This window comes from Aquarana catesbeiana, linkage group LG01, assembly GCF_042186555.1.
Source record: "Aquarana catesbeiana isolate 2022-GZ linkage group LG01, ASM4218655v1, whole genome shotgun sequence".
In the NCBI taxonomy this organism is placed as follows: domain Eukaryota; kingdom Metazoa; phylum Chordata; class Amphibia; order Anura; family Ranidae; genus Aquarana; species Aquarana catesbeiana.
Genome location: NC_133324.1, coordinates 243925189 through 243997277, shown reverse-complemented (window position 1 = coordinate 243997277; position 72089 = coordinate 243925189). Strand labels below are relative to the sequence as shown.

The 72089-nt window shown below is 43.6% G+C and overlaps 1 protein-coding gene across 1 annotated transcript; it reads right to left on the bottom strand.

Moving 5' to 3' along the window:
* Nucleotides 1-46397: 46397 nt before the first annotated feature.
* On the bottom strand, nt 46398-66127 carry TMED2 (transmembrane p24 trafficking protein 2). Its single transcript, XM_073627097.1, has 4 exons — nt 65800-66127; nt 57474-57666; nt 50836-50943; nt 46398-48745 (listed from the first exon to the last, which is right to left on the bottom strand). The coding sequence occupies exons 1-4, from the start codon at nt 65977-65979 to the stop codon at nt 48621-48623; spliced, it is 606 nt and encodes a 201-aa protein (XP_073483198.1). The 5' UTR covers nt 65980-66127; the 3' UTR covers nt 46398-48620.
* Between the last annotated feature and the right edge of the window lie 5962 nt (nt 66128-72089).

Below are 72089 nucleotides of genomic sequence, written 5' to 3'. Positions count from 1 at the left end.
CGCAAAAAATAACCGCAGAGGTGATCAAATACCACCAAAAAGGAAGCTCCATTTGTGGGAAAAAAAGGACGTCAATTTTGTTTGGGTGCAACGTCGCACGGCCACGCAATTGTCAGTTAAAGCGACGTAGTGCCGAATCGCAAAAAGTGCTCTGGTCAGGAAGGGGGTAAAATTTTCCGGGGCTGATGCGGTTAAATAAAAGATATTGGACGGTGCATTCCAATGAGAAATAAGTTTAACCACTTCAGCTCCAGAAGGTTTAGCCCCCTTCATGACCAGAGCACTTTTTGGTCGTGCAACGCTCTACCCAAATAAAATGTATATCCTTTTTTCCCCACAAATAGAGCTTTCTTTTGGTGGTATTTGATCACCTCTGCAATTTTTATTTGTTGCGCTATAAACAAAAAAAAAAGACCAGCAGTTTTGAAAAAAAAAAAACTTATATTTTTTACTTTCTGCTGTTAAACATAAAAATGTGTGTGAAAATCTCGCACTAATTATAATTGTAGACTGCTGCACTTTTTATCACTCCTTGAATACAAGGACATAATGGAAACAAATTTGAAAATTTAAAAGATTGCGCTGTCTCATAAACAAAGAAAAAACTCTTATCAAAAAATATAGCAAACACAGTGTGTCAACTAGTTATAAATAAAGAGTTCAATAAACAAGTGTCCATGTGTATCAAAAATGATTCCATTAGTATTCCCAGTGATAATAAAGTATAACAATAAAAATGCAAATTAAATTGGCCCCTTACCAACTTCCGATGATCTCTAAATTATAAGAGATCATCTTACGCATGAGGTAAGAAAATGCCCGATGCCTGGCCACATCCTCTGTGTGTCTCCCGACCCCCAAGATGGATCAATCCGACAGCTTCAGGCTCAGCTTCCCAACACCTCTCACTCCGGATTCTGGCTCCACACTGAAAGTATATTCCACAGCGTCCCAGCACAACTTGCCTCACTCAGGATGATCACTGTGCTTCACTCAGGTGTGTGTGCAGGATAAGGAAACACAGAAAGAGAGCTCATTGCATAGTATGTAAAAACAGGGGGCTTATTTAAGCTAAAATATGCACTTACAACAGAGATAATAATATTAGGCAGTAGAGAGAGGATGATCCAGCATGGAGATCGCCAACAAATCTGGATGCTCATCATGTCACAGCTCCCGTCTCCTTCTAACATGTTTCCCCTTAACAGGCTACGTCTGGGAATGGAGGATGTTAAACATACTAAAAAAAAAAAAAATCAAAGATCAAATGTCTTCATCAATTTAGGCCAATATGAATTCTGATAAATATTTTTGGTAAAAAAAAAAAAAAATCCCAATAAGCATATATTGATTGGTTTGCGCAAAAGTTATAGCGTCTACAAACTATGGCAAATATTTGTAGAATTTGTATTTATTTATATTAATAATGGTGGTGATCAGTGACTTATAGCAGGACTGCAATATTGTGGCAAACAAATCGGACACCTGACATTTTTTGGGCACCAGTGACGTTAATACAGTGATCAGTGCAAAAAAATATACACTGTCACTGTACTAATGACACTGGCAGAGAAGGGGTTAACTGTAGGGGTGATCAAAGGGTTGAATGTGTTCCTAGGGAGTGCTTGCTCACTGTGGGGGGGTTGCTTGTACTGTGGGAAGGCAGAGATCCGGAGCGGCCGCCCTGCCGCAGTAAATGTACATAGGGCGGTCGGCATCTGGTTAAAGAAGCTAACATGAATCTGGGTGGCTAAACTCTAATGTAAAAATGCATATAAAAAAGAAATGACCTTCAAAACAATTTATGGCTGGGGGGGGGGGTCATTGTCAGCATTCCAAAAATACAAGGAATGCAATAGTATATGTAAGAGCACAATCAGGTTATCTAAAATAGATCACGAAAGGCACAAAGGGTGGAGGAGAGTAAAAAAAATACATTTTTTAATTATATTAACAGTTAGGCCCCTTTCACACGGGGCGGATCCATTCAGCGGACTCCGGCAGCTCAGCGGGAGATCGCTCTGTTGATCCCCGCTGAGCCAGTGGATGACAGATGCGTCTCTGCTCATTGTGCAGGGATGGACCTGTCAGAGCCCCGCTCTCCTCTATGGGAGATTGGACGAAAACAGATCCGCCTGTCTGTTTTTATCCAATCCCATTTGATCCGCTGGACGGTTTTGAGCAGATCTCATCAGATCTGATGGCGGGCGGGTGTCAGCGGACACATCACCGCTGATATCCGCCTGCCCATAGAAGTCAATGGGTGGCCCGCTCGGATCCGCCTAGGGACCTAGGAAAGTAAGGCCAGAACATATTGGCCCCATAAAGGATGATGAAGGGAATTTGGTTACAAAAGACAAGGAGAAGGCAAAAGGTTTTAGATGCATTCTTCTCCTCAAGAAGGAAAAGGTGGATATAGTAACCAAGATTTTGCAAAGGCATTTAATACAGTTCCCCAGAAACGTTTACTGTACAAACTGAGGTCTGTCGGCATGGACCAAAGGGTGAGTACCTGGATTGAAAACTGGCTACAGGGGCAGGTCCAAAGGGTGGTGATAAATAGCAAGTAATCGGAATGGTCTGGTGTGGTAAGTAGGGTCCTTCAAGGATCTGTCCTGGGACCAATTCTGTTTAATTTATTCATGAACGATATAGAGGTTGGGATAAATAGCTCAATCTCATAATAAAAAGAAATTTACAAAAAAAAGTGGATTCTTGGTCCTAAATACAAACCTGTCCAGCTTAGCATTGAATCTGGACGCCATGAGATCCACATCTGGGGTCCCCCAGTGCTGGCAGATTTGAAGAAAAACTTTGGGATGAAGGGACCACTCCCCGGCAATAATTGCTGGTGACTTAGGAAGTCTGCCTGCCAATTGTCCACACCCATAATGTATAAACACTGCCAAAAGAAACGGCACATGCCTCTCTTCCCAAGTTAATATATGATTCACTTCCTTTTGAGCCGCCTGGCTCCTGGTGCCTCCTTGATGGTTTATATATGCCACCGCCATGGACTTGTCGGACTGGACTCGGACAGGAAGACCCCGCAATCTGGATGTCCAGAATGGGAGAGCCAAGTGGGCTGCTCGAATCTCCAACAGATTGATGGGTAAGGTCCTTTCCGCTTGGGACCATATTCCCTGGACGGATGCCTCTTTCAGGACCGCTCCCCACCCAAGATGACTGGCGTCTGTAGTTACCACCCTCCAGGTTACAGGCGGAAAGGATTTTCCGCTCTTCAAGTTGCTGGTTTTCAACCACCAAGAGAGGTCTCGTACCCATGGGGGTAGAGACATGGGACGATCCAAGGCTTGGACCATCTTGTCCCAGTCTTCCAGGATACTGTTCTGGAACAACCTGGAGTGAAACTGCACATAAGGAATTGCCTTGAAGGATTACACCATCTTGCCCAGTAATCTCATGCACAGCCGAATTGAAGGTCTCTCTTCTCTTTTTACTTAACAGACAAGCTCCACTATGGAGTTGACCTTTAAGGGAGGTAAAAACACCTTCTCTTGAGTGGTGTCCAAGATAAGGCCCAGATATAACAAGACCTGAGCCGGACGGAGGGCAGATTTGTCCACATTCAGAATCCAGCCTAGGAACCGCAGAAAACGAACCGTTGTTGAAACGTTTTTGACTAGGATGGAACAAGATCTGTCCTTTAACAGAAGATCGTCCAGATATCCTATTACAGAGATTCTTTGGGACCTTAGGAATGCCAACACCGGGGCCAGAATCTTTGTGAAAACCTGAGGGGCCGTGGCTAGACCGAACAGCAATGCCAGAAATTGGAAATAATGCCCCTCTACTGCGAAACACAGAAATCTCTGATGTGAACCGAAGATCGGTACATGTAGGTACGCATCCTTGATGTCTATGGACGCTAAGAAATCCCCTTTTCTCAGGGATGCTATTACTGAACGGCCCGACACCATACGGAAGGACCGGACGTTTAGAAAGCAATTTAGGGACTTGAGGTTCAGAATGGGCCTTAACCCCCCCCCACCCCTTTCGGCTTCGGCACTGTGAAAAGGTTTGAGTAAAACCCCTTGAATCTTTCTCCTTGCGGAACCTTGACAATTACCCCCTGCTTCTCCAGATGCTCCAAAGGCCAGGAACAGACATTTCTTTTTCTCTGGATCTGACGGCATTCTGGACCCCAAAAACCAAGTTGGGGGAAATTCCCGGAACTCTATTTTGTAACCTTGTGTTACAGTAGAAATTACCCACCTGTCCTGAACCAGTTTCTCCCAAGCAGCTGAAAACAGCCAAAGTCTGCCCCCCACCCGTAAGAGCGGGGCGCCCCTTCATAAGGTAGACTTGGAATTGGACTTGGCTGTTTTTTGGGTCCAAGGTTTTTTTTGAAGCTGGGGTTTTTTAAAACCAGGCGGCTGAGGCCGCCGATACCGCTTGGGAGAAGAAGCACTCGGCCCTGGAGCGTTGGGAATCTTAAAGGAAGGCTGCTTGTTCCTCCTTTTAACAGGAAGTAAGGAGCTCTTTCCTCCTGAGATCTTTTGGATATACTTATCCAGATCCTCCCCAAATAGGCGTTCTTCATAAAAAGGAAAAGCCGCGAGCAGCCTTTTGCATGGCGTTTCGGCAGACCAGTTCTTTAACCACAAGACTCTGCGCATATGTATTGACAGTAGCGCGAAACGAGACATCTGCTGGATCGAGTCCTTCAATGCGTCTACTGCAAAACACAAAGCGCGAGGAAGCTCCGACAATTCCTCGGTAGATTCCTCCTGAAAGGATAGGCAAACTCAGCCTCTCCTTCCTCCTTATCCTTTACGGCCACTTCCTCTAAATCCTCTGCCCACCCTGGTTCCAAATCACCTGGTGCTCGAGTGACTCCCCACTGGGTCCAGGCTCAGGAGAGGGAGATCTATTACGCTTCTTCTCTCCCTGTGTTACTGTGGCAATCAGACCCGCTATTTTGCCCTCAAGGCCAGCTAGGGCTGATGCTAAGTCATCCTCAGTAACATAAGCCAAAGCAGGGATACTGGTAGTGGCCACTACGCCTGACAAATGCAATGGCTCAGCTAGGCCAGATGCCGCAGGTCTTTCAGGGGAGACTGAGGCTGCAGCAACATGAGGTTGGTCTCCTGTTATTAAAGGAGGTACTTTTACACCTGGACTAGCCTTGCTCCCTGTACCTCGTTTTCTGGAAGACATTGCTTACAAGAGATGAGGAAAAAAAGTACTCCCTCTGAGCTATAAGCTGTAATCCAGCGTATAGCAGCTATCACAGCTTTACACAAAAGACCCCTACCAAACTTCTTGCAACTGTCCATCAAAACCTCCAGACTCACGTGCCCCAGAACCTCTGTGTCCCAACGGCGCGCACTGGGAGCCCTGGCTTCTTATTAAGCCTGTTAACTGGTACTGATAACCGGCGCCGCCGTGCACGGGCGCCTCCACGTGACCTGCTCTACGCATGCAGACATGAACACCCACTACGCACGCCTGTGACGCATGTGCACGCTCGCTGCACCCGTGGCACACGCGCGGCACACATACCGCATATGTGCACACCTCCATTTGCCAACTGAAACTTCAGTCACAGTGGGGCACAAGGTACACGCAGACTAGAAGCCTATACACAGTACCATGATACAGAGGGAAAAAAACAGATTTCGGTATCCCAGAGGGAGTACTCACCGGTCCACGCTGCAGGGCTTGAAACAGGCTCAATCTTCCCCCATCACGGCGGGTAGCGCCACTGAGGACCTTCAAGGACTTGGTCCCCCCTTTATTTGGGGTCCACACCCTTGGACCTGTAAGGCACCCTTCTGGTTACCTTGGGCAAGTAATAGACCAGGAATACCATCAACAAGGGTCCAGCGCCATATAGAACACATTACAGGCAAAACCTCGTTCTTGAACCGAGGCTCGGGTACCATTCACTTTAGCTTTCTTTTGCCATCCGAATGGATCCGATTATAACATCCTCACTGGGACATCATTGAAGAATTTTGAAGAACTTCAACAGCCATGACCATCACCTTCAAGACACTGGCGAAAAACTAAGGTACTTCCCGTGTGGAAGTTATATGGGAGGAACCTTCTTACTATTGGTTGCCAGTGTCCAATCACCTGAAGGTAGCGTATAAATCCAGATAGTCATTATTATGGTGCTCTGTGTCCCGTGATGTACAATAAAGAAATACGAATGCAAGTTACTCGCTAGGAGGAGAACCTCTGGGGAAAATCTAGGATGGAAAAAGAACTGGGGGTCCTAGTAGATGATAGGCTCAGCAATGGCATGCAATGCCATGCTGCTGCAAGCAAAGCCAACAGAATATTGGCATGCATTAAAAAGGGGATTCACTCCAGAGATAAACTGATAATTCTCCCACTCTACCAGTGGCGGCTGGTGCTCAAAATTTTTGGGGGGGCGCAAACTGAACCCCCCCCCCCATCAATTGCAGCCTCACTGTGCCCATCAATTGCAGCCTCACTGTTCCCATCAAATGCAGCCACTGTGCCAATCAAATGCAGCCACTGTGCCCATCATATGCAGCCACTTGTGCCCATCATATGCAGCCATTTTGCCCATCATATGCAGCCATTTTGCCCATCATATGCAACCACTTGTGCCCATCATATGCAGCCATTGTGCCAGTCAAATGCAACCACTTGTGCCTGTCAAATGCAGCCACTTATGCCCATCATATTCGGACATTGTGCCCATCAAACGCGGCCATTGTGCCCATCATATGCAGCCATGTGTGTCCATCATATGCAGCCATTGTGCCCATCATATGCAGCCACTTTTGCCCATCAATTGCTCCCACTGTGCCATATCAAATGCTGCCAATATGCCCCCCGTCTGCACTTACCTGTCTCGGTGGGACAGCTCCTCTATGCTCCTTGATGTCTTCTCCCATCCTCTGCTATGATTGGACGCCTGGCGTCCAATCACAGCGCCTGTTGTTTCAGCCAATCAGGTGGTAACAGATCCGAGCACCTGATTGGCGGAGAGGCAAAGCAAATACTTAAAAAAAAAAAAAGGGGTCCAGGCGCCTGAATAGGAGGTGGCAGCAGCGGCCATAGATAGATTCATGCAATGCATGAAATTATCTATTGGTGATAGAGGGGGTGGCGGGAGAGAGGGGGCAGTGCCCGTGCACCCTTATGGACGCACCGCCACTGCACTCTACAAAACTCTGGCCCGGCCGCATCTTGAGTATGCTGTCCAGTTCTGGGAACCAGTCCTCAAGAAGGATGTGCTGGAACTGGAGAAAGTCCAGAGAAGGGCAACAAAGCTAATAAAGGGACTAGAGGATCTCAGCTTTGGGGAAAGACTACAAGCATAGAACTTATTCTCTCTGAAGAAGAGATGCTTGACAGGGGATATGATAGCGATGTACAAATACCGTACTGGTGACCCTAGCATAGGGGAATAACTTTTTAGTGAAATGAAGTTTAAAAAGACACGCGGCCATTCACTGAAATTGGAAGAGAAGCGGTTTAACCTTAAACTGTGTACAGTAGAGGGTTCTTTACGGTCAGAGCTGTAAGGATGTGGAATTCTATTCCACAAGCAGTAGTATCACCAGGGAGCATCGATAAGTTTAAAGAAAATATTAGATGGGCATCTTTACGATCACAATAAACAGGAGTATACAATGCACTATTGACATAAAAACAAGCACAGACACACCACAGGTTAAACTGGATAAACTGGTGTCTTTTTTTCAACCTTACCAACTATGTAACATGTTTCAGCTCCTGTCTTCTCTCTCCTTCTCCTCGTCCACTGTGACAACAGGCAGGGGAACTTCTCCCTGCACCGATGTCAGAACTTAAAAATAATGTGGCTGTGTGGGGCTTCGCCACATTATTCATTCACAGAATTCTATTGCCACAGCCTTGTAGTTCTCAATGAACTGGTGCTGGTGAACACTCTCATGTTCCATTGACTCTTTCTGCCATTCAGTAACTGTCTGCCTATATTGGAGGTACGAGCAGACAGTGTATTGAGGGTTTGCAGGATCCAGGCATTGCACTCATGATTGTTTTTTTTATCTGTGCATTTTTTTTTTTATTTTTATTTTATAAAAGGTGGACTACAGGAAGTCCAGAATATCAGCTATAGCTGGAGACAGGAGAAACCGAAATCCCTTATTCTGCAAAGACAAAGAATCTTCACCAGATGCAATGATACGTCAACATCGTTGAGACCTTTTTGACTCCCAGTAGTGTGTCCATAACCAGAGATGTCAGACCCGAAGCTAGTAGCCTATTCCTTTCTACCTTCCTAGAAGTGGGCTTACAAACCCCTGGTCTCTGGACATTAACAGCCATGCTAAAATCAACAATTGAGAAGTAGGCTGGAAGACTGGACTTGGTCAAAAGTTGTGATAGATCTGGTAACCGCCAGGGTGTGGCTGCAAGCATTTGAAGACCAGCTCCTTCCGGAAAATCTATTCCAAATCATCGAATCCCTTTCAGTTCGATCCTAAGCAGTCCAGGCAAAATATTCATGGGTGGATAGGTATGAATTAGCTTGTACCAGTTCCAAAGAGCTACCAACGCATGGGTGCTTCCACCAGGGAATCTTAGAATTCTGGCAATAAACCAGTACAGCTTTGCAGTGCAGGGACCTTTTGCCTGGGTTGATATTTGATGACTGAGACGCCAATTGTCTAGACCCAGGTTGTACACCTTGGAAAGGACCTCTTCCCCTCACAACAGAATGTACTCTACTTCTCATGCCACCAAAAGACTACTTGATCTTTCTTGAAGGTTAATGTACGCTATTAGCCATGAAGTAATTGGGTGGCCTCTTTACTTGGTAATCCTAAAGATATGTTTTATCATGTTTGCTTTTCGGGTATGTAATTCTTTTATACTTTGTTTTATTGTTAACCATTATTTTGATAAATTTATCTTGACAGCAACAGTGTTTGCTCTCACGATATGTAAATCAGCGACTCCATCACTGTCGGAGGGGATTTCACCACCACAGTTATAAAAAAAAAGAGCATATATGCCGAAGCATTGGGGCATGTGTGGAGGGGCGATTTGCCCCTAATATTAGGGGCGGATTGCCCCCATCCTTCAGCATATATTTTTTTACTCTTTTTTTGGGCACAGATTGTTGTTTTGTTGAGTTAATGTTTTATTGTTACCTTTGTTTGTACACCATTCAGCTGCAGCATGGATTTATTTATTTTGACAGCAACAGGATTTGCATTCACGATACGTAAATCAGCGACTCCAGCGCTGTAGAAGGTGATTTCACCACAACAGTTTAAAAAACAAAAAAAACGGTGCATGTATGCCCATCATTAGAAGTGGGTGGATGCAGGGCAGTATTCTAATGGTGGGCATACTAACCAATCAATCTCTTTTTTTTGTTCAGCCCACAGAGTGCATGAAAAAAAAAAAAGAACATTACAATATATGCCCAACAAGGACCAGCGGAATGATGCCTGCGGGTATCATCTTGGTATCATTCTTTTCAGGTGGCGGTTGGCTTTCATGTAAAAGCAATCCTGGTGAGTAATTAGCAGCTAGGCTGCTTTTATGAGCAGTGGGGGGGGGACGTTCCCCCCCGCGCCATCTTTCATGGTTTTCTCAGGCTCTCCTGTCCCTCCGGGGGAACCCGAGAATGCAGCCGGTGGTTCCGCCAGTTGACCATAGAGCTAATCAGAGTCCAAAATGGCTGCAATCGTCTCTATGGCCTAAGAAACCAGAAGCTACAAGCATTTCATGACTTAGTTTTCGCCGGATATAAACAGCGCCATTGGAAAAGCATCTAATCACACCGATCTTGGTGTGGTCAGATGCTTTAAGGGATGAGGAGAGATCTAGAGTCTAATAGATTCCAAAAAAAAAAAAAGTACCTGTCACTACATATTGCTATCATATGGGATATTTAAATTCCCTGTGATAACAATAAAAATGATAAAAATAAATGAATGAAAATAAAATAAATAAAATAAGTAAAATAAAATAAAAAGCAAAATGAATAATAAAAAAAAAATATATAAAAAATAAAGCACCCCTATCCCCCTGAGCACGCGTGCAATGGTGAACGCAAACGTAGGTATTGTGTCGTATATTAACAGCAATTGCACCATGCATGTGAGGTATCACCGCGAGCAATTCTAGCAGTAGACCGCCTCTGTAAATCTAAGTGGTAACCTGTAAAGGCTTTTAAAAATGTATATAGTTTGTCGCCGCTGCGTGGGTGTGCATAATTTTAAAGCATGTCGTGTTTGGTATCCATGTACTCTGGATAAGATCATCTTTTTATTTCTCCAAACATTTGGGCAATATAGTGTGTTTTTGTGCATTAAAATTTAAAAAAGTGATTTTTTCCCCAAAAAAATTGCATTTGAAAAATCGCTGCACAAATACTTTGTGAAAAAAAAATTTGCATCACAAACCATTTTAATCTGTACGGCCTCTGCTTTAAAAATATATATAATATTTGGGGGTTCAAAGTCATTTCCTAGCAAAAAAAAAAAAATTTTTCATGTTAACAAAGTGTCAGAAAGGACCTGGTAGAGAAGAGTGGGTGATGTTGGGCATAAAATGCCAGGTCAGTTCAAAACCCCCCCAAATGACCCCTTTTTGGAAAGACACCCCAAGCTATTTGCTGAGAGGCATGTTGAGTCCATTTAATATTTTGCCACAAGTTTCGGAAAAAAGGCATACATTTTTTTTTGCACAAAGTTGTCACTAAATGATATATTGCTCAAACATGCCATGGGTATTTGTAAAATACATTCTGCTGCTTCTCCTGAGCACGGGGATACCACATGTGAGACTTTTTGGCAGTCTAGCCGTGTACAGGACCCTGAAAACTAATCCTTCAGGATTTCTAAGGGCGTAAAATGGTGATTTCACTTCCTCACTACCTATCACAGTTTCGGAGGCCCTAAAATGTCAAAATAGCACTAGCCCCCCGACCCCCCCCCCCAAATGACCCCATTTTTCTTTCAATATTTTTTTTTTATTCAAATTTTCAAATAGACATACAAAAAAATGCAATTGCCGTTGCAGGTAAGAAAAATAATTGTACCTAAATAAGGCTATGAAGGTCAGTTATAGGACTGTTATATCTTTTTGTACACTGCAGCTTATATATTGCATCATGTAACTATTAGGGTCAAAACTGAACCAGACTTGCAACCCACTAACTGGGCTTTCGTGCGGACACCAAAACCGTATGTGGCGCTAGAGTCCCTGCGATGCCAGGCACACCTAGATAAAGAAAAAGAAAAAGGAGAAGCAGGGATAGTGAAATAACTGAAAAAAGGAGGAAGAGAAGCAAAGAAGGGGGGTAAGAGGTAGGGAAATGGATGCACTCCCGTCTCGGAGGAAGTTCCTCTATTGCCAGGTCAACTTATGTAGTTGTAAGATACCTGATCCAGGGGTCCCATATTTTGTTGAACCCAGTGACGTTATCCTTTAGAATTGCCGAAAGGCGTTCATTAACCATTATCCATGAGAGTTTAGCTTTCAGTAAGTAAAATGGGATCGAGGTGGACCTCCAAGATTTGGCTATAGAAATTCTAGCCACTACAAATATAAATGTGATAAGTCTTCACACTGGTTTTGATGCCCTCTCCGCTGGGCGTCCCAGCAATGCGTGCAGAGGCGACTTAAGGAGATTCACTTGAGTTAAGGAATAAATGAGATTGTACGTATCCAGAACCGCTTCGCTTTCGGACATGTCCACCAAGTATGGTACATGGTGCCATCCGTATTACATCCTCTAAAACACCGCGAGGACGCCCCTGGGACAAAGGCTGCTACCCTCTCTGGGACCATGTACCATCTCATCAGGACTTTATAGTTTGCCTCTATCAGAGAGGTATTAATAAGCGATTTAGATGCGTTCTATATTATTTTGCTCCATTCCTCTATTGCTAATTCAGTGTCAGGGCCATGTTTAAGGCAGGGCTAAAGGGGCAGCTGCCCTGGGCCCTGTCATTGTTGTGGGGCCCAAAGCAGCTGCCTCATACTTGCCAACTATCCCAGTTTAAATTCCCTTGTCCCTTGAAGTTTTAGTCCTGTGCTGTGTCCCGATATCTTAGTGTGAAGTGCTGCTACTAATGCTGCCCAGTTCTGTCCTATTGTTGTGTACAGATGACTCACCTGCAGACCCTGTGTTTACACGTAAATAACCGCCATTCGTATGTAAATGATGGCAGCATTCATATGTAAATAGCTGAGTCCGACGACATTGATATGTAAATAAAGGCGGCATTCATATGTATATCATGCTCCCCTGCAGTGATGAGAAGATATGCTGTAACCTACAGCAACCAATCAGTGAGCAGTATTACTGTACAGTAATCTCTAGCAACCAATCAATAAGCAGAAATCATGTGCTATAACCTCTAGCAACTAATCACTGAGCCTTAATGTGTGCTGTAACCTCTAGCAACCAGTCAGTAAGTGCTAATGATATGCTGTAACCTCTGGCAACCAATCGCAATCTCTGCCTGATCTGATACAGTAAACTGATTTTAAGTCTAGCTGCTATTTATTGTATGTCTCAGAGCAATTGGAGAGCGAAATTGCATGTGGGGGGGGGGCAAGAAAACTTTTGCCCAGGGTCCAATCAGTATTAAAGATGGCCCTGTTCACTGTTCATATCTTGCTCCCATTTGTGCATATAAAGTAATTTTTGGGGAGTCGAGGACAAAATACCGTATATCTGTGATATATGGCCAGTGTGCTTGTAGAAAGTCCTACAGAGGTTTTCCATTGAGGTGAATGTGGTAAGATCAGAGGTGCGATTTAGTGTCGCCAAGAAGTGTGCTATCTGAGTGTAGCGGAAAAGTTCCAAATTTGGAATGCTATATTTTTCCTGTAGGGCTGATTTCGACAAGGCACCTCTGTAATCACAGAAATCCGCTATTCGTAGCAAACATTTGTTAGTCCACCATGAGAAATTTTGCGGATGGAGACCCGGGGTAAACAAAGGATTATTAAACAGTGGGGCTAAGGGGGTGTGCTGGGACTTGAACTTGTGGGTGATTACCAGCCGATCCCATAAATTTAGGGAGAACGACAAGCTCGGGCACAGTATAGTCGGCCTGTCTTTCCCTTTCATCCACATTAAGTGGCTAATCTCCCTATCAGGGTATAGGGAGGACTCAAACGACATCCAGAGCGGTCTGGGCTGTCGCGTGTGGAATCGAATTCGTTGGGACAATTGTGCTGCTTGAAAATTTTTAAGTAAATCGGGCGTTCCAAGGCCTCCTCTCAATTTCGATGTATATAGTGTTCGTCTGTTCACCCTAGGTCTCTTGTGTCCCCATACATAGTCTAGTAGCTTTGTCTAGAATTTCTGTAAATCTTTTCCTACTATCGCTATCGGAAGCGTCCTGAACAGATACAGCACTTTCGGCAAAACGGTCATTTTAACTGAGCACAGCCTACCGAACCATGACGGGGGGTTACCTGACCATCTTTTGAGGTCCTCTAATATTTTCCTAAATAGTGGGAGATAGTTATGTTTATATAGCATTGTAAGGGTGTGTTTTGCTTGTGTCTATCTAGCAAGGTTATTCTGTGGTATAAGTAAGGAAGCTGAGATTTCTGCAGCTGTGTAAATGTGCTTTACTATACAAAGATGCTGTACATACAAAAACTATTAGGAATACAATACAAGACTGACAGATATCTATAACAAGCAAAATGCCTATCAAACTGAACAGCCTATGGTCTATAATAGTACAAATACACTTAAAGGTTACTTATCTTCTGTTACTGTATGTTCGTGATCTCCATTGGCAACGATTCTCCTGGAGCATCAGGCAAGTTTCTTCTAACATGAGTGGCGTGAGATGTTACAGCATGATGGTGTGTGTGTGTGTGTGTCTCTACTCACCCCTTTTATGTGTCAGGCTGTTTACATAGTTACCAAACAACAGAAAACATACCTGTTTACTGTAGCTGTAGAAACAATGAACTGTTGAAAAATGTCAATTGAATACAAAAATGGTATCAACGTACCATTGTCTACTGAAACCAAAACAGTAATTTAACAGTCATTCTTTCAGTTTGAAAGCTGAAAGAATCTCAAACAAGTAATGTCTTACTTGTTTACTGTAGCTATAGAGACAATAGCCTGTTAATTGAACTGTCAATTGAATACAACAATGATATCTACCCCCATTGTATAAAACAGCATTTGTTGGAGAAATCTACTCAAGCCAAAAAACTGACATTAATCAGACCAACTCACTATTGTAATATTGTCCCATTTATCTTATGTCTGATTAATATAAAAAAATCATATTTTTTAACAAACGCAACACAGGGTGGGAGTCAGGAAGATGCCCAAGTATGATAAGGTCTCATTTTGCCATTTAAAGGGGTAAGATTTTTGCAGAGCTTGAACTATATGTGTTTGTAAGGAGACACTAAGTGCCTGAGATTTAGAATGATTTACTTTCAGGCCTGTAAATGTCGTAAAGTGTCTTAGTACTACATGTAGGCTAGGCAGGGAGGTGACCGGGGAGGAGCAGCAAAATATCATCCACGAACATCGCACACTTGTGTTTGCGATCTCCGCACTTCACCCCCAATATATCCGTGTGTTCACGAATTTTGATGGCCAACGGCTCTAAAGCCAAGATGAATAATAGTGGGGATAGGGGGCAGCCCTGCCAGGTCCCTTTGTGTATGTTTATGTTTTGTGATTGGTAGCCCTTAACTACGAGATTTACGAGATTTTATATATTGTTTTAAGCATGGTCAGGAAGTGTGAACCAAACCCATATTTTCTTCAAATAAAAAAAAAATAGTCCCAGGATATAGAATCAAACGCTTTATGTAGGTCTAATGAGACCAATAATGCCCCTCTCCGGCCTCCTCCATCCCAGCCCGAATTTAAAGCAGATTTTATGTCAATGATGCGTCTAGTCTGGTCTGGGGCTTGTCTATTTGGAACAAACCCAGTCTGGATGGATATATTTCGATACGAACAAATTTATACGAGTGGTTAATATCTTTGTCAGTAATTTAAGATCAACGTTATTAACGAAATAGGGCAGTAGTTTGTGCAATCTCCGTGGTCTTTATTTGGCTTAGGAATAACATGTATAAAGCCCCTGTTCTTGTGTAGTGGCAAAGGGGAGCCCTTTGTGCATTATAGAAGGAGCAGAGCTGAGGAACCAGAATTTCGGTGTATTTGCAGTAATAGTGGCCTGAGAATCCATCTGGACCCGGTGACTTTAACGGGTTTAGGGATTTAATAGCCGCTGCTATTTCATTTGCTGTAAACTCTGCTTCCATCATCTCTGCATGGTCACTAGACAGTGTTGGGAGTGGTATGTCGCGCAAAAATTCTTCCGCCTTATTCGCACTAAAGTCTTTTGGAGAGTCATAGAGTCTTGAGTAAAATGTAAAGAATTCCTGTAATATAAGCTGAGGATTTTGGGTAGTTTGTCCATTCTGTAATCTCAGTTTGGGGAGTACAGGATTATGTGGCCTTGGATTGAGTTTTCTTGCTAATAGTCTGTTAGGTTTATCCCCCAATGTGTAATATCGGTGTTTAGCTCATCTAACATCTTTTTCTGCTTTTGTTGTGAGGCTCAAATTTAGTACTGTTCTTGCCACATCGATCTGGTTCCTAAGATCCAGATGTGGGTTGGATTTTTGTTCTCGCGTGAGTCGAAGTAACTCTTCCTCTTGTTGTTGGATTGTTTGTGTTCGTTCCTGTTTGACTCTGGTAGCTATTTGTATAAATTTACCACGTATGGTAGCCTTGTGGGCTGCCCAAATCATCGCTGGGGAGGAGGCCAAAGAGGGGTTGTCCTAAAAGTGTTGTTGTAGGGTCATTTCTACTTCTTTGGCAATAATAGGATCGCTTAATAAAGATTTGTTTAATCGCCAAGGCTGTCGTGATTTAGACCATAGATCTGTTAAGACGACTTGGACCGAGGAATGGTCTGACCACGCCATAGGTACTATTTCAGTTGATGAGATATATTGAAGCAAGGGAGACAGCGTGAGTAGATGGTCAATGCGCGAATACGATTTGTGTACGTGCGAATAGAACGTTTTGGGGTGTGTTTCAGGGTCGCCCTTCCAGGATCAGACTTATCTAGGATCTGGTCAAGAGAAGTGTTGCTATCTCCGCCGAGCACCACAAAACCCACCAAGTGAGGCATTATAACTTCTAGCATTGTGCGAAAAAAATGTAATTGTCCTACATTAGGGGCGTAGTAAGAAAGAAAGGTGACCGCACTTTCATTAATCTTACCAGCTACCATAATGTAGCGGCCCTCTTTATCCCTTATCACATTAGTGGGAGTGAAGGGGACCCGTTTGGCAATGCATACAGCTACTCCTCTTTTTTTATCCAGTCCATTAGACAAGTAAACTTTCGGGTATTTTGCATTTAAATATTTTGGGGCTGAAGTTCGTGAAAAGTGGGTCTCCTGTATGAGAAAAATATCTGCCCCCATTTTGTTATATTGCTGAAAAGCCTTTCCCCTTTTGGTCGGGGATTTCAAGCCCTGTACACAGAGGCGTTGCTAGGGGGTGGCTTTTAGGGCTATAGCCCCAAATCTGGGGCCCATAGCCCCGAGTCTCTCTGAGATGGCCGTGGTTGTGGCCTTTCTGCAGCCGGGCTGCGAGTGCGACAGGCAGCACCAGAGAGCGGGCAAGCAGCATGGGAGAGCCAGGTGGGCGAGAGAGCAGAGAGATGACATCATCTCTCACCACCCACCCTGCATCACCGCTGTTCCGCTCTCACTGTGCAGCCACGGGCAGCAGAGAGATGAAATCATCTCTCACTGCCTGCCCTCTCTCTGGTGAGCCTGATGTAAGGAGTGGCTCTCTGAGAACTCTGAGGTAGGGATGGGCTCTCTGGGAACCCTGATGTAAGGAAGGGGCTCTCTAGGGACCCTGATGTAAGGGGGGCTCTCTGAGGACCCTGATGTAAGGGGGAGGCTCTCTGGGGACCCTGATGTAAGGGGGAGGCTCTCTGGGGACCCTGATGTAATGATAATATATGCAATATACAGTATACATACACACACATGTATATTATATATATTACATACACGTGTATGCCCGCCCAAGCGTATGACTTTCTTTACTTCGCTGCTGTGGGCTCTAGCCCCAGATCTTTTGTAGACCTAGCAATGCCCCTGCCTGTACATTATGTGTTAGTATAGTATAGGTAGGTTGATTTCTACTGGTCATGGTGGTACGGAAAGCTGTACTTACATTTTGGCTGTTTCAAGAGGTCTGTTCGGAAGTCTCCAGGATCATGCTCTCTGACCCTTGCCTGGTATAGAGGTGCATCCACGGGAGAAAAAGGACGAAGTGAAGAAAAAGAAAATGAGTGAGAAATATTGAGGCATATACAATATTGCGTTTTTTTTTTGTCAGATTAAAGGTAAAACCAATGAACAAAAAGAAAAAAAGGAAAAAAGAACTTGCACACTGCATCACAGTGTGACTGCAGGGGTACAAGGCCCCCGTGTATTTGTTGTGAAGTTGTCTCCACTCTCGTTGTAGAGACAAGTTCACCCCTAGTGGCATGTGATTCCCCTCCGGCCCCACTCATCTATCAACAGGAAGGGACGAGTGGGATCCACTGGCCGGAAGATTGGAAAAAGGAACGGAAAAATACCCAGATAATTTAATCCCTCGCCCTCCTTTTGAAAGTTAAATCTACAGTCAGGAGCGGAATTCCCTCCTGGGAAACAAAAGCATCGTAGATTGTAACCTTTAACAATATCTACATTTAAGCCTGTGTAGAACAGGAACAACGGGAACAGTCAGGCATGGGTATCTGAGTCTTCAAAATTGGACATAATCCATTTGTGAGGAGCTCGGTCACTTGGACCTAATTCTGAGATGACATCTTTGGGAGTGTTCAAGTGACCGACGGAGATTTCCTGGCTCTGGATCTTCCCTGTTGAGCCATAGGGGGGAGATCGGTCGTCTCTCACTAACCGGGGCACTGAATCCTTGCTGTTCTGTTGAAATAAGACCTAAGTCCTGGAGTAACGCTTCACCGGACTGAAAGGTGGCAAAAGAGTGGGATTTACCCTTGTAGGAGAATGATAGTCGAAATGGGAATGACCACCAGTATTTGATCTGACGATTGATAAGCTGATTAAGAAGCGGCTTCAGCGCTCTCCTTTTCTGGATCGTTGTCTGGGCTATGTCTGCGAAAATCTGGATCGAATTTCCTGAGATAAATATGTCCCCTTGATGTCTGGCCTCTAGCATAATGTTTTCTTTGATGCGATTTAAATGTGGCTTAACTATCACATCACGTGGCAGGCCCTCTGGTCTGGGAGCTGTCAGGGCGCAATGCACTCTGTTCAATTCTAACTGCTGAGGAGAGATATCCGGTATCAATTGCTTCATTAGGGCATGGATCGATTCTTCTTGGTCCGTTTCTGATTCCGGAAGGCCCCGTACGCAGAAGTTATACCTCCTAGACCTATTTTCCAAGTCCTCGATCTTTACATTTGCTTGGTCCAGTTGGTCCTGTAGGGACGTGATCATTCTAGAATTTTGATTCACCTGCTTTACAGTCCCATCCATTTTGGACTCAATTATGTCCAGCCTCTCCCCTATGTTTTGGAAATCGTCTTTCATGACTGTAGTGATAATGGTGCAGGCTTTGGACAGTTCCTGTTGCAGGAGTGCAGAAAATCTAGCTAGAAGAACTGTGTCTCCGGAGTATGAGGCAGGGGCAGGTGGCTGGGAAAACGCTGAGCTATTTTGACTCAGGGCTCTTTCTGCAAGTTCGGCCATTTGCCTATCTGTGGAGGAGACTGGGGAGTCTGTAAACAAGAGGGGCCTGTCCGAGGAGCCCGACAGGGGGGGACAGCTGTGGATGCTCACTCCGTTGGGAGGGAGGCCTGTCCTGGGATTGGGATGAAAAGGGGTCCCTGTGGACCTCAGCTAGGAATGTGAAGCCAGGGCAGGGTTGCTCGGTCCACTGGGCCTGGCCTCCTCCGCATGGTGTGTCTCCCGTTCTGGGTGCCATCTTGGTCTGGGGGGGTCGCTGCTGTATCTGGGGACTGACCTGCTCTATGGCTCCTCGACTAGGCTGGTGAGCTGCCCCAGAGGCCTGGTGGTGGGTTTGAGGGCTGTCGCGGTCTGTGTCTCCCCCTCCTTGCTTCGTTGCGAACTGTGGGGTCGGCTGCTGGGCCAGTGAGCCGTCGCATGCTGTGTCTTCCTTCCCCGGCGCTATCTTAGCCTGGGAGGGCTGCTGCTGGGCTTTGGAGGCGTGGGTTGTTCTGAGTTGCTGGGGGGGGTTTTGGTTTCTGTTATTGTTCCCCGCTGCTCTCCGCTGCATGATCTGCTCCCGAGTCACGGGCTGCCGGCCGGGTAGCATTCCGATCGTCCCCTATCGCTGTTATATAAACTTTTTAGGCCGGAGACATGCGGAGCTTGGTCAGTGCATGACTGATCACGGCGCCACGCACATGCGCACTCAAATGACCCAATTTTTGAAAGTAGACACCCCAAGGTATTTGCTAAGAGGCATGGTGAGTAGTTTGCAGCTCTAATTTGTTTTGGAAAATTAAGAAAGAAAAGGATAGTGCATTTGTTTTTTTTTTTTTCAAAACTTTGTGACAAAAAGCGAGATCTGCAAAATACTCAACATGCCTCTCAGCAAATAGCTTGGGGTGTCTACTTTCCAAAACTGAGTCATTTGGTGGGGGGAGGGGTTTGTGCTATCTGGGCATTTCATGGCCTCCGAAACTGTGATATGTAATGAGGAGTGAAATTTTTTTTTTTTCTTTTAATTTTCAAAACTGTGACAAAAAGCGAGATCTGCAAAATACTCAACATGCCTCTCAGCAAATTCCTTGGGATGTCTACTTTCCAAAATGGGGTCATGGGGGGGGGGGCGGGTTGTTGTACTGCCCTTCCATTATAGAACCTCAAGAAAATGAGAGGCAGTCAAACTAAAAGCTGTGAAAATTCCAGAAAATGTACCCTAGTTTGTAGGCGCTATAACTTTTGAGCAAACCAATAAATATACGATTATTGAATTTTTTTACCAGAGACATGTGGATGAATGCATTTTGGCCTAAATGTATGACTAAAATGTAGTTTATTGTATTTTTTTTTTTTATAACAAAAAGTAGAAATCATCTTTTTTCGTTTATATCGCAAAAAATAAGAACTGCAGGAAGTGATCAAATACCACCAAAAGAAAGCTCTATTTGTGCGAGAAAAAAAAGGACGCAAATTTTGTTTGGGTACAGCATTGCATGACCGCGCAATTACCAGTTAAAGCAGCGCAGTGCCAAATTATAAAAAAATGCTCTGGTCATTAAGGGGGCAAATCCTTCCGGGGCTGAAGTGGTTAAGGGGGCAAATCTTCCAGTCCTTAAGTGGTTAATAACAAACAGTCACGGTACTAGAAATGGGCCCGTGCTCTTAATAGGGAGGAACGGATTAGGAGTGTAAATGAGATCATGGAAGCAGAGTGGGTGATGACATGTATGGATGAGAGGGCTTCTCTAGTATCTGGGCGACTTGGTTGGATTACACTCTGACCCTGGTCAGGTCCCGTCTAGTCTAGACTAGGGCTGCAAGGAACGATTATTTTCATAATCAATTAGTTGGCCGATTATTGTTTTGATTAATCGAATAAAATCATTTAAAAAAAAAAAAAAAAGTAATATGCAAATTTTTCTTGGTAATAATGAAAATCATGGGGCACTATCCCTCCTGGGAACACCAATGATGGGGCAGCACTATCCCTCCTGGGAACACCAATGATGGGGCAGCACTATTCCTCACGGGAATACCAATGATGGGGCAGCACTATTCCTCCCGGGAACACCAATGATGGGGCACTATTCCTCCCAGGAACGCCAATGATGGGGCACTATCCCCCCCTCCCAGGAACACCAATGGAGCACTATCCCCCCCTCCAAGGAATACCAATGGGACACTCTCCCCCCCAGCAACACCAATGGGGCACTATCCCCCCCCCTCCAAGGAACACCAATGGGGCACTTCGAGCACCCCCCCAGCAACACCAATGGGGCACTATCCCCCCCCTCCCAGCAACACCAATGGGACACTATTCCCCCCCCCCCAGGAAAACCAATGATGGGGCACTATTCCACCACTCCCCGGAACACCAATGATGGGACACTAAAACCTCCCGCCCCCACCCCCCCAGAAATACTTATGATCAAGTCAAGGGGCACTTATCACAATGTATGTACTAGCATTGTTGTACACAGCCGCAGCACCGCTACCTTATACAGTCATGGCCAAAATTGTTGGCAACCCAGAAATTTGTCCAGAAAATCAAGTATTTCTCACAGAAAAGTATTACAGTAACAAGTTTTGCTATACACATGTTTATTCCCTTTGCGTGTATTGGAACAAAACAAAAAAAGGGAAGAAAAAAAGCAAATTGGACATAATGTCACACAAAACTCCAAAAATGGGCTGGTCAAAATTCTTGGCAGCCTTAACTTAATATTTGGTTGCACACCCTTTGGAAAAAATACCTGAAATCAGTCGCTTCCTATAACCATCAATAAGCTTCTTACACCTCTCACCCGGAATTTTGGACCACTCTTCCTTTGCAAACTGCTCCAGGTCTCTCTTATTGGAAGGGCACCTTTTCCCAACAGCATTTTTAAGATCTCTCCACAGGTTTTCAATGGGATTTAGATCTGGACTCATTGCTGGTCACTTTGGAACTCTCCAGCACTTTGTTGCCATCCATTTCTGGGTGCGCTATGACGTATGTTTGGGGTCATTGTCCTGCTGGAAGACCGAAAATCTCGGACGCAAACCCAGCTTTCTGACACTGGGCTCTACAGTGCGACCCAAAAACCTTTGGTAATCCTCAGATTTCATGATGCCTTGCACACATTCAAGGCACCCAGTGCCAGAGGCAGCAAAACAACCCCAAAACATCATTGAACCTCCACCATATTTCACTGTAGGTACTGTGTTCTTTTCTTTGTAGGCCTCATTCCGTTTTTGGTAAACAGTAGAATGATATGCTTTACCAAAAAGCTCTATCTTGGTCTCATCTGTCCACAAGACATTTTCCCAGAAGGATTTTGGCTTACTCAAGTACATTTTGGCAAACTATAGTCTTGCTTTTTTATGTCTCTGTGTCAGCAATGGGGTCCTCCTGGGTCTCCTGCCATAGCTTTTATTTCATTTAAATGTCGACGGATAGTTCGTGCTGACAATGATGCTCCCTGAGCCTGCAGGACAGCTTGAATTTCTTTGGAACTTGTTTGGGGCTGCTTATCCACCATCTGGACTATCCTGCGTTGCAACCTTTCATCAATTTTTCTTTTCCATCCACGCCCAGAGAGATTAGCTACAGTGCCATGGGTTGCAAACTTCTTGATAATGTTGCGCACTGTGGACAAAGGCAAATCTAGGCAGATCAAATGCAGATCTCTGGAGATGGACTTGTAACCTTGAGATTGTTAATATTTTTCCACAATTTTGGTTCTCAAGTCCTCAGACAGTAGTTCTCTTCTCTTTCTGTTGTCTATGCTTAGCGTGGCACACATAGACACACAATGTAAAGACTAAGTGAACTTCTCTCCTTTTTATCTGCTTTCAGGTGTGACTTTTATATTGCCCACACCTGTTACTTGCCCCAGGTGAGTTTAAAGGAGCATCACATGCTTGAAACAATCTTTTCCTTACAGACTCCATGGCAGCAACGTGTGGGTTTAGTCCTACCTCTACTACCCTATAGGACACTACTCCCATAAATCTTTGCTCCCTGTCCACAGCCATGTTCTTTTTTTTTTGTCCTCCTCTGAAGGACCTAGTGGTGGTCTTTCTACCTGAAGATTTTTCACCCCCATGATCAAAGTTGGCCAAGCTGCGACTTTGGAACTGGAAAGGCGCACTACTCCGCTAAGCCCTAGCTATTAGCAGGGTATAGATTGGGGATTGGAAGAGGCGCTGGAAGAAGCCAGTATCCTGGCCACTGGCAGGCAAGGCTGTGCATTGGTTGGATAGCCAGCTATTAGCAGGTGACCCTTCTTTTGCCCCTGGAAGTCCGGTGTGTGTCGTCTTACCTTCGACCCATGGACGATCGTGGTGGGAGTGGTGAGATATTCCTTTTTTTTCATGGCAGCAGTTTATGTTCTTTGTTTTTATGTTCTTTGTTTTTCTCCTTCGTTTGTCTCTTTCGTTTGGTTCATTAGGCATACAGGCATGGCGGCTGGTTTTTCCTGCTTTCCAGCCTCCGTTTTACTGGTTTGGTTTTTCGGCCATGCTGCGCATGCGCGAGTACGATACGAGAACGAGGCTTGGTTTCGAGCATGCGCGACGGCGGCAAAATGACGCTAATTGCGCATGGGCGCCAATCTCGGCTCGGCGGTGATGTCACAGGGGCGCCCTATTTAAACAGGTTAAGTAGCCTGCAAGCCTTGGGAATGCTTGCGGGCTATTGCGGTGACTTCCCCTTGCCCCTGTGTTTTGGCTACTGGTAAGTGGCTCTGTAAGGGACAGGTGGGCTGGTGCTTCCCTGTCCCTTGTATTGATTTCTATGTCTTTTCAGCCTGGATGGATATCGCTGGAGACATGGATTCCCCACCGCCTGCCTATGGCCAGCCCCCTCACAAAAGGTACTTGGGGGTGTTTTTCTCCTCCTGAGTGACCGGGGGGTGAATTTTGTCTGGTTACTGTCCTTCCTGACTACTGTGTTTCCTGTGGTTTCTCTTTCTTTGTCCTTCAGCCCTTCTAGGTCAGAACACCGATGCAGCTCTCACAGAGGAAGTGACTCTTCTAAATTGCATCACCGGCGCTCCTCTTCCAAATCCAAACATTACGGTTCCTCCTCAAAATCTGGATGCCATAGTGAAGAACGATCTCATTCCTCGATGGCTCACTCCAGTCACTTAGCCAGTGTCTGCTGGGGATGCAGAGTACAAGTACCTGCAGGGAAATCTTTGTGTGATCTCTGCTACGCCAAGGCATCTAAAGAAAGAGGGGATACGGACCAGCAACTTAAAACCCTGGTTGAGAGGGTTGTTAAGGAGTCGCTTAGAGGTATTTAAGCTGACCAGTCCTGTGTTCCTCCTGCAGAGCCTTCACGTTCTCCAGTGAGGGAGACACAATTGCAGGATACTTGGGAATCCTCTTTGCCTAGCCACCCTTCGGTTGCCATCTCTGACAGTGACTCTGAGGAAGATAGCCCCTGTGTGGGATTTGACTTTGCTCTGCTTCCTCCTTTGGTTAAAGCCATTAGAGAAACCTTAAATTGGGAGGATCCGATGGCCGCTCCCTCCAAACAGAGGAAATTCTTTAAACAATTAAAGAAGGAACGTGTTAATTTTGCATTTATTACTGAACTTGGTGAAATAATCACAGATGAATGGGGCAAGGTGGAGAAGAAAAACTCCATGCTTTCTAAAGTCTCAAAGCTCTATCCCTTCAAGGAGGAAGAGGTGAAGCATTTGGAGTTGGTCCTATTGGTGGATGCAGCCGTAATGAGGCTGGTAAAACATGTGACACTTCTCTTGAAAGATACAGTATCCTTCAAGGATGTTTTGGATAGATGAATTGATGCTGATCTGAAGAGAGTGTATCTTAGAGCAGGTATGGCCTGTAAGCCAGCTTTAGCTCTGGCGGATATGTCCAAAGCTATGGAGGTATGGGCGGATAATGTGGACGAGACGCTTAGGAATATCTCGGATGATACGGCAAAGAGCTCGCCTATCCAGGAATTGAGGCTAGCATCTGCCTTTTTTGGGGGGAGGCCTCAATTGACATCATACGCCTAGCAGCCTGGGTAATGCTTTCTTCTGTCACCACCAAGCGGGCTCTGTGGCTCCGTCCCTGGTTGGCTGACCCAGCTTCAAAACAAGTATGGTGCCGAATCCCCTTTGAAGGGTCTTCTTTTTTCGGCAACAAATTGGATGAGGCTATTACCCGGGCCACTGGCGGGAAGTCAGGGTTCCTTCCTCAAAATCGGCATTTGCAAGGCCAAAGAAGACCTTTTCTGAAGAGACAGTACCAGGAACGAGCCAGGGAGGCTTGCAGTTACAGACCAGGCCAGGAATTCTCCAGGTCCTGGAAGTCAAGACAATCATCCTTCAAGAAGTCTGCAATTAGTGAGTCGAAAGGGGAGAGGCAGCTGACCAAATCTTTTTGAGATTGGGCCCGCTCAGACAGGCCGAGTGGGGGTTCGTCTTTTCCACTTTTGTCATGTCTGGGTGGCCTCAATTCAAGACTTCTGGACTGTCAAAATGGTCTCCTCCGGTCATGCTTGGACCTTCATCAGTGCCCCCAGACTCAGGTGGGTCCCCACTTCTCTTCCGGTTTCAGAAGAAAAAAGGCTGACTCTTCTAGCTTATGTAGAATCTTTGTTGGTTCAAGGCGCTGTTATCCCCCTTCCAGTCAACCAGCGAGGCATGGAAATGTACTCTCCTCTCTTTATGGTCCAAAAGAAGAGTGGGGCCTGGAGGCCCGTCATAGATCTGACTCATCTGAACTGCTTTATCAGAAAAGAAAGGTTCAAGATGGAAACGCTATCCACAATTCAACAGTCCATCCAACCAGGAGACTGGATGGTCTTCATAGACCTCAAGGACGCCTATTTTCATGTCCCCATTGCAGAAGATTTCCAACACTTTCCCCGCTTCTCCGTGGGCAAGCTTCATCTACAGTTCACATGCCTTCCCTTCGGGCTATCAACTTCTTCGCGTGTCTTTTCAAAAGTTCTGTTAGCAGTGGTGGCTCTCCTGAGAGCCAAGGGGATTCGTCTGCATCATTATTTAGACGACCTTCTACTGTTGGCTCAAGACAAGGATCAACTCCTAGCACACAGAGGTCAGGTTATCTCCACCCAACAAGAATTCGGGTGGATCCTGAACCTGGAGAAGAGTCAGTTAGACCCGTCTCAGTCCCTGGTGTTTTTAGGAGCCCTATTCAATACAGTCAGAGGCACCATCTCGTTACCAGAAGAGAAGATCTCAATAGTCAGAGACAGAATCCATCTGCCTCTCTCTGTTTCTCATCTCCAAGGCCCTCCAGTGCCTGAGAATTATCGGCACTATGGTGGCAATGAGGATGAGGCCCTTTCAGAAAGGTTTCCTTCATCAGTGGACAGGCAACAAAGCCCAGCTGATTCTAATTACTTTATCTATGAGGAACTCCCTTCCATGGTGGCTCCATCGGGAGAACCTTTGCAACTGCTATTCCATTCTTCCCATCTCATGGGTAACTATAACAACAGATGCCAGCAACAGGGGCTGGGGCACCCACTGCCTGGCGGAAGTAGCTCAGGGCACCTGGGATCTTCCTTCCAGAAGAACGGTGTCAAACATCTTGGAGTCGAGAGCAGCCTTCCAGGCTCTTCTGGCATTTCATCATCTGATTACGGGAGCTTCGGTTCTACTCAGACTAGACAATACCACAGCGGCGGCATACATAAGGAGGCAAGGGGGTACTCGAAGTCTATCCTTACTACAAGAGGTGGAACCAATTTTGTTCTGGGTCCAGAGGAACCTGAAAGATTTAACAGCGACATATGTTCCGGGGGTTCAGAACATTCAGGCAGACTTCCTTTCCCGAATACTCTTAGACAACAACGAGTGGTCTCTCCACGAAGAGGTATTCAATTGGATCTTAACATTGGGGTTCTCCCCGGAAGTCGACCTGTTTGCCTCCCCCTCCAACAAGAAACTGGTGAGGTACTACTCGAGGCACAGTGACCCTCAAGCCTACGGGGTGGACGACTTGAGGGAGAAATGGTGGTTCCACAGAGCTTATGCCTTCCTGCCAACTCCTATCATTCTTCAGTTCCTGAAGAGACTCAGGTCAGAGGTAGCCATAATTCCCTAACGGCCCAACAGGCCTTGGTTTCCTCTCCTAACGCTCCTCAGTGTTCGGGATCCGATTCCTTTACCATCCAGACCAGATCTTCTGTCTCAAGGATCGAGACTACATCCTTGCCCGGATCACCTGCGCCTAAAAGCTTGGTTTTTGAAAGGGGAAGGTTGGAGGCGCTAGGCTGCCCTGAAGAGGTTATTCCCACTCTCCTTAGTGCAAGAAGAAATAGTACCAATCGGGTATATGAAAGGATTTGGACAAAGTTTGCAAGCCATATGTCTTCCATGTCCAACTCCTGTAGTAATCTGGTGGTTCAGGACATGTTAAGTTTCCTGCAAACAGGACTGGATATCACACTATCTGTCAGTTCCCTTCGTGTCCAGGTGTCAGCAATTTCAGCCTTCTCTGGAGTTGCATGGGCCAAACATCCTTTGGTCCAACAGTTTTTCAAAGGGGCAGTCAGGCTTAGGCTACAGAGGAAACCTAGATTTCCCAAATGGGATCTTCCGTTAGTTCTAGATTTCTTTTCACAACTTGACAAATCACTCTCAGTCAGAGAATTACCCCTTAGGACCTCTTTTCTGATAGCCATAACTTCAGGGAAGAGGATTTCTGAAATTCAATCCCTAGGGTCAAAGGAATCGTTTCTCACTTTTTTTCCAGATAGAGTGGTCCTAATTCCAATGCTAGGAACAAATCCCAAGGTTACCTCGGTCTTTCACGAGAACCAGGAAATCACACTTCCTACCTTCAATTCTGCTGGGAGTCTGGATCCATACCCTCTTGATATGGGAGTTATATTTGGAAGTTACGGCTTCTTTTCGTCGATCTGACTTTCTCTTCGTTCTGTTCCATGGAAAAAATAAAGGCTCCAAGGCTTCCGTCAGATCCATCGCTGCTTGGGTGGTCCAAACTATCCAATGGGCTTACAGAGAGAAGGGCTTGGCTCCTCCTGAGGCGGTTACAGCGCACTCTACTAGAAGTCTCTCAACTTCATGGGCGGCCTCACGTCAGGTTGCACCTGACGAGATCTGCAGAGCAGCTTCCTGGTCATCAATTCATACTTTACCTTCTGTCAATTTTGGTTTGAAAGTTCTGTCGGTTGACAGTTAAATAAATCTTTTTAAATTAATATGAATGGAAGCAGCGCTAGCAAAAAAACTAAATGAGTGAAAAAATATATAATAGTGTTACAGCTGCTGGATGCAAGTGCTACAACTTGATATTGATTATACAAAAAGATACAGGGGCTAGTAACTAGGAACATATGTAACTAAAAAAATATAAGATCACTGTTATACTGTAAACGTGATGATAAAAGAGTGCTAGGTGTTGAATAAATCAAGTAGCATAAAGTGAAAAATGTGAGATACGTCTGAAAACAAGTGACTAGATTAAAAATGTGAAATGAATCTGTTTGAAAAACAGATGCCGCCAACAATGCGAATAAACCTCAGCATATAACAATAATGATACAAACACACATGATATATTCAAGTCCAAAATGGGTGTAAATATTCCTCAAGATAAATCCCACTAATCAGTGATAGCAGACTTCCAGCCCCTCAGCTCAAGGGATTGCATACAGTCACCTGAAATGCTGCCTTTATTGCAAGAGGATAAGATAAGACCTGGACTGCTGTCAATGGGATAAAGCCTTGAAAACCGCAGACATCATATTTCACCCAAAAAAATATAAGGAGAAAGACATAGTGTGATATCGCAGGGAAAATGGTCAGGTGCACATGCTGGCGCTACTCACAGAATGAAGGTTATAAACAGGCATTCAGAATGGGTCCGTGATCACCGCTGTATCAGCGTGCGTTCCACAGAGAACAGAAACAGCGTCACTGGTTGGTAACGTGAGCCGGATATTGCGTCTATGCGTTTCACCCCTCCAGGGCGTCATCAAAGACATAACATCCAGCCCACCCATGGTCAAATTTATATGCAACGTCAAGCTAACTCCTCCCGACGAGGAGGAAGTGACAGCCAATCAAGGCTAGTGGATGTGTAACAACCACCTCTTCTTGATTCATCATATCCTGTTTAGATTTTCAATAGCCTTTATTAGGTGAACGAAAGGAACACAACATTCCTATCATGAAAACGGAGATATAGACATTAAATACAGACATAAAAACACCACAAAAATGCAAATATGTCTCAATACAGATGCCTGAAAATTAAAAAAAATTTAAATAAAAGAGAGAATAGCGAAAAATTTCATTTGAAATTATATAAATAACAATTTGACATCATTTTATTTCTAAAAAAATATGTAAAAAAAAAATTATATATATATATATATATATATATATATATATATATATATACACACACACATATATATATATATGCACATATATGTGTGCGCACACCAATGCGACACATAAATGTGCGCACACCAATGATTAATTTAGTTTTTTCTCTTAATTTCCTCAGGAAAATATATATTTAAAATAAAAAATAGTAAAAAATATATATAATAAATTAAAAACATATATGGAAAATAATTTAATTTAGTTTTTTTCTTAATTTCCTCAAGAGAATATATATTTTTAAATAAAAAATATAATAAAAATATATAGAATAAATCAAAAATATATAGATGTAGAGATAAAGGAGTTACCAATTCAACATAGGGCAATTGTAATTCAACAACAATTGGAGGAGTTACCAATTTGATAAGAAACAATTGAGATCCAGCTCAATGTTGAGGCCATGAGGACTCAACGTACGTAATCTGTGGATCCACTTAGTTTCGTTCTGGGAAATGGCCTTTCTGAGATTAGAACCTCGCCAATGTTCCTCAACCCTGTCAATCCCACAGAACATAAGCACACTGGGGTCTCTGTTATGAAACAACCTGAAATGGTTGGAAAGGCCATGGTGTCTATATCCTTTCCTAATCCTATTAAAATGCTCCCTAAGCCTAACACCTAACTGTCTGGTAGTCCTCCCCACATACTGTAGGTTGCACGGACAGGACAGAAGGTATGTGTGACATGTGTCTTATTGCATGTGATAAACTTTGTTTATCTCAAAAGACCTTCCTTCCGACAAAGAGCTAAAATGGGTAGTTTTTTTCTTGCGATATCTCGAGGTCCTACACATCATACATCTGCCGCAACTATAGAACCCTGTGCTATCTAGAAAGGTACATACTTTCTTCGGGGGGTTGATAACATTGTGTGCCAGTTGAAGCCTGAGTGTAGGTGGCTTAGTATAGATTAATTTAGGCTGAGTTGGCAAAATCTTCCTAAGATCATTATCTTGTAGAAGTAGAGGCCAATATTTTTTAACAATTTTCTCGAAATCTCGATATTGCCTATTAAAGCCTGTCATAAATGCTACACCGTATTCCTTTTTTTACTTTCGGTTTGAACAAATCATTCCTATCCATCTCACCGATCAGTTCTTTTGTTCGTTTAAGATCTTCTAACCTATAACCTTTGTCATGGAATCGTTCCAGGATCACATTAGCTTGTAGATTGTAATCTTCTTTGTTGCTGCAATTTATTCTGATCCTAAGCATTTGGCTTTTAGGGATACCTCCCAGCCATCTTGGGGGATGGCAACTTGTTAACGGAATTTAACCATTCCTGTCAACATCTTTGAAGAAGGTACGTGTAAATAATTTATTCCCCTCTCTAAATAACGTCAGATCTAGGAAATTAATCTCACAATAACTGAAACTCCCGGAAAAAGAAATGCCAAAATGGTTGGCACCAATTTTGGCCAAAAATTCAAGAAAGGATTCTGGTGGTCCTGCCCAAATAATCAAAATATTGTCTATATACCTCTTATAGAGTCTAAGTTGCGGTATATTCGATTGATTGCTTCATTTTCCCAAAAACTCATGAAGAGGTTGGCAACTGATGGTCCATACTTGGCCCCCATCGCGACACCTTTTACTTGTCTATAGTATTCTTTTTCATGCCGGAATAATGTATGGCTCATTGCCAAATCAAGAGCCTTCAAAATAAATCCTGTTTAGATTTAATATTGGTGCTTCCCAATGCCCACTCTACGGCTTGTAGGGCATGCTGTTGCTAGATGTTCGTGTATAACCAAAGAGGGGATTTTCAGAGAAGGGGATCAGGAGGACCCCCCATGACGAGGGGGAGAGGAACTATGACCCCCAGGGGACGTGGGAAGGATCAGAATCCACCAGAGGAATGGAGACCTTGGTATCCCACAACTTCCCTACTGCAAGATGGAGAAAGTAAAGAAGAACAAGAGGCTGCAGAGGAGGGCAAAGGAAAGCGCAAAAGAGAAATCTAATGGAAGGTATTTTTAATCTTAGTGATGCTACCTTCTCTCAAGAGAAGTTAAAGGTTTTAGATTTAGGTCTTAAGTTTGCTTTGGATAGGAATCTAAATAAATAAATTTGATGTTTTTATCGATTTCCAGAAATTCATTAGGAAAATTAATATCAAAAAGTTTTTTCTAACAATGACCCTTCGGTGAATTCCCCGGCAGAAGAATATTTACATACATCCCTAAAAAATAATTCCATTTTCAATCCTAAGAACAACAATAATCATTTCGTTGGAGTATTTAAATCATTGGTTGAGCAAGATCTGGATAGACTTGCTATACAACCGCAAAGACGTAGAAAAGGTTTAGAGAAAGGTTTGGAGTTACTGGTTATTGTGGTTATTAGAGCAGCCGATACGGGGGGGGGGGGGGTGGGGGGGTGGGGGGTGGTTGTGATACTCAATAAAATAGATTACTTAGAAGAGCTCAGTAGATTAGTTAACGACCAGGAAACATATGAAAAGCTTAAAGGCAACCCTACAAAGGAATTCAAGGCTAAACTCAAATGTCTGATTAAAACAGCAACAGACGAAGTAATTTTGAAGAAGGAGGCCAGATATCTCATTCCGGACGCACCACGAATACCTGTGATATATCAGCTACCACAAATACACAAAAATTCATCTAAACCTCCTGGCCGACCTATAGTCAGTGGAATTGGGTCACTTTTTTCCAGGCTTGGTGAATATCTGGATTATTTCTTGCAACCACTCGCCAAAAAATGCCCTGCATATCTCAAAGATAGCAAAGATCTAATCAAATTAATCAGTTCAATGACAGTGGACGATAACTGCTTATTGACAAGTATTGACGTGAATTCATTATACACGAACATCCAGCAACAGCATGCCCTACAAGCCGTAGAGTGGGCATTGGGAAGCACCAATATTAAATCTAAACAGGATTTATTTTGAAGGCTCTTGATTTGGCAATGAGCCATAATTTTTTCTGGCATGAAAAAGAATACTATAGACAAGTAAAAGGTGTTGTAATGGGGGCCAAGTATGCACCATCAGTTGCCAACCTCTTCATGAGTTTTTGGGAAAATGAAGCAATCTATCAATCGAATATACCGCAACTTAGACTCTATAAGAGGTATATAGATGATATTTTGATTATTTGGGCAGGATCACCAGAATCCTTTCTTGAATTTTTGGCCAAAATTGGTGCCAACCATTTTGGCATTTCTTTTTCCGAGAGTTTTAGTTATCGTGAGATTAATTTTCTAGATCTGATGTTATTTAGAGAGGGGAATAAATTATTTACCCGTACCTTCTTCAAAGATGTTGACAGGAATGGCTGGGAGGTATCCCTAAAAGCCAAATGCTTAGGATCAGAAGAAATTGCAGCAACAAAGAAGATTACAATCTACAAGTTAATGTGATCCTGGAACGATTCCATGACAAAGGTTATAGGTTAGAAGATCTTAAACGGACAAAAGAAATGATCGGTGAGATGGATAGGAATGATTTGTTCAAACCGAAAGTAAAAAAGGAATATGATTATGGTGTAGCATTTATGACAGGCTTTAATAGGCAGTATCGAGATTTCGAGAAAATTGTTAAAAAATATTGGCCTCTACTTCTACAAGATAATGATCTTAGGAAGATTTTGCCAACTCAGCCTAAATTAATCTATACTAAGCCACCTACACTCAGGCTTCAACTGGCACACAATGTTATCAACCCCCCGAAGAAAGTATGCACCTTTCTAGATAGCACAGGGTTCTATAGTTGCGGCAGATGTATGATGTGTAGGACCTCAAGATATCGCAAGAAAAAAAACTACCCATTTTAGCTCTTTGTCGGAAGGAATGTCTTTTGAGATAAAAAAGTTTATCACATGCAATACGACACATGTCACACATACCTTCTGTCCTGTCCGTGCAACCTACAGTATGTGGGGAGGACTACCAGACAGTTAGGTGTTAGGCTTAGGGAGCATTTTAATAGGATTAGGAAAGGATATAGACACCATGGCCTTTCCAACCATTTCAGGTTGTTTCATAACAGAGACCCCAGTGTGCTTACGTTCTGTGGGTTAGACAGGGTTGAGGAACATTGGCGAGGTTCTAATCTCAGAAAGGCCATTTCCCAGAACGAAACTCAATGGATCCACAGATTACGTACGTTGAGTCCTCATGGCCTCAACATTGAGCTGGATCTCAATTGTTTCTTATCAAATTGGTAACTCCTCCAATTGTTGTTGAATTACAATTGCCCTATGTTGAATTGGTAACTCCTTTATCTCTACGTCTATATATTTTTGATTTATTCTATATATTTTTTATTATATTTTTTATTTAAAAATATATATTCTCTTGAGGAAACTAAGAAAAAAACTAAATTAAATTATTTTCCATATATGTTTTTAATTTATTATATATATTTTTACTATTTTTTATTTTAAATATATATTTTCCTTAAGAAAATAAGAGAAAAAACTAAATTAATCATTGGTGTGCGCACATTTATGTGTCGCATTGGTGTGCGCACATATATGTGTCTTTTATATATATATTTTATTTTTTTTTTTACTTTTTTTTTTACCTTTTTTCATAAATAAAATTATGTCAAATTGTTATTTATATAATTTCAAATAGAATTTTTCGCTATTCCCTTTTTTATTTATATTTTTTTAATTTTCAGGCATCTGTATTGAGACATATTTGCATTTTTGTGTTGTTTTTATGTCTGTATTTAATGTATATATCTCCGTTTTCACGATACGAATGTTGTGTTCCTTTCGTTCACCTAATAAAGGTTATTGAAAATCTAAACAGGATATGATGAATCAGGAAGAGGTGGTTGTTACACATCCACTAGCCTTGATTGGCTGTCACTTCCTCCTCGTCAGGAGGAGTTAGCTTGACGTTGCATATAAATTTGACCATGGGTGGGCTGGATGTTATGTCTTTGATGACGCCCTGGAGGAGGGGCGAAACACGTCGATGCAATATACGGCTCATGTTACCAGCCAGTGACACTGTTTCCTGTTCTCTGTGGAACACACGCTGATGCAGTGGTGATCACGGACCCATTCTGAATGCCTGTTTATAACCTTCATTCTGTGAGTAGCGCCAGCATGTGCACCTGACCATTTTCCCTGCGATATCACACTATGTCTTTCTCCTTATATTTTTTTGGGTGAAATATGATGTCTGCGGTTTTCAAGGCTTTATCCCATTGACAGCAGTCCAGGTCTCATCTTATCCTCTTGCAATAAAGGCAGCATTTCAGGTGACTGTATGCAATCCCTTGAGCTGAGGGGCTGGAAGTCTGCTATCACTGATTAGTGGGATTTATCTTGAGGAATATTTACACCCATTTTGGACTTGAATATATCATGTGTGTTTGTATCATTATTGTTATATGCTGAGGTTTATTCGCATTGTTGGCGGCATCTGTTTTTCAAACAGATTCATTTCACATTTTTAATCTAGTCACTTGTTTTCAGACGTATCTCACATTTTTCACTTTATGCTACTTGATTTATTCAACACCTAGCACTCTTTTATCATCACGTTTACAGTATAACATTGATCTTATATTTTTTTTAGTTACATATGTTCCTAGTTACTAGCGCTGTATCTTTTTGTATAATAAATAAATCTTTTGTTCAGCATTTTGCCCACCTGGGTGTGTATGGCGAGTTAATTCCTACACGTTGCTGCCATGGAGTCTGTCAGGAAAATTCCTATCAAAATACTTACCTTAATTTTCCTTTCCTCATGGACTCCATGGCAGCAGGAGTTCCCTCCCATATGGCTGGAGTAGGCTAGTTACCGAACACGGCCGAGGGCAGGGAGCAAAGATTTATGGGAGTAGTGTCCTATAGGGTAGTAGGGGCTGGACTAAACCCACACGTTGCTGCCATGGAGTCCATCAGGAAACGAAAATTATGGTAAGTATTTTGCTAGGAATTTTCCATTATTTATCCACAATTTTGAAAGGGTGCCATGAATTTTGACCAGACCATTTTTGGAGTTTTATGTGACATTATGTCCAATTTGCTTTTTTCCCTCCCTTTTTTTGTTTTGTTCCAATACACAGAAAGGGAATAAACGTGTACAGCAAAATGTGTTACTGCAATACTTTTCTGTGAGAAATATTTGATTTTCTGGAAAAATTTCTGAGGTGCCAACAATTTCGGTCATGACTATTACGGCTTCTTCTCGCCTCTCACTTTCTCTTCCCTCAAGGCAGCAGCGGGCGGGGCTGAGCTGACGTCAGCGAGGAGGAGAGAGGACGGCGCTCACGGCTGCTTCTCGCCTCTCTCTCTTCCTTCGAGGCAGCAGCAGGCGGGGCTGAGTTGGGACGTCAGCGAGGAGAGGCACGGACGTGCCTGGTCACATATGGCTGCGCTGCCGCCTTGTACACAGGAGGATTCTAACGGATAGGCAGGGAGGAAGGTGCGGACCAACTAATCGATAATGAAAATCATTGTCAATGATTTTCATTATCGATTATTAACGATATTGATTAATCGTTTCAGCCCTAGTCTAGACGTTGCTTTGTTGGAGCTAGCAGAGCCCTCTTTGAAAGTACCTACTTGAATTACACAGCCATTACCTGAGTCTTGTTCTTTTATTTATTTATTTTTTGTGGCAGCCTGTGTATGTTATTTTTTATTCTTTTCAAGACATATAGATTGGTGTGGGCGATCATAGTTCTGGTTTACTCTCCATAAAAAGTCCTCCTGGTCATGTAATATGTTACCTTGTTCTTTCTGTTCATACGTCCCCCCAGCATTTCAGTTAACCACTTCCATACCGCTGAACGTCTTATGACATCCTGGGCTTTGAGTGAATATATCTGAATGATGCTGGCGATTCCCTGCACAGTAAAAAACATTAAATCATAGCAGCTGTTCAGCCGCTTGATTGTTTTTACAGGTGGGAGGGAAGGGGATGTCTCCCCCCCCCCCCCGGGCACCCTCCAGTGCTTCCACAGGCTCACCCGTGTGATCAGTGAGGCTGAGAATGAAATCGGCCAGCGGCGGCCATTTGCCATAGACAATACCATGGACCAAGTGGTCCCCGGCAATCTCTATGACCTTCGGCGGATGGAATCAACGTTATGACATCACCTCCGACCTCGGCAGATGTAAACACTGCCGTTTTTTCGGCTGGATTTTTTTTTACTCTCAGGCTTTCCAGCCTAGAGGCGAGATTGGGGGGATTTATAGACCCCAGATCTCGCTGTAAAGAGGACCTGTCATGCCCTATTCCTATTACAAGGGATGTATACAATCCTTGTAATAGGAATAACCGTGATAAAAAATAAAATAATTAAAAAAATTAATAAGTTAAAGCGCCCCACATGCAGAAGCAAACGCATATGTAGGTTGTGTCCGCATATATAAACGACGTTCAAACCACACGTGAGGTATCGCCGCCAACATTAGAGCGAGAGCAATAATTCTAGCGCAAGACCTCCTCTAAATCTAAACTGGAAACCTGTAAAAATTAGAATAGCCTATAAAGATTAGGTACCGAAGTTTAGCACCATTCCACGAGCGTGCGCAATTTTAAAGCGTGACATGTTAGGTATCCATTTTCTTGGCGTAACATCATCTTTCACATTATACAAAAAAATTGGGCTAACTTTGCTGTTTTGTTTTTTTTTTTATTTTTAATTCATGAAAGTGTCCCCCCCCCCCCCCCAACAAAAAAAAATGAGTTTGAAAAATTGCTGCACAAATACCGTGTGACATAAAAGAATTGCAACGCCTGCCACCACTTTATACCCTAGGGTCTCTATACGTTTGGGGGTTCTGAGTAGTTTTCTAGCAAAAAATAATGATTTTTACATGCAGGAGAGAAATGTCAGAATTGGCCTGGTATGGAAGCGGTTTAGGGTGTAACATATGCTCTGGCCCCCGCTCCCCCCCCCCCCCCATCTGACAACTAGCAGGGGGGGGGGGGGAATCTTCTCCCTCCTGCTAGTTGTCACAATCTGTAAAATATCCATTCACAATGCACATTTTTTTTTTTACCTGCAAAAAGATGTGTATTTATTATTTTTGTAAAGGTGAACTTAGCCTTTAATCCTGAAGCCTATAGTTTTGGTCTCTCATATCTTAATGCTGAGGTGCCCCTCACACGAAGATGGCCTGCTCAATTTGTGTGGGCCCTCTTCCAGCAGACTGACTGCTCTCCTTCTCGCACAACATTTTCGCACCCTGGGGTACGCTAGTTGGCAGTGGCACCTGATTGCACTTAACTTTTTTTATTGCAAATATTGTTGCCTTGCTGCTGAGGTCAAATATTGAAACCTTATGTAATAACTATTATCGTTTTGTTTTTATTCTCCTTCTTGATATCCTTTGCTGTGTCACATGAGTCATTTTACTTTTCTTTTGTATGGAAAATGTTCTTTAAAAAAAAAAAAACTAAAACTAAAGCCAAAAAGACTTTGCAATCATTTTCCCCCAGAGTTTAGTGAATGCTGTGAAGCTCTCCATCGTCCAATCATGCGCAAGCAAAAATGCTGATTTATTTTTTTCCTTGCACCTGATTGGGCATTTTATTTATTTATTTATTTTAATCAGGTAATTTTTATTGAAAATATTTCTTCTAACAATTATTTAGAAAATAAACGGGATGTAGTCATGTGGGTGTGACGCTACACGTTGAGACAGACAGGCACCGGACATGACGTCAGTGTGCAGGCTTGTCGCTCGTGGAGATTAAATGCTTTACATTGTTGTCTATGTGAGTACCACAGCTGTATTTTAATAAATTATCGTCTGGTCTTACAATACTACACTATCTGGAACCCCTTTTCATATCTCTATATATCTATCACATACAGGTAAGCCCAGGAGGGACACCCAGGTTATACGCTGGCTCCAAAGAAGTTCCATAATATATACAGCCTAGTGGGAATCATCCTTTAGGAGAAAGAGGCCCCCTAGAGAATTTTGGTTGACGTTATCCACAAGAAGTTCACAGCGTGATCGATTACACTACCCAGGATCTTCACTGTTTTACAGCAGTAAGGTGAGAGGCCACCCTGCACAGGAGAGAAAAGACACTTACCTTCATTTCTTTCACTTGAACAGTGTTAGAGGGGACCCAGCACTCCATCCTCTGCCTTCCCATTGCCAACTTAGTTTTTCAGGACATTCGGTTAATTTTATTTGTGTGCAATTTATTTTTCGGATTTCTTCATGAGGTTATTTTATTGTGAGTTTAGTCATACAGGACTTTATATATGACCTTAGCAATTGTGCCATTTGTCTATACACTGTTTGGATTCTTCCACATGTTATATCTATTTGTGTTTACAACACCTTCCACTTATTTGATCACTCTTACTTCTTACTAACAGCGCAGCACCATTCCCTTTGCATATATCCTTATCATACAGCCCTGGCCAAAAGTTTTGAGAATGACACAAATATAACATTTTCACAAAGTCTGCTGTCTTCAGTGTTTTTAGATGTTTTTGTCAGATATTACTAAGGTATACTAAAGTATAATTACAAGCATTCCATAAGTGTCAAAGGCTTTTAATGACAATTACATAAATGTTTATGCAAAGAGTCAATATTTGCAGCGTTGACCCTTCTTTTTCAAGACCTCTGCAATTCGCCTTGGCATGCTGTCAACTTCAAGGCCACATCCTGACTGATGGCAGTTCATTCTTGCATAATCTATGCTTGGAGTTTGTCAGAATTTGTGGGTTTTTTCTTGTTCACCCCCCTCCTGAGGGATTGACCACAAGTTCTCAATGGGATTAAGGTCAGGGGAGTTTCCTGGCCATGGACCCCAAAAAGTACTAATTACTTACCAGTAACTGCCTTTCTAGGAAATCTTCCAGGATGGCACACCTGAGAGATGAGAGGCTCCTCCCTACAGGAAATACAATCAATCGACAGCTGTTTTAAGTCCCCACCCTTCCCCTTGATCCTCAGTTTGTAGAGAAGTAACTCCTGAACCTGGTTCACAAGGGAGATCATTCCTCATTAGACACTCACCTTCTAGTGTTCTACAATTTTCCCTCTTCCAACGGGTGGGAAGTAGGCCTGCCGTCCTGGAAGATTTCCTAGAAAGGCAGTTACCGGTAAGTAACTGGTACTTTTCTCTAGTCATCTTCCAGGACGGCACAGCTGAGAGGATAAGCAAGTACCTCAGGCCTACCTTAGGGTGGGACCACTGCAAGACCCTTGGCGAACCTCGGTTCTGCAGTGAGCTTTACCTCCACTCCATATAATTGATGAAGGCATCTTACAATGAGTCATTGTATGCACCCGGAAGTTCCTGTGCTGGTCAGGATCTCCATCTAGGTGGACATGGCGAGGTCTCTTTAGCAAAGAGGAGGTGCTGCTCATTGGCCGGCCTCAAAAAAGGCACGTGATCCCTGTGCCGAAGACGCATAGGGGAGGGGCCAGGACGGAGCTGTCAGGACGGAGCTGTCAGCACGGAGGAACGAACGAGAGCAGCATACCACACCGCACGCCACACCAGCGCTGTGTTTTCATTTGTGAAGCCTAGATTAGGATGGTGCACTCACGCACCCACAGAATGGGAGTACCCCTAGTAAGGGTGTGTTTTTATTTGAAATAAATATTTATTTGCAATGTTACACTATGGAGCTTCTCCTTTTTTTCTCATTCATGTAATGGAATGCTGATTATTGAGCAAATTGGAGGACATCATCACCATATCTATTAGAGCCCAGGAGTGGCTCCCAAGCGTGATTTGACATAGTTTAGGTACTGCGTCACACGCTCTGAGGTGAGCTTATATGCCTGTGGGGGTCACCGGGAGAGCACTGGAGCATGGTTTTTACTTCACACATTTCTTTGTGGATGAGCACGATGGATACTACAGGATATGAACACTATATTTGAACACTCTGGGAGTTTATTTATTTATGAACTTTGATTATCACATATTTATAGAGTGAGCACTCTTTTCAACCAGAGTTTGCACTTGGACTTTTAGTGATTACATGCACCTTGCACTTTGCTGATTATATCATTAATTTGTCACATATTGCAATTCATTATTTAAGTATATGGTGATAGATTGTTGTTTATTTAATGCACAGATATATAAGTTTTTTATACACTGATTTTTTTTTTATACACTGGTTTTTATATTCATTTTAGCTTTTCTAGCGCAGACACATTTATTTTATTGCAGTATATGTAAGACATGAAGGACAGACAACCTTCAATCTTGTATATGTCTGATGTGAAACAATATAACAATTCTGAATAGAGATAGCGCATCCATATTGAAGTGATTTGGCATGCGACTCAACATGTCAAACCGCATTGCCTAAAATCGTCAGCCATTGCCGTTAATAGCACCGTCTGAATTGGCACAACGTCACTTTGCGGTGCTGCCCCGATTACCAAAGTCAGTATATGTACTACCCCTGGCACAGGTTCAATTTGTATTTCTGGTATGTAGCCCAACAAATCAGGACCATCAATCTTCACTGCTGCCTTTCCGATAAGCAGCCAATAAGGCAGTAATACAGGACACAAAAACCCACACCACAGACAGACCTCAATCTTGTGTATGTCTGATGTGTAGCAATATAACAATTATGAGCAGAGATGTCACAAGACTCAATGATGTGCATTTCTGCCGTGCAGCACAAAACCAGAAAGTACAGACCACCTTCGCTGTTTTGTTTGTTGTATTTTTCTGATCTGTAGCCAAATAAAGCAGTACCTTTAGGATATAAAGGACACCAAACAAGCTTCAGTACAGTGCATTTGTGATGTACAGCAATATACCCATTATGAGCAGAGATGTCACAAATCTCAATGTGTATTTCTGCTGTGCCACAAAACATCCCAGAAAGGACAAACCTTCACTACTGAGGTCTACAGCCAAGAAGTCACGGTGTATCCCTTTATGAAATAACCAAACAGGGGCAAATTTTTTCATAGGCATAGCCTGGGCTGTAGATACTAACCCTTCACCACCAGTGAAGGAACAAATCCTAAAATGGTTGGACACCTTACTATAGTAGCTGTTGTCCTACCTTACCTCCGTTCCCTGAGACTGAGCAAACGCTAGCCAGCTCATACACAGGTAGGGCTAATCAGCAACTAAAGTCTTAATGAGCCCAGCCCTAGAGACCAATTAAGACAGCCTCTAGAACAGGTGGTCACCAATTTAGCCTCGAGGTAAATAGCTACCTGCAGGCTTTAAACAAGCAATCATGTAGCTCTTGCATAGGTTTGCACAGAAAATCCTCAATTAAAGGATGTAGGAAGCGATTTATGGTAAATCGCCTTTAGATCTGTCATTGAGTGGACTGTAGCCCAAACCAACAAAAAGGTTTTTCTTACCTCCTGCACTATAATATAACTACAGTGTAAAGGTGGAGTGGGAGGTTAGAGCTTATGAAAAGTTACCCATAGCAAGCAACCCCCAAAAAGGAGGATTTGTCACAAGGGAACCCCTACTGTGCCACACAGAAGCTTGCCTGCCACATCAATGAAAGTTAGGTTAGGTCAGCTTTTAAGCATCTTGGAGCAACTTCAGATTCCTAGCAGCTGGGCTAATAGGGCCAGTAACCTAGTGCACCTGCTGACCAGGGGAGCTCACTCCTGAATCCTCCAACCACTGCACAATCAATAACTTGTTCAGTGGTATACCTGGCCTGTAAGGAACTCTTTGTATCTACCAGGTCCCCCCTCTTCGCTATATTCACCCCTACTAATGTACCACAACTGGGCATGTAGGGAAGAGGCTGGCAACCTACTGTTGCGATAACCAGTGTCTCTGATGTAAGAGAGAGCTATGGCTAGTGGTTTTAGCAATAGCTTCTGGGCTATTAGTATCCAGACCCCAGGTCCTGCACTGCACCAGTCAGTATATACACAGGCGGGGACGGGGGGGGGGAAGCAATGCCTTACCTACCTCTTTCCCATCTGAGGTGGTTTAGGCACACTCGCTCCTCTGCGCCACTTGTCCACCATACAGCAACTGAGATGTAAGAGGGAGCTGTGGCTGGTGTTTTTAGCAGAAGCTTCTGGGCTATTTGAATCTAGACCCCAGGGGAGATTATCTCAAATGCCCAGAAACCATCTGGCTGGAATTGGGGGTTTTGCAACTAAATTCCCAAGGCAAAGTACTCACCGTTGTCGTCTTCCCCTTTAGCCAAAGCCACCGGGCTTGCTTTTCCATCCTTATGGTCCACACACAAGGAGGATAGCCGCCCAAAGTGCCCCCCCCAAACTGCTGTCCCCAAAGTTAGGCTGTGTCCTGCACTGTACCAGTCAGTATATACATAGGGGGGGGGGCAATGCCTTATGTTCCCCATTCCCATCCGAGGTGGTTTAGGTAGACATCCACCGTAGTGAACGGGTGCCTCCTCGCCTAGCGAAAGGAGGATGTGGGCGCCTGCTCCTGCTGACTCAGTCTTCCCTCCTGGGTAAGAACGCCGCCATTTTCCCAAAGTCCAAAAATGACGCGGGTGCTTGATGCCCTGTGCCCTCCCGAGCTACCAGGGGCCCAGGAGTTGGGGGACGCGCTCCCCCTGGAAAGAACAGATGGCCAGCACCATGTCCGAACGGACGCCCAGACAAGTAAGGGGGGGGCAGGATAATGGCCCCTGAGGTTCTGGGTACACCACTGTACCCAGGGTCCTTCAGCTCTCACAATTGCTGCCCCCCCGGGGAAAAGATAGGGAGACCCCCCCCCCCCAGGAAGGACAAGAATATTCTACCAGACCCAGAGGCTTCCCGAGCTTGTGGTCCGGCTCCCAGGGGGAGACCACCAGCCCCAGGCTTCGGGTCATTTGGAAAAAATAAACGGTTTTGCTGTGTAGGAAGAAACACAATCAAAAACTGAGGATCAAGGGGAAGGGTGGGGACTTAAAACAGCTGTTAATTGATTGCGTTTCCTCCCCTCATCTCTCAGGTGTGCCGCCCTGGAAGATGACTAGAGTATGTTTCAATGTTTTGTTCCCCAAGCCACTTACATAATCACTTTTGCCTTATGGCAAGGTGCTCCATCATGCTGGAAAAGGCATTTTTCTTAACCAAATTGATCTTGGATGGTTGGGCGAAGTTGCTCTTGGAGGATGTTTTTGTACCTTTTTTTTTATCACGGCTGTGTTCTTAGGCAAAATTGTGAGGGAGACCACTCCCTTGCTTAGGAAGCAACCCCACACATGAATGGTCTCAGAATGATTTACTGTTGGCATGACACAGGACTGATGGTAGTGCTGACCTTTTCTTCTCTGGACAAGGTTTATTCCGGATGCCCCAAACAATTGAAAAGGTGATTCAGTAGAGAAAATTACTTCACCCCAGTCCTCAGCAGTCCAATCCCTGTACCCTTTGCAGAATATCAGTCTGCCCCTGATGTTTTTCCTGGAGAGAAGTGGCCCTTCTTTGCACTTTCTCCAAAAGTCTTTGCCTCACTGTGCGTGCTCACACCTGCTGCTGCCATTCCTGAGCAAGCTCTGCACTAGTGGTGCCCCGATCGCGCAGCTGAATCAACTGGCGCAAAGAGCCACCGTCATTGGATCTTTACCCCGATCTGTGAGCAGCTGGGTCTGAAGGACACAGTGATCACAGATCCCTGCCGATGCACGCCGCAGAGGGTGCACGAGAAGCGTGATCCCCGGAGGACATCAACAGACACCACTCCAAAAAATGAGCAACCTCGCTGTAGTCATCATACAGCAATAGCGCAGTCATGAAGAGGTTAGTTAAGCAGTGCCACAGAAAATTCCATTCTATGCTGTTGAATGCTTTGGACGACAGACAGCTCTGTTACCTATATTATCCGTAAGAATTTACAAATTGAGGAACAAGCATCTTATGTTTATGGCGGTGGACCTATTTGGAATAAAACTGGACTGGTCTGGGTGGACTATTTAGTCAATACATTTGGACAGCCTATTGGCCAGGCGTTTCACCAGAAGCTTATAGTCCGAAGTAAGCAAAGATATTGGACGATAAGAATTCTTGTAACCCCGAATCTTATCAAGTTTAGGCAATACTATGACAACAGCTTAGTTCATAGAGGCAGGGAGAGAACCTGACTCAAAAGCAGTGTTAAATACTTCTAAGCAGTACTGGCAAGAGCACATCCTCATAGGTTTTATAAACTTCTCCCAGTAGGCTATTTGCCCCAAGTGCTTTATTATTAGGGACTTCTGCAGCAGCCTGAAGCTCCTCCATTGTTAAGGGCTTATCTAGAGCTTTGCATTACTGTACAGACATAATAGGCAAATCGATAGAATCAAGGAAAGGTAATAGGTCTGTTTCCAGATAGGACACTTTACTACTGTACAGGCTTGGGGGGGGGGAGTGCAAAAGACTGAGGATATTTCTGAGGTAAGACAAGCTATAGTGGATGTATGCAATTTGGGCTTTCACTATGGTGGATAGCAAGTTCGATATTTGAGAGACGAGAACACCTTCAGGGTCCTTCAGAGGCGAGAGTTCCAATAGGCAAAACAGGATAGTCAGGGAGGTTACCGGGAACAATGTGGTGCAGTACCAAGGCCTCCTCTCGTGGATACAGTAGAATGTGAGGAAGAGCACATCATTGGGTTGCACGGTCCGTCTAATCTGGAGAAACAAAAGAAAGAAGAAGAGAAAAAAAAAAAAAAAAAAATATTGAAAGAAAGATGGGGGAAAAAAAAAAAAAAAAAAAAAAAAAAAAAAACACACAAGTTCAGGTAACATACTGATAAAAACTTGCCACTACTGAGTCAAGTGACCATAAAGACAACAAAGAATGTGCCACCACATGACACCTCATATGGCCCAATTGGTTATAGCAGCGAATGCCAAAACACAGCAGCTTTCTAGATTTTTCCAAATATTTCAGGGCAGCGCTTCATATTACATTATGTAACAATGATAAAGTAGAACAGACCAATAAGGATATCAAAAATATGAAAAGGTCAAGCCAGAGTAGAAGGGCCTGGTCGTATGGAGGTATCCGGCCACTGGGAAGCAGCCGTAGGTTTTTTTTTTTTTTGTTTTTTTTTAAGAAATGAGCAGTACCCTGGGCAACCACCTGCAATTTGGCCTGGTAAAGAGTAGATTAGGAGAGATCTAGTTCACACAGCCTCCTCTCCACATCAGAAAATTTAACGCATTGGCATTACTTCTGCTGAGAAATCTGGGGAGAAGCCTCTAGAGCCATCCACGGTGATGTCAGGATGTTGTCTAGCCATCTGGAGAATTAGATCTGTCTTTATAATTATGCAGTCATAGCAGAAAAGGTCTGTGGGCCCACCAGCGGGAGGTAGTCTAGCTGGGACCCTATGCGCCCTCTCTACAACAAAGAGGGGAGTAAAACCTCTGAGCCAAGTCACAATGAATTCCACAGGGGTTTTCCCTCAGTACGCTCTGGCATCCCCACAATGCACACATTGTTTCGGCATAGCGAATTTTCTAGATCTTTCAAGCGGGCATCATGGGCAGCAATTTTTTGAGACCGTCTTAGAGGATTGCATTAAAGGTTTAACTGAACCCTCCAGCATATCGATTCTGTCCTCTACAGCTGGGACCCTCTCTTTAAAACTACAGAGATCCTGCCTGATCAGGGAGAGGTCTTCTCTGATGCCATCAAAGCCCTGATTTAGAGTAGTCAGAGAGCTCTTACATGAAGTGATCGCCAGTATTATGTCCGACAGTGCGGGTTAAGCACCCTGAGCAGTAGAGGTTTTAGAGCAAGAGTCAGGGTCTAGCACAGGGACAGTACTCACAGAACCATCAGGAAGGCTCCACGTAACAGAATCCTCCTCTCAGGCCAGGAAGATCCAGCTGTAAGCACGTTCACCACTGGCAGGTGGCACCAGGTCTTGCTGTGTGCTGGGCCCACTTGAGTCTTTTTCTCTTTGGTGTTAGGGCAAAATGCTCCAGGCAGGCTGCTGTGTCCTGAGGCTTTTCTTTAATAGTGCGCTTTGGGAGGGCACCATCTTGTTGGGCGTGATCCGCCGCCAATTTCTCCTTGTTCTTCTTAGTCATGCCACCGATGTTGTAAAAACAGCAGAGAAGGAGCTAAAGCAATGCATGAGGGAAGAATCTTGCCACTCAGTACGTAATATCAGGATGTTGCCGAATCAAGATGGGGATGAGAGCACCTGCCTCAGAGTCTGCTCACAGTCGTCCACACCCCCTGGGTATTATTTACAAATTGAAGTTGCACCACATTCACTAAGCTCTAGGGAAAATTAGTGCAACTGCATTTGGAAAGTACAGGGGTCTATTTGCTTTTAGTAAATCAACCCAATGCTTCACTTTAACATGAACACAGGAAACGCTTTTGTTAAAGAATGTTTATTTTCACCGAACCCAAATAATATTTAGACAAGCATCTTTTTCTTTTAAATGTACATCTTTGAATTTCATTTTAAAGTGATATTCAAAACAAGTTGAAAAGCAACAGTCCTAACAAAAGAACCATTTAAATATTCTCAAACTTGCTGCATGAGAGGTTTTGCCCAAGATGGAAAATATTCTTTAAACATTGAGATACTTAAGAAAACAGTCATATAAAACCATTGTGTGTAGAAGAATAAGAAAATAATACAAGCTGATAAATTACATAATTCACTACTTAATCCTGATCTGCACCAACACCAGAAGCATGTATTTTAATGCATTAAAACAACAAACAGATGAAAAATAGCTTGTTTAAGAAAATACACCTCTTCTCATCTAAAACTAAACAGTTGCAGACAGGCATATGTGCCAAAGAAGAAAAATTGGAAGAGTGGCTTTAAAATAGTTACACATTTTATTTTCAAAGCCTCAAAGTATATTGAAATTGTTGCTCCTGCTTTAAAATGTTTTACAAATATTTAGTGACTAGAGTGTCACCAAATATAATAAAGCTGGCCATGCACAAAGGAAATAGTGAATAATTGGGCCTATTTTTTTATTTTTTTTTTGCCAACATGCACATCCACATCATTGCAAATTGTGAGAGTCCTCCATTGTGTGGCACCAACATACTGTTCAATTAGGATCAACATTTTGCATGAATGTGCCACAATTTGGATTTTTACAGCTACTGGCCTCAATGTATGGCCATCTCAAGTGAGCAGGCTACTCTTTTTCATATTTGTTTTTCTCAATACCTATATAATATGAGAGAACACTGCAAGCTGCATTTTTCACAGGTACAACATACCTATCAAATCTTAACTTTTAAAAGAACCCTCCCTGCCTTTTTTTCCCCCCAAATATATGTTATTAAATGATCACCAAGTGCTGAATTTGTCGCTGGGAAATGTGTGGCTTTAAAGCGATTCCTGATTTGCAATGCCTTTTTTTTAGCTTATTTCCCAACTTGTGCTGAATACTAGCTCCAGTGCAGTAAAGGTGGACCTATTTGTCACTGCCCAGAAATAGGTGTGTTGTCTTTATGTCAGAGTATGGCTATTTAAACCACAGATGTTTGCTTAAAAAAAAAAAAAAAAAGAAAAAAGAAAAAAGAAAAGGGTCCTTTTGATGGCTGGATTATGAACTCCTTCATAAAACTAAAATCTGACAGTCTGTTACAGTCAGAAGATGCAAAGTTTTAAGTGCAGCATGTCTCCCTAAACTATGGTGGCAATTTTTAAATACAGTACAGTTCCTACCACTCAGTGCACTATCATGGTCACTGAAGACAGCGAAGCATGATCACGGTGCAGTGAAGCACCGAATGTTCAGCACTGCTTTAGAATCTTATTTGCATAGCAAATGGACACAAGGCAGCAAAATGACACAGCAATATAATAACCCCATCCTCATCAGAAAAGTTCATAGACATGTCCTAGTCTGACATCAAAAGGTTTAACAGTTAACTGATTCAAAAAAAAAAAAAAAAAAAAAAAAAAAAAAAAAAAAAAAAGCAAAGTTGCACCTGTTCTCCATTTCTAGAAACCAAGTTCTTTCAACACATTTTGAACAGGCCATTTTTCACAGAAGCACAAGACTTTCCTCTAGGCAGAATGTATTAGGTAATGAATTATTAGAAAAGACAAGACAATGCAATGCACAGAAGCAGCAAATTTATGGTAAGGATCAAAGGAGGATTTCATTTGCTGGATACAACTATTGCAGGTTAAACCTGTGTGTGACTTGTTCACAGCCATCTTAATAATGAACCGCTTTGGTTCGCAGTCTTCATAAAAACGAGACATCATTGCAAAAGTAAAGTGTAAAGAAAACACAAAATGTATCTAGATGTACTTCCAATCCGGACGGTACCACAAAACAGAGTGCTCTGGGATCTTTCCAAAAATGTTATTTTGCTTTTGATTTCTTGGGGACTTTTCCTGAAGGTAACATATGCAGCATGGTGTCTTATTTGTGCTACAATGAGCATTTCCATAGCAAAACTAAATTCTGAAGAAGTTGTTCTGACCAAGATGACAGGAAGGGAAAACAAATATAAAACAAAAAAGTTTGGTATCAGTTAGGACAAAGTTTGGGATCAAAAATAAAATGTTTGGGATCATCAGTTAGGACAAAAAAAATCCCCACAAAATAGCTGCTTAAACCACTCGCCGGACTTCAAAAAATCTCTTCAGGTAATAGATCTGTCCCAGTGTCATAGCTACCAGTACAAGGGCTTCAAAAAATGACCAGAGCACCACTCTGCTGTTCGTGTTGTCATTAACTGTTGGAGGGGGGGAAAAGAAAAGACAAAAGGTCAAGTTAGTTATGTCTGCTGTCACGTGTCACAACTCTACATTAGGACTCTTGTAAATGTGCATGCTAGGAGCGATAAGGCACTATTAGCTTTCAGTGCCATGTCTCCCACCTTAAAAGTGGTTTTAAACTTGAAAACATTGCTTACCTTAACCACTTCAATACCAGGACCTTTCGCCCCTTCCCACCCAGGACAGTTTTCAGCTTTTAGTGCTGTCGCACTTTGAATGACAATTGCGGTCATGCACTGTACCCAAACTAAATTTTGTATGATTGTGTTCCCACAAATAGAGCTTTCTTTTGGTGGTATTTGATCACCTCTGCGGGTTTTTTTTGCTAAACAAACTAAAACAAAAATTTTGTCTTCTTCACTGACGGGCACTGATGAGGCGGAACTAATAAGGAGGCACTGATATGTAGAATTGATGGGCACCACTGACAGACAGCTGTTGTGGGCACAGATGAGGCATTGACAGGTTTTACTGCTGGGTACGAGTTGGCACTGATCTGGGCATGACTGGGGCTGTGCTGATAATCAATGCGCCAATTATTGGCACAGACCCCCCCGCCTCTGACAGGGAGAGACGCCGATCGGCTCTTCCTGTCAACGCGAACCGAGGAATGCCATTTACCAGCACTTCCTCGTTCACGTGATGATCAGCTGCGATCGGAGATGCAGCGTGTCAGACTGACACGCCGTGCTTCCTGCCTCTCCTCACAGAACAGAGATTTGTGTTTATATACACACACGTCCCTGTTCTGCCTCTCGTGCTCGCAATCGCCGGCCACGAGCATCGGCATCCCAGCTATGCCACGGGCGTACCTGCTATCCTACTTAAAGGAGCCGATGTACAGCTACGACGGTTCACGGGATCATGCCGACGGCAGGTGGTCGGCAAGTGGTTAAAAAAAAAAAAATGAACTAGCTTAAAAGCTTATGAACTTTAACTTAATTTTTTTTCTGGTACGTTTCACTAATATTAACCGCTTGAGCCCTGGAAGACTTTACCCCCTTCCTGACCAGAGCACTTTTTGTGATTTGCCACTGCGTCTCTTTAACTGACAATTGCGCAGTCATGCGACTTTGCACCCAAACAAAAATTGACGTCCTTTTTTCCCCACAAATAGAGCTTTCTTTTAGTGGTATTTGATTACCTCTGCGTTTTTTAATTTATGCGCTATAAACAAAAAAAGCATTATTTTTTACTATAAATACCCCCCCCCCCCCCCCCCCCAAAAAAAAAAAAAATATAATATAATATAATATAATATAATATAATATATATATATATATATATATATATTTTCCTCAGTTTAGGCAGATATGTATTCTTCTACATATTTTTGGTTAAAAAATTAAATGAAATCGCAATAAGCATATAGTGATTGGTTTGCGCAAAAGTTATAGCGTCTACAACATAGGGGATAGTTTTACGGCATTCTTATTAATTTTTTTTTTTTTTTTTTACTAGTAACGGCGGCAATCTGCGATTTTTATTGGGACTGCGACATTATGGCGGACACAGCGGACAATTTTGACACATTTTTGGGACCACTGCCATTAATATAGCGAAAATGCATTGATTACTGTAAAAATGTCATTGGCAGTGAAGGGGTTAACACTAGGGGGCGATCAAGGGGTTAATGTGTTCCCTAGTGTGTGTTCTAACTGAAGGGGGGAGGGGGAGGGGGACTGTGCAGGGGAGATGACAGATCGCTGTTCATACTCTGTATGAATAGACGATCTGTCTGTTCTCCCCTCAGAGCCGGAAACTGTTTACACACACAGATCCCAGTTTTCTGTGTGCCCCGAGGGATCGCGGGAGCCCATTAATAGTGACTGCCGGGCACTCGCATCGGCACGGGGGGTGCGCGTGCCCCCCCCGCAGCGAAAGGGTGAAGAGACGTTGCATAACGTTGTTTCACCCAGCCGTGCCATTCTGCCACAGTACAACTGTGCCGGCTGGTCGGCAAGTGGTTAATGTGTTTTTATTCACTTTTAACTATTAGTAATATTATATGTATTCTAAATATTGTATAATCTTTAATATAACTCACTTGCTCTGTGTATTCTTTCCCGCACTTCCATGTATTCTTGTTCATGCTTTACAGCTGTCATGGCCACTGCAAGTTCATTGATCATCTCTTCCAGCTTGTTCTGATGGGCTGCATTAAAATGATTACACATTGATTTCACAGTGAAGTCAGACATATGCATATTTCAATCTTTCCAACATCAAAATGTCCCAGTACAGTAAATATATCCATATTTTAAGACAATGCAAGAATTCCTAGCTGTAGTTATAATTCACTCTCACAGCAAAATAATACATTTGCAGGGAACACAAACACATTTATTCACAAAGCCCAAAAGCAAAACTTCATTACATCAGTGTATTTTTAAATAGTGTAAATGGTGTAGGTGATACTGGTCAATTTTATAGTACATTTAGGGGTCTATAAATAATTTGAGTAAATGTCCCAGCATCTGCCAAATGTTGCAAAAAAAAAAAAAAAAAAAAAAACCCACCGTAATTTGTGAAATGTCATTTTCTATGCAGTTCAATGACTGTCAGTGCCATCTAGTGGCCATAATGTGTATTTTAGGAAAATGCGCATAATGGCCACTAGATTGTGCCAAAGATCTTAGGAAATACAGTACATAGAAAAAAACATTTGACACATCTTACAAACATTATGGTGCTAGCAACGTCTCTGCAAATTCTGAGAAATTCGCACAGCAAAGTTTTTATAAACAGATCCCTATGTGTTCCTCTAAGCAGTACAAACAGGAGGGGTGAAAGTCCCAGCTCTTGGGGGGGGGGTCATAGAAGGTAGATCTGCACTAGTTGTGCAGCCTTTACCTTTCACAATCCCCCAGTGGATTCTCCATAATATATGGAGACTTGCCTTACAGGGCTAAATCCCACTGTTGTTGCTTTCAGAATGTACCCCCTACCGGAAGTAGATCTTTCTGTAGTGTAAAGACTTGAGTGTTTTAAGCCAGCACTTCACAGGAAGTAATAGTCCTGCTAGAAAATCCATGCAAAAAAACAAAAATAAACTCATCAGTAAATTTTTAATATTATTTTTCAATTGAAGTCTGAGAAAAAAACAAAACACATCAACTTGCATGCCATCTCTTTGTAACACTGCAGCACTTCACAAGCTATAAAAGGTTAGGATTTTAAGTAACCAAACCGCATCATCCAATGTTGCATTAACCCATATCACTGCCATGCCAAAACAGGCAGATGTTAGAGAACCTGACAGAATATTAAGCTTTACACAATGCAGCAGAAAACCTTTACCCTGCAAAAAAACCTACCGTCCCAAGTATCTCCACCACCTAAGAGGATTGTAAAGAGAACAAAATTAAAGTGACTAATGTAGAAAATAAGACAGTCTAATCACGTATCTGTTAAATGTCTTGTGGATCATGAATAGCATTTCACATGCCTCAGGACCGCTACGGGAGGATTTTTTTTAGGCGAGGCCGCAGCTTCAGCCTAGTCTTTGGCGGTCCTGGTGAGAAAAAAAAAAAAAATCTAAAATCGATTTGCTGAAAATTTGAATCGATCTGACCTCTCAACTCGATTCAAATCGTTTTTTTTCCCCAGCCCAAATGTGTTCCTTGTGCCAATTCCTCTTAGTCAAAATACTCCTATATCCATGGAGAAGGATTTAAACGAAAAGAAGAGGAATCCGCACACCACACAGACACATTCTACAGTTATGTCCCTTGTGCTGATTTGATTTAGCTACACTTAGGCTTTAAAGCCTGTCAATTTTGCAGCTCACCAATCCTCTTGTTTTTAGGCTTTTTTCCCCTTGATTTCCACCTGGTGATCTGGCCAGTAACACACCTCTTGTATTAGGGTGCCTACACTCTGGATGAAAGGGCAGAAAAACACCTTTGGACCACAGCATTGATCATGTGGAGGCAGGGGAGTGTTCAATGTACTAGCAGATTTAGATACACTAACCAACTGAAGCCAATACTTTAGGCCGTTACAGCAACAGTATTACAAAAAAATAAAAGCGGATCATAGTAAGTAGCATTGCACAGATACCAATATCAGTGGCAATAATAAGCATTTGCACGAGTACTTACGATACCGTCAAGTCTGCAGATGCGTTTTGAACAGCAACCGATTCACATGACATGTGAACCTGTAGCCTTCTCAGTGAAGCTGGTTCACATACAGTATCTCACAAAAGTGAGTACACCCCTCACATTTTTGTAAATATATTATATCTTTTCATGTGACAACACTGAAGAAATAACACTTTGCTACAATGTAAAGTAGTGAGTGTACAGCTTGTACAACAGTGTAAATTTGCTGTCCTCTCAAAATAGCTCACACAGCCATTAATGTCTAAACCGCTGGCAACAAAAAATGAGTACTCCCCTAAGTGAAAATGTCCAAATTGGGCCTGATTATCCGTTTTCCCTCCCCGGTGTCATTTGACTCGTTAGTGTTACAAGGTCTCAGGTGTGAATGGGGAGCAGGTGCTTAAAATTTAGCGTTACCGCTCTCACTCGCTCATACTGGTCACTGGTGGTTCAACATGGCACCTCATGGCAAAGAACTCTGAGGATCTGAAAAAAAGAATTGTTGCTCTACATAAAGATGGCCTAGGCTATAAAAAGATTGCCAAGACCCCAAAACTGAGCTCCAGCACAGTGGCCAAAACCATAGAGCGGTTTTACAGGACAGGGTTCCACTCAGAATGGGCCTCATCATGGTCAACCAAAGTAGTTGAGTGCATGTGCTCAGCATCACATCCAGAGGTTGTCTTTGGAAAATAGATGTACGAGTACTGCCAGCATTGCTGAAGAGGTTGAAGGGGTGGGGGGGTCAGCCTGTCAGTGCTCAGACCATACACTGCATCAAATTGGTCTGCATGGCTGTCATCCCAGAAAGAAGCCTCTTCTAAAGATGATGCACAAGAAAGCCCGCAAACAGCTTGCTGAAGACAAGCAGACTAGTAGGAGGAGTGGAAGAGGACTCCAGTGGCAACCTGTGAAGCTCTGGTGAACTCCATGCCCAAGAGGGTTAAGGCAGTGCTGGAAATTAATGGTGGCCACACAAAATAGACACTTTCACTTAGGGGTGTACTCACTTATGTTGCCAGCGGTTTAGAAATTAAAGGCTGTGTGTTGATTTATTTTGAGGGGACAGCAAATTTACACTGTTATACAAGCTGTACACTCACTACTTTACATTGTAGCAAAGTGTCATTTCTTCAGAGCCCATTCACACAGGGACGACTTGTCAGGCGACCTAGTCGCCTGACAAGTCGCCTCCCGTTCTGTGCTATGGAACCGTTCTAAGGGGAGCGACACAAGTCGCTCCGACTTAGAAAAAGGTTCCTGTACGACTTCGGGGGCGACTTGGGGCGACTTGCATAGACTTCTATACAGAAGTCGTTTTGCAAGTCGCCCGGGCAGTCGTTTGCAGGTCGCCTCGCTGAGGCGACCTGCAAGTTGTGTTGCCCCTGTGTGAATGGGGTCTTAGTGTTGTCACATGAAAAGATAATAAAATATTACGAGGAGTGTACAATTCTGAGCACAGGTCAGGTGCGATTTCCATTCTCATATACTTTGACAATTCGCACCTGAACCACCGAACAAAGTTGCACCAGAGGGGGCTGAAATTCCGCTGTCAAAACTAGACTGCACATATGTGAAACTGGGTCCAACCGTCGTGAGAGTGACACAAAATAGGTATTTGTATCAGCAAGTATTTGAGAAAAAGTATTGATACTCTTACTTAATAAGCCGGTATCGGTGCTTCCCTGATTGTAAGCATCCCTGTGCTAAATAGCTGGTCTAATCCCTTTAACTGATACAAAGTGTTTGTTCTGTTGAAAAACAATAGACTTACTGGCTATATCACCAGGTAAAAGAAAGAAAGCCTAAAAAAGAAAAACTATCACAGCCGCCACATCTAAGAATTGTTAAGATGCAACATAAAATAAAGGTTTGCTTTTAGGTTACGACTGCTTTAAAGTGGAAGGCCGTGCAAAAACTAAAATCCCTGCATCTAGACACCAGCATACTAACCTCCCCAGCCCTGTAAAGAAAAAAAACTAGTATACATACCTTTTTTTTTTTTTTAAAGCCGCTCCGAACCGATCGGATCCCACGCTGAGCTGTCAGCCGCGGCTTCACTGTAGAGTTGGGTGCAGAGGACACAGATGACAACGGAAGCCCCATAGTAACTCTATGGCAACGCCACTTCCCATTCATTTCACAGCCGTTGTCGGCCGTGTCCTTTGCAGAGCTTCTGCCGATGAAGATCGGTTAAAAAAAAAAAAAAAAAAAAAAAAAAAGTATGTATGTATACTTGTTTTTTTCTTTACAGGGATTTTAGTTTTTGCATGGACTTCCACTTGAAGTCAAACAATTTCAACTATGTATGAAAGAAGATGTTAAGACTTTGTACACAGCTTCATATTTATTGAATGGATTATATACACAGTGGATAAATAATGGTTTATGACTGTCCAGTAAACTTAGGGGTCAAGAGATAAATTAGTTAGAAATAAGTGTGCACATCATGTCCCCAAACCCTAATGAAGCCTGAAGGTAAAACGGTTAGGATGGAGCTAGCCGAGACATGCTTTTCTCTGAATTGTGCTAGAAGAGTAATGTGTTATGTGTGAACAGGTACATTTCCAGGCTGGCAGCCAAGCCTGGGTGTGTTTTGGTGATCTGAGTTGGGAGTGACCTAGAGTAGTGCCATGTGACTCACAGGTGGTGTCACCAGGACCTCCCACTTCTTTCCAAATTTTTCTAGTGTTTTCTGGAAAGAGGTGGCGTCACCTTGGGTATTCTGAGGAGCCCTGACCAATTGGCAGGGATCCCTAAATACCCAGGGTCAGCCTGGGGAGGAAATGATCGGGTGGAAGATGGAGATGGAGTGTTAGACTGTCGGGACCTTTGAGGGAGCTCCCCAGGTCTGGGGGGGGCTGACAGTGCCTGAAGTGGTAGAGCTGGGAGCAGTAGCCACAGAGACAGCTAACACTGGAACTTTTCTATTTCGCTACTACAACGTAGGGGCCTGCGGTCCCTGTCCTTAAAGGGCATTTGCTTTAAAACCCTTTCACACTGACCGCTTGGCCACTAGCACTATTAACCCCCATCAGCAGCCAAATAAAGTGTTAAAAGCGCCCGCAAAGTGCCGCTGCCCATTAAATTTAATGGGCAGGGGCGCTTTAAGAGCAGTGTATACACCGCTCCTAAAGCACCCCAAAGATGTTGCTTGCAGGACTTTTTTTTTACGTCTTAGGCCTGGCTGAGCCAGTGCAGCGCCCCAGTGTGAAAGCACTCTGGCTTTCACACTGGGAATGTAGATGAGGCATTTTTTCAGGCGCTATTTTTAGCGCCAAAGCGCCTGAAAAACGCCTCCAGTGTGAAAGGGATCTTAGGCCTGGCTGAGCCAGTGTCAGGCCTACAGTGCTAGCTAGTCCAGGGAGTGCAAGGAAATAATGTGCTGGAGGAGTGAGGTGTGATACTCTGCAAGCTAGTGCAGGAGGAGAAGAGGAAATTGTATATATAGTAGGTCCCAACAATGACTTGATTACCTGGGCATCTCATAAGTTCCCTAACCCCAACCAAGTTTAATTCTCCTCAATAAAAATACAAAAACCAAGTGAAAGGACTGCTGTCATGTCTGAGTGAAAAGTGTGTGCCTGGCTGGGGCAGGGTGACAGACAGACCACTACATTCAGCAGCTCCTAAAGGGGGTACTGCCACATGCGTATTGTAGTGATGCACCATTTCAGATGTTTGAATAAATAGGGTGGCTCCATGAGTACCACATTTACTGCTCCTACATATACAAGGCTTGATGGAAGGAGGGAAAAAAAAAAAAAAAAAAAAGTTAAAAACTAGACTAAAAGTAAAAATTAGTGTGATGACTAAAGCAAACCACCAGATGCAACCTAAAAAGGGTTGCTCTATAATTGACAGCTATGCTGAATAGATACCAAATCCATCCTTCTTACCGATGGTTTTATAAATAAAATGGGGAGGTTTTTACTTTAAGATTGACATACACTGTGTTAATGAACTACAAACACTGTATACTATTTCTCTTTAAAGGGACCTTTGCGCCAGACCTTTCATCTCAACAACAATCTTCCTATAAGATTATATGTGCAGTTGCCATAGTACATACCTGCACAAGCCTACCTTGTGTAGACACCCAAAAGCCCTGGTACTGCTGCTGGGTATGACCTTGTCTGCAGCCTATGCAGACTCAGAGCTGTCACATAAGTGACACTATAGCATTCCCCTTCACTCTTTCCCCAGGTGCCACGTAAAAGGTTATGTAGGGAAGTGAAAGCAGGGGTGGATGAGCCAGGTCAGTACAGAAAATAAAAAAAGACATGCCCAGAAGAGGAGAGGGCTATGCTAGGAGACAAATTCTACTGAAGCATTCAAAATTTGCTAGCAAATTCCAAAAAAAAAAAAAAAAAAAAAAAAAAAAGAAGAGGAAAAAAAACACTGCAATTATTTAGATGATTTTATTTTTTGTGCTTTGACCAGCAAATTTTTGAGTTTGTGACAGAGCCTATAAATTGGTAATAAATGCCAATATAAATTAGGCTTCTTATATTCATAGTCTTTACAAGCAACATACTCCGACAATACTTTGTGAATGGTTCAGTGGAAGAACACTAACCTTCAGTTTCCATGTCCTGGCCCTTCGGAGCTTCACCTATATCTATAGTGAACATCACTATCTTCGGTGTCATTGTTGACATTCTGTTGCTGAAGCAAAATTTGTATGTTCCATCCATGTGTGCGGCAAACGTGTACTTCCCGCTCGATTCCCGGTCTCCTTTGTAAATGTTTTTATTGTCAGGGCCAGTGATCTGTAACAAAATTACTTTGGTTAAAAGGAATGGCAGTTAAAAGAAGTATACAGGCCAAACAAAATCAGTCCTTTCATCCTCAAGTTAAAGCAGAATTGCACTCATTTATAATGTTTCCTTAGTGATTATTTGGATATTGATATGGTGAAATTTATAAAGAAAGTAGCTTTTTTTTGTCCATCACAATACATTCAATGTAAACAAATCCATACGTCCAGACAAATATTTTTTTTCTTGGGTTTGCAATGGGGATAAAACCAGTCAGGTTTTTACTGCTACACAGTTCTGCTACAGATATCTAATCTCACTTCCTGTCCTGCTACCAACGTTTTACACAACAAAATGTGGGGTACCGTACTAGAGCAACATGGACAGCAATATAAAAAGGGTTTTCCTTAGTAGGGGATGTCGAGAACTCCTATCAGACATTTTTTAAATCTTTGTTCATTGTAAATTTTCCATGATTTCCTGTTCAGTGAACACATGTCCACTGACACCTGCTGGTATCTTATCTAGGTCGCCAAAAAAAAAAAAAAAAAACCAAACAGATGGGAAATCGTTTGGCAGATCAGACAACAGTCGGATGGAAAAGGACAAGTAGTCCTTTTCCATCTGACCGCCCCATAAAGGAACGGGCTGAAATGTCATCCGGCTGCTCAGGTGAGAGATTCCCCACAGGCAGATCCACTGGATGTCTTCCCTGTGTGAAAGAGGCCTAATTGGTCACCTCAAGGCTGATGCAGGAGTCCATCATGAAGGCAGGACAACTGGTATTGCAGGCTGACTTGTTTGACTAGTTTCAGACCCAGTTGGTCTCAGTGCTATCCTGGCAATCTGCTCTGTGTTCTGGCCAGTGTAACTAATATGTAGGGCGGTGTACAGAGGTCAGTAGCAGGTAAGGCAGTGTACAGGGGAAAATTTTCATGCAAAGTATGAGTACAAGGGTTGTGAGTAAGGAGGAGGACAGCGGGGCAGAGGACAGCAGGGCAGCGATTCCACCTAAATGAAGGCAAGTGGCAGTGGCACATTCCTCTGATGCACTGATCTGTGTTGGGCCTCCTTTCCCATCCATGCGCCTGAGATGGACAGGAGACGGGGGCCAGCAGAGATCAGCATGATACATTTAGACATGTGGCTTCCTTGCACCTCTCTGCAAGAGGGAGAGGAACACCGATGTCCTGCCTTGCCAAAGGAGGGTTAAAAGCAGAGAATGTGCTCAGGCGGCTTTAATCAAAGCCCAAACTTCACAGCGAGATAGTTCAGGTGGCTTTGGACCCCTGATGAAGACAAGTGACCCTGTGTCGAACACCCGTAGGGGAGGGGCCAGGACAGAGCACAGAGCCTTTCACTCCACTGAGATGCGATGCACAGCTTATCCCTCCTGACAGGCAAACTTTGAGGCAAACTTTGGAGACTGTTATCAGATTGGTGCACTCACGCACCTTGCAAATGTGAGTACCCTAATGTGGGGAGCTTTTATCCTAATAAACATTTATAAAAACGATATCACACTATCCAGTTTTTCTTTTCCTTTATTCCTAACTGTGGAGTTGCTGCTGAAAACTGTATCTGGATTCCATCACTAAGCCATTGGATGGCTCATAAGCGTGTTTAGACTCACAGCTGAGTCGCACTCTGAGGTGAGCGGCTGTCCCCGGGGGGGGTCACTGGATGGTACTTGAGCATGGGATTCTGAGCACTAAGCACGAAGATTAATGCACACACGGATTTTTTATGAACTGTTTTTATGGACTATATGTGCATTTCTTTCATAAATTGGATTTTAATAACCACGTATCACATCTTGGATTTGATATTCACACATTGTGTGGCACTTGGCACTTTGTTGTATTTTTGCACTTATCACTGCGATATATTTATATATATTTTTTTACACGGTAAATTTCAGATTATATAAATAATTTTTCATTATATATATACAGTTAGTAGTTTAGTCATCGCTACTCGCATTCTACTGGTATAGATCTAGTATATTATGTACACATTGCACCTTAAAATCACTTTTTTTTTTTTTTTTTTTTTTTTATTATATATATCCTTTGTGCCTTGCTGTGGCTGGATAAGCCAATTATGTGGTATTTTCAGCATACCTCATATGCATTAATAATCTCCAGATTGATATTTTTCACCTTAGCGCAGCGTATTTTTTATATACATTGTATTGCACGGCATATGAAATGTGTTCTGCGCGGTCAGCTAGGTGATTTCCACATTTGAGGCAATATACCATTGTGGCTCGCAAAATCCCCTTTTATCTATCCGGCTTTGTACTAGTGTCTACTTGAAACTCCAGCTAAAACTTTATAAGCAGTTACAGCAAACAGCTTTTTTCCCTTTGGGATAAAGGTTTAACATAAATAAAAGCTGATCATTGCAAGCACACCAGTGTTAAATGGTTAGTCTCATCTCTTTAACTAATACATTCTGCTGGACAGCTTGTTCTTTTGAAAAATAGATCCGCTGGCTGGATCACCAAGTGAAAATAAAATAAAAAAAAAAAATTATATATAAAAACTGCAATATAATAAAATGTTTGTTTTTGGGATAAATACTGCTCTAAGTTCATTGTGTCATGATGCTATGCTTTCAGATTTCTAATGTTACCAGTTCAGATTGGCAACAGGTGATCTGTTCTCTCAGTTGTGCACAGTTGGCCCTTCCCTGTATTTGCGCTGATTACAATTGTGTGATCAAGGACACCCAAGTATACATATCCTAACTGCACACTCACACAGCAGCTCGGTAATGCTAGGGAGTGTAAACAAATTCCAGAATATTGAAAGCACATTTTAGACATTTACACAGTACACAACTCCGCTTGCTCAGTGGGGGAATCCATCCACCGATCTCCGCTGAGCAGGCAGATGACAGGTCCGTCTCCGCTCACTGTGCAGAGACGGACCTGTCAAGAGTCCCACTCATCTATGGGGAGATCGGATGAAAACGGACCACCTGTCAGTTTTCATCTGAACTGCCAGACAGATGGAAAAAAGTGTAACCATCTGTCTGGATTTCACAGACAGGATCGGATAGCAGCAGGTGTCAGCAGACATGTCGACACTCTATAGGAGTGAATGGAGGCTCCGACCAGGTCCGCCTGAAAAATTGACAGGCGGACCTGATCGGAAAGCCCGCTGTGCACGGTAACCAAAAGCTGATGCTAACAAACATTTCATTCTCTCAGCTCTCATATTCATCTATGACATGTACCATAATGCTTGCCTTGTATAACATATTATTCAGGATTTATATAGCGCCAACAGTTTACGCAGCGCTTTACAATATAAGAGACAATACAGTTATAATACAATAAAATACAAGAGGATTAAGAGGGCCCTGCTCAGAAGAGCTTACAATCTAATAGGGTGGGGCAGGTGGTACAAAAGGTTGTAACTGTGGTAGGAGATTAGTTGGAGACGTGATGGGCTTTCCTGAAGAGATGAGTTTTCAGGGATTGCCTGAAGGTAGCAAGAGTAGGGGATAGCCAGATAGATGGAGGTAGAGAGTTCCAGAGGATGGGAGAGGCTCTGGAGAAATCCTGGAGACGAGCATGGGAGGAGGAGATGAGAGAGCTTGAAAGCAGGAGGTCTTGAGAGGAGCGGAGAGGTCGATTTGGGTGATATTTGGAGACAAGATTAGTGATGTAGCTCGGGGCAGAGTTGTGAATGGCTTTGTATGTTGTGGTTAGTATTTTGAATTTAATTCGCTGGGTGATTGGGAGCCAGTGTAGGGATTGGAGTAGATGGTTGGCAGACACTGAGCAGACTAAATGCCTAACAATGGTATAAAATGATCTGATTCTGAGCACTATTATAAGTGCTTGTTGTTCCTGTATTGGAGAGTATTCGTTTCAGGTATCCCAGCTTCTGGAGAAAGTTAAAAGCAATAATTGTTAGTATAATAGAATGGTTTTAAACACTACGGGACCGTTCACACTAGAACGGGATGAGAAACCGGTGTTAAATTTGTGTTTTCTGCATCGTGTTCAAAACACACTGCAGTTGCGATCTGCAGTGGGTGTCATTTTTAACGACACCCAAACGTATGTTGCAAATGCAGTACATTTGCCTGCAAGGAATTGATGGGTACAGACGTAAGATGCAATCCAGGGGCAGCGCTTTTTCTAACGTAAAGCACACACTACTTTTGCTGTGGTCCACTGTGATTTAGCACATTGAAAATTAATGGGCTCAAATCGCACCGCCTGCATGTTCCTCTGATTTCTGGTGTGAACTGGCCCTGAGAGAATGCAAATGTGCTACAGACACCAGAATATACCCAGCAGTGTATGTATTATGTCTTCTAAGAAAAATTATGGGATGGAAGTAAAACAGTGGCAGACATAGTAACCACCCCACTAAACTACTGCCCAAGTACAGGCTAATTCACTGTGTAGAGAGAGACAGAGAGGTGGGTAGATGCAGATCAAAAGTAGTCATGGGGATTTTCTGAACTTGCTCAGGTTTGATAATATGCAACTGGGATCTGAAAGCAAACACCCCCTTAACTTTTAAAAACAGTTTTCTTCCTGGAGACTTAAAATTCAGTCCAAATAGCATCAAAGGTAAATGAGAAAAGAATAAGGCGTACAAGTATCAGACCTAATTATTTATGCCTTGCAGCATTGGGGTCCCTGGTTTTAAGCTTAGCCAGGACACTATCTGTATGGAGTTTTCATGTTCTCCCTGTGCTTGAATGTGTTTCCTGCAGGTACTCTAAAGACATGCTTGGTAGGTTAATTGGCCCTGGTATGCATGCGAGTTTGCAAGCTCCTTAAGGGCAGGAACATGGTATGCAATGCACTGTGTAATTAAACACTTGCACCTAAAAATCATTTGCCTATTGCAAACCGGGCTCATGCTTAGAGCACCGCATAGTGTGCTACCTGCTTCTATTGTGTACTATAATTGAGCAGCATCAAGGTCTACGTAGCAGCTGCAGGAGTCTCAGCACCAACCCCCAGCAAGTACAGATAGGAGACCCCCTAGGGCCCCCGCCCCCTCACTAGTATGATTTTTTTTCTGCTTGCGGTGTTTTGAAGAGGTGCGTGTGCTTCCGTTGGTGCAGCATAGCACATTTTTGGCCCAAAAGATTTAATGGGAACGCATTCAAAATGCATGCACGTGCATTATTGTCACATGATTTTGTGCTTAAAGCGGTATTAAACCCAAAAATGACCTAAATTGCAGCTTACTGATCCTTAGATGTGGTGCCTGCATTAGTTTTTTTTTTTTTGCCCCCCCCCCCCGGTTTCACCTGGTGATCTGGCCAGTAACACATAAGAGCACCAGAGTACCCCCACTCTGGATGAAGAAGAGGGGACACCTTTGAACAGCAGCATTGTCATTCTGGGGAAGGGGTAAAATGTACTAGCAGATTTAAATACACTAAAGCCTCATGCACACATAGCCTACTTTGACCACCGGCAGCGGGAATATGCAAAATCCTATACTGAATTTGATTATTCCGCCTTCGGTTGAGACTCCCCTAAATTCTAGTAAAAGTATATGCATGTAAAATTAGTAGAAAAGTTTCCCCAGGGGGCTTTTAAGCGCATATATATCTATTTTATCGGCGTATAACACGCACCACAAGTTTAGGAGGAAATTGTAAGGAAAAAAAACTTACATTTAAATGCCCATCAATGCAGCCTTATCAGTGTCATCTGCAGCCTTGCCCAGTGATACTGCAGCCTTGTTGTGTCATTTGCAGCCTTGCAGCGACACTGCAGTTTTTACAACCGAGTCTCTCGGCTCCTCTTGTAGTCCTGTTGGCGGAGCTGAGCGCCGTGACATTCATACATAGCCGAGTGTACTCGGCTAGGTTCGGCTAGCTCCGCTCACAGTCACACCCAGTCCCAGTGTTATGTCCATCTTAGGGCGGGACTGTGAGCGGAGCTAGCCAAGTACACTCGGCTATGTATGAATGTCGGCGGTGCTCGCTCCTCCGCTCACAGTCAGCGGGGGATCGGCGATCAGGGGGGGAAAAAAAACGTGTAATACGCCGATAAATACGGTATAATTATTTATTTATTTATTTTTTTGCACAGAGAAACCTGGATCCTGCTCTTCGAGTCCCTCTTCACTGCTCCTGGCCTCTCCCTCCTTTTGAGTGCCCCCACAGCAAGCAGCTTGCTATGGGGCCACCTGAGCAGAGCCAATGCTCCATGTGTCCATTCAGACACGGAGCTGCGGCCTGCCCCCACCCCTTCCTCTTCTCATTGGCAGACTAACTGATTCACAGCAGCAGGAGCCAAGGTCTAGAGGGAGGCTGCTGCACACAGAAGGCTTTTTTTTATAGTAATGCATTAAGTTAAAAAACCTTCTGCCCTTACAATCACTTAAAAAAAAAAAAAAAAAAAAAAAAAAGGGGGAAGCTTTTACAGGAGTATGGAGTATTTTTTCTGTCTCTAACTGCCCCTCCATGTTAACCTGTGTTCATGCACACATAGAAATGTAGAGGCAGGAAAAAAAAAAAAAAAAGCTCAAAAGTGCAGTGGCGGTTCACACCAGCGCGAGTTCCCCTATCGCAGGCAGTTCACACTGACCAATGTGAACCGCTGTGGGTGTCAATAGAAAGTTAATGACACCCCCAGATCGGTTCACAGATTGCAGTGCGAACTGTGAATTCAGACAGGAATCAGATCACAGGTGTGTGGACACCCATGCAAAACCGATTCTGGTGCAGACACAAAAAAAAAAATAAAAAAGGGGTCTTGCACAATTTTGGTCCGAATGCGATGCAAATTCAGCCATACAATATAATATGTATGGCTGAATTTGCATCATATAGAAAGACATGGAGGGCGCACCGACCTTGTGCATTACCATAGATAAGATTTATTTGAATTAAAACAAGAATCGTACTCAAATGTTTAAAAGAGGCTTAAGCAGGCCATACATGGTCGAATTTCGAACAAATTCTCTTTTCAAAATCAAGTTAGTTTTTTTTGTGATCTGAGGATACCACCATTGATTTTCAAATTTCGGCCGACCAAGCCTTCAATTTCACCTCTTGTTGCTACAGAATAGAATTTGTGGCCAGGAATCTTCTTTTCTCTCCGTAAATGTACTTTTCTTATTACTTTTCTCGCACGATTCTCCCATCATTGATTAGAAAATTGTTAATTTTTCTAAAAATTTCCAACACGTCCGATTCCTCAAATCTGATTGCCGCACGAAAATCGGTCGTTGCTGCAGCCCACTAATGGTGCGAAAGTCGTACGAAAATTCTTTGATGCGATTTTCGAAATTCGAACCGTTATGGCCGGCTTTAGTATTGCTCAAAAAATTTAGAGCTGTGTCTCCTAGACACCTATGACCTGGCCAAGGTGTGCAGGAGGGACCAGATGGTATCGCAAGCGGCTTATGCGTTACGAAGGAGTACCCTCTTCCTCAGAGCCTTAGCGCTGAATTTGCATTGCATGTAATGTGCACAGCAATGCGAATCACATGCAATGTCCGACATCGCTACAGTATGAACTGGCGCTAATTCTAATGGTCGGAACTCTGGTCAATATAATGTATTAACGCCCTAATCTGCATAAAACACGCATTCGAAAAAAAAACAAATGGCTTTTTACCCAGCTTCGCTGCTGCTAAAACCCTATATGAGAAAAAAAGTGTCAGTGAGCATAAAGCCGTACAAATTAAAGCATAACACCACTAATACTTTATAATCAATTACAGCAGCTTTGTTTTTTTCCCCCCAATTTTGGGATAAGCATTTTATATGAATTAAAAAAAAATAAAAGGATTGTTGTAAGGGACCCATGAACAATCACCTGCATAAAAAATGAGATCAGGCAGAGCCTTGCACTCCATAGTCCATGGTGGATGTAAAGAAGATTGTATAGTGTATGGTCTCCTTATAAGACACTTGGGACATCCTAGATGACAGGTGCCCCCCAATCGCATGTGACTTCCCCTCGGATGTGCAGTACACCTATAGTACACCTATAGTACACCTATAGTAGACCTAGTGAGGAGGAATAGGACGTGTGATAATACAGAGATGACAGGTGAATGCACACATGCGGCCCAATGACTCGGTGCAGGTTACCCATCCCCCCTCCATGGTCATAGAGACACACGTATAGCAGTCACAGCTCACCTCCACATCGATATCCAGGAAGCCCCCCTCGGCCACCTCGAAGATCAGGCCCATCTTGGTGCCGGACGTCACATGCTCGTAGTAGCACTCGTCTGCATGAGCGTCGATGCTGACGAAGTAACCTGAGGCGGTGGCAGAGAAGAAGGCGACCAGGGCGACGAGCTCTGATATGGTGAACATGGCGAGGAAGGGGGAGCGAGCGGGCGCAGGCCGGGAGTGTTGTTACCAAGTCTGGGCCTCAGTCTGAAAGAGGCGTCACCTCTCCAGGCAGCCGGGGAACGAGCTGCTAATGCCACGTAATGAGTCTACGGCGGCCAGCTTGGGACACGCTCACATCCGGGCACTCCGAACACAGAGACCTGGCAGCGCCGCATACGTACAGCTCACAGAGACGCCGGGGAGGCCATTTTAAGCGTGGGCAGAGCTTGTTTCTAATATGTGGATCAGGAACGTATTACATTCTCGATAGGGTGTGGAAAAGTTAGATCTTTTATCATGCATTGCTCTCTATAACCCCACAGTGGAGATGTTCCCCTACTTATGGCCCTGTTGCATGCTTGTTACTGTAAGAGGAAGTCAGAGGGACCATTTCAATTGAAGGCAGCAATAAAAAGATGCTGTGGGCCTCTGCTCTAATAGAGAAAAGTTATTTCAGTAATTTCATTGTTGTAAGGATTTCCTTTTACTTCCTGTTCTCCTGTTACATTGTCCTTGGGAAATTTCTTCAAGGTTACAGGGGTAGCAATAAAACATTATATAACCAAGTGCAAAATCCACACTAGATAAAAATAAAATGAAAGAAAAGAGACAGCTGCTGGCACAAGTCAACAGACACAAACCTACTCCATATAATTTATATAAGTGCAGAGATACCAGAAATACATGATGATACAGTGACTAACCCCAGACAATGTCAAATGTATGACGAAACGCGCAGGGCGGTGCCTAATGTGATGTCACCACATACAGGGAACTTGCCACCGACATTTTGCTAGCTGCCGCTTTCATGATAATGAGATGCCTGTCATTTTCTTCTTAAATGTGAGTGGATTCCTTTATGCTTTTAACCACTTACTGACCGGGCTATAGCTGAATGACAGCTATAATGGGGCCAGCTAGTTCTGGAAAGGCCGCCATATGACGGGGCATGGACAGCGCGCTCGGTGATCACAGTGTGCGGAGGACACTGCTGATCACAGATTGAGTTAAAGAGCCAATCAGCAAAGCGGCTCTTTACTATGTGGTCAGCTGTGTCCAATCACAGCTGATCACAGATGTAACCAGAAGCCGGTTATTGGCACTCCTTTCCTCATACTAACAGCATGAGGAGAGGAAAAGAGAACCGATAAACGGCTTTTCTATAAGGCACATGTTCACTGATAATCAGGATACTGATTATCAGTGTCCTGTCTATTAGTGCAGTTCCAACAGTGCCCACCAGTGCTGCCAATCTGTACCCACCAGTGCGGCCAATCAGTGCCCACCAGTGCTGCCAATAAGTACCTCCTCATCTGTGTCACCTATCAGTGCCACCTTCCGGTGCCACCTCATCAGCACCCATCAGTGCCACCTCATCAGTGCCTCCGCATCACTGCAGCCTATCACTGCCGATCAGTGCAGCCTCATCAGCGCACATCAGTGAAGGAGAAAAATTACCTGTTTGCAAAATCATAAAACCAACTTTGAAAAAAATTTTTTTTTTTCAAATTTTTCCGTTTATTCATTTAGCAAAAAATAAAAAACCCAGAGGTGATTAAATACCACCAAAAGAAAGCTCTATTTGTGTGAAAAAAATGCAAACTATTTTGTTTGGGTACAGTGTAGCATGCCTGTCATTAAAAATGTAACAGTGCTGAAAGCTGAAAATTGGCCTGGACAGGAAGGGGGTAAGATGTCATGTACACTGCTGCTGGTAAACAAACGTTTAGGAGCAGTTGGGCATTTTTTTCAGATGCCCCTGAACTCTCCTCTATGTTAACTTATCAGTACATGTACACAGGGTCATTTATAGTCGTTTCTAGGCAGTTGAGCTTAGAAGCCTTTTTTGGAAAGCAAAAAAATGCGTTCAGGATGGATGTTCAGAGGCATCTGAAATGCCTGTAACAGCTTGTAAATGCATTTAAACACTGTAACTCGCATTTAGCCGCGTTTTGTTTACAGGCGTTTCTAATTTTTGACTATTTGAAAAACCAAAACGCGTCTAAAGGGCGCTAAACGCGGCATGTAAACGCAGCAAAACTGACGTTTTTAAACGTCGGTTACTATCTGTCAAGTTAAGGCTGCAAAAATTAAAAGCCAGCACCTGCACATACTGCAGTCGTTGACTTTTATTAATCGGACACTTACCTGTCCTGGAGTCCAGCGATGTTGGCACCGCAGCTGATGTTTCCATCAGCTGTCGGGTGCATGCCGCCTCCATTGCGAGTAAGGGAACCTGGCAGTGAAGCCTTACGGCCACACGCCGGGAACCCTACTGCGCATGCGCGAGGCTCCTCTCCTCTTTCTTACTGGCCCGGGGGTCTGGGAAGGAGGAGGGGGAGCCCGGGCGGTGACGTAAATACCCACGGCTGAGGCTCCCGGAAGTGGGAACAGGATACCTGTGAAAGACAGGTATCCTGTGGCCCCTCCCCCCCAAAAGGTGCCAAATGTGTAACCGGAGGGGGGGAGGAGTACCATACCTCCCAACATTTTGAGATGGGAATGAGGGACACCTACTAACAAATGTATGTAGGCATAGAACACGCCCCCTGCCACACCCCCTTAAAGGAGAATTAACCAAAAAAAAAAAGGTTAATTAAATCCACAAGGGATTTTTTTTACCACTACTATTCATTTATATTGGCTTTTAAAATTTACAAATGCAGCATTTTAGAATTTGGATGAAAGTTTTAACACTGGGAAACACTTTTTGAAAGATAAAAAGTGCATTTTATATACAACTATATAGATCAGACCAAAATGAGGGACAAATGAGGGGGGAAGAGGGACAGAGGGACATTGTTCCAAATCAGGGACAGTCCCTCGAAATTAGGGACAGTTGGGAGCTATAGGAGTACAACGAGCGGAAGTTCCACTTTTGGGTGGAACTCTGCTTTAAATTGTTCAGGAGAGGTTGTAAAACATCCCGTTTACATTAAGCCTAAAAGTTCCCAGTAGGCAAGTGGATAATAAACCTTTATAAAGACATACTACACTATGGGTTTCTATGTTTTGTATGCCCCCATGTATTAAGAACGGAGTCGTGAGGATGAAGGTTGTGGCGTGCATTTGTATTCAGCCCCCCTGAATCAATACTTTGTAGAACCACCTTTCGCTGCAGTTACAGCTGCAAGTCTTTTTGGGGATGTCTTTACCAGCTTTGCACATCTAGAGAGTGACATTTTTGCCCATTATTCTTTGCAAAATAGCTCAAGCTCTGTCAGATTGGATGGACAGCGTCTGTGAACAGCAATTTTCAAGTCTTGCCACAGATTCTCAATTGGATTTAGGTCTGGACTTTGGGCCATTCTAACACATGAATATGCTTTGATCTAAACCATTCCACTGTAGCTCTGGCTGTATGTCTAGGGTCGTTGTCCTGCTGGAAGGTGAACCTCTGCTGCAGTCTCAAGTCTTTTACAGACCCTAAGAGGTTTTCTTCTAAGATTGCCCTGTATTTGGCTCCATTTATCTTCCCATCAACTCTGATCAGCTTCTCTGTCCGAGCTGAAGAAAAGTATGGTATGTTCAGGGTGATGTGCAATGTTAGTTTTCTGACACACATAGCGTTTTGCTTTCATCTGACCAGAGCACCTTCTTATACATGTTTGCGGTGTCCCCCACATGGCTTCTGGCAAACTGTAAACGTGACTTCTTATGGCTTTCTTTCAACAATGGCTTTCTTCTTGCCACTCTTCCATAAAGGCCAGATTTGTGGAGTGAACAACTATTATGCAACGTATACACGGTCGGACTTTTTGACTGGACTGATCCGACGGACTTTCCGATGGACTTTTGACAGACTTCCGCCGGACTTTTTTTTTACGAACGGACTTGCCTACACACGACCGGACTGCGGACGGCCTTGCCTACACACGACCGGACTTTCCGGTGGACTTATTTCCCGACGGAGTTACGGCGGACTTTCCAAATGAACGGACTTGCCCACACATGAACAAGTCCGTTCATTTTGAACGTGACTCGGGTATGACGGGACTAGAAAAGGAAGTCAATCTCGCTGCTTTTATCGGCAAGATTGACACCTTGCGAGCCCTGTCGCGGGGCATACCAGGCCCTTAGGTCTGGTATGGATTTTAAGGGGAACCCCCTATGCTTAAAAAACGGCGTGGGGTCCCCCCAAAATCCATACCAGACCCCTATTCGAGCACGCAGCCTGGCCGGTCAGGAAAGGGGGTGGGGACGAGCGAGCACCCCCCTTCTGAACCGTACCAGGCCGCATGCCTTCAACATGGGTGGGTGCTTTTGGGGAGCGTCGTGTCAACATCGGAAGAAGAGAAGAGGGGAAAAGACGATGAAGAAGACCGGACCACCGCTAGCAAAAGAGTGGCAAAACAGCAGAAGATAGTGGAGGAGCCTGGCAGAAGAACCGGAGAGCGGGAGAAGAGGCCAAACACCGGGAGAAGAACCGAACATCGGGAGAAGAGGCCGGAGAGACCCCCGAAGTCGGAAGAAGACCCCCGGAGCTGTCTAATAAATTACTTTAAAAACCTGTCTAGTGTGTTTTTTTTTTGGACACTTTTTCCCTAGGTGAATGGTTAGGGGTACGATGTACCCCATACTCATTCACATAGGGTGGGGGGCCAGGATCTGGGGGCCCCCTTATTAAAGGGGGCTCCCGGATTCCGATAAGCCCCCGCCCGCAGACCCCGACAACCAATGGCCAGGGTTGTCAGAAAGAGGCCCTTGTCCTCATCAACATGGGGACAAGGTGCTTTGGGGTGGGGGGGGCCCGCAGGGCGCCCCCCCTCCCCCAAAGCACCCACCCCCCCATGTTGAGGGCATGCGGCCTGGTACGGTTCAGAAGGGGGGGGGGCGCTCGCTCGTCCCCACCACCTTTCCTGACCGGCCGGGCTGCGTGCTCGGATAGGGGTCTGGTATGGATTTTGGGGGGACCCCACGCCGTTTTTTCGGCATGGGGGTTCCCCTTAAAATCCATACCAGACCTAAGGGACATCGTCGTCTCCCCCTCACGCTCGCCGCAATAGGAAAATTTGTTTTTCCTATTGCAGTGAGCGTGAGATGCAGTACCCTGCCCTTGCGTTGTATCTGGTCTGTCGGACCAGCATACAGACGAACGGTCTTTCCGTTAGGAACTGAGTCCGGCGGAGTTACGATGTAAAGATTTGAAGCAGGCTTCAAATCTAAAGTCCGTTGGATTTCTGACCGAAACGGTCCGTCGGAAGTCCGATGCAGACCACACACAGTCAGATTGTCCACCGGATTTGGTCCGTCGAACCAGTCCAGTCGGAAAGTCCACCCGTGTGTACACAGCATTAGTTGTCCCGTGGACAGATTCTCCCACCTGAGCTGTGGATCTCTGCAGCTCCTCCAAAGTTACCATGGGCCTCTTCGCTGCTTCTCTGATTAATTCTCTCCTTGTTTGGCCTGTCAGTTTAGGTGGACGGACATGTCTTAGGTAGGTTTGCAGTTGTGCCATACTCTTTTCATTTTCAGATGATGGATTAAAGCGGAGGTCCACCCTAAAATAAAAAATGACATTAAAATTCTACAAAAAATATAGAAAAAAAATTTGAAAGAAATGTTTTTTTACTTACCAGAAACCCTGTTGCTAGGCAGCCTTCCTAATCTGCCTCTTCCTATTCCGCAATGACTTTTATGTGTATCGCCGGGACCGACAATTCATTATAGCCACGAGTAGTTTTAAATGACTTTTTTCCTTTAGAAATCTCATTTTGCTCTCAGACTGTTCTAAACACGGGAAACATGCGCCACTTTACAGGCATACTATAGACACAACCCAGGTACGAAATTTAAAGGAATATTACACTTTTATTGTTTCACTTTAAGCATTATTAAAATCACTGCTCCCGAAAAAACGTTAGTTTTTAAAACTTTTTTTTGCATTGATACATGTCCCCTGGGGCAGGACCCAGGTCCCCAAACACTTTTTATGACAATAACTTGCATATTAACCTTTAAAATTAGCACTTTTGATTTCTCCCATAGACTTTTAAAGGGTATTCCGCGGCTTTCAAATTTGCCGCGAACACCCCAAATTGTTCGCTATTTAGCGAACGAGTGAACAGCCAATGTTCGAGTTGAACTCATGT

What these genes read in the sequence shown, in the direction of transcription:
- TMED2 (XM_073627097.1), bottom strand. Translation starts at nt 65,979, where the DNA reads ATGTTCACCATATCAGAGCTCGTCGCCCTGGTCGCCTTCTTCTCTGCC. An exon ending in TCCTGGATATCGATGTGGAG is followed by an intron (nt 57,667 to 65,799) that starts GTGAGCTGTGAC and finishes ATTTTGTTACAG; the next exon opens with ATCACTGGCCCTGACAATAA. An exon ending in CCAGGACATGGAAACTGAAG is followed by an intron (nt 50,944 to 57,473) that starts GTTAGTGTTCTT and finishes ATTTTAATGCAG; the next exon opens with CCCATCAGAACAAGCTGGAA.